This window comes from Ptychodera flava, chromosome 5 (assembly GCF_041260155.1).
Source record: "Ptychodera flava strain L36383 chromosome 5, AS_Pfla_20210202, whole genome shotgun sequence".
Classification (NCBI taxonomy): Eukaryota; Metazoa; Hemichordata; class Enteropneusta; family Ptychoderidae; genus Ptychodera; species Ptychodera flava.
This window is the reverse complement of record NC_091932.1, coordinates 1,937,325-1,994,646: the sequence shown is the minus strand read 5'-3', so window position 1 is coordinate 1,994,646 and position 57,322 is coordinate 1,937,325. Positions and strand designations below refer to the sequence as shown.

The following is a 57,322-nucleotide window of genomic DNA, read 5'->3' as shown; positions in this document are numbered from 1 at the left end:
TTTGCAAGTTAAGGTTGCTGATGCTCGCAGTTTTAATTTGTCGCTGTGGCAGTAAATAAATTGTAAGAGGAGGAATTGAGTCTCCCCTCGGAACCGTCTCTATAGTAACGTGAATTTTCATCACTGGCTTGATTTGCCGAATTTTTGCCGCCTTACAGCGCTACAATTTTACTCATTAAAAGCTCGGCGCAGAGTAATTATACATTAAACTGTTCTATTGGCTACAATAGGGCAGTTCACAGTTTACGTCACTGTTCTCTCATTAATATGCAAAAATAAATATTTGTCCGCATTTTTAGATTACGCTTTTGAAAATTACGCATGCAAGAACGACGAAAATACATCGCAGTGGGCGACTGCTAGTGTAACAGTGAATACTAAAAAACATATTCACGACTCAGAGTACAAGCTGCAAAAACAGCCACGCATGCAACATTGATAAAATTTGTCCGCATTTCAAGCTGCGTGTCCGATGTCGCGCGCGTACAGCTATATTTAGTAACAAACCTGTAACCGTGAACAGCGCTATTCATTAATTTTGACTGCAGTGTCGATCCTTCCAGCTGGTGCTTGGAAAACTACACTGGTAGTGGTGTGCCTAAACAATAATAATATGTATGAACATATATTACTGTAAATTCAGTAAATGAAATGCTATTTTTCAAGATGATCATTAAATCGCGTCCTGACACAATGAAAATATGAATATCCGTTATAGGCACATTTATCCCTCGGAACGTGTCGTCATCGGGTCAATACAATATTCTAATGAGGATTAACATTCTGTTCACAGCTGTTACTTCGGCCATGGATTCGTTGAGCATTTACGGGAAGAGAATAATACTTGTTACGCAATTGCAGCAATCTTGTGAATTGGTTAATGCCATTGATGTTGATGCATCCTTGCATAGTAATAACCATCAGTGCAATAACAGAGTCTGTTGACTAATTAGCGAGGCATATTGTTTTATCGAGACTGAAGTTGTCATCCAATACTGGATGCTTCATACACAAACTGCAGCTGAACGTACTAACTATACCGATATACATGTACTCTTGTATAAGGAGACGTCCTACGTAAGTATATCTACAATCTTTTAGATCTCATTAAGGAATAGTGTTTGTCCCGCTGTCACATGCAACCTACACTACACTTCTACAAAAGGTAGTCCATATTTGCTTAAGTTGTTCCCTGGCATATATACCTACTTATCTGATTACAAACGCATAATAGAAAAAAACAAACAAACTGCGATGATTCAGTAATTTTTTGAATACTGCAGTCAGGTATAATTTAAAATTTTTTCATAGAAACTAAGGTCCGCGCACATGACCATTCGTACATCTTTTTAACATGCAGAAATGTACATACAGTTTATACATGCTTTATGTCTACTGTCTTTCTTTCTGTCTGTATTTTTGTGCTATGTTTCTATGTGGTTTTCATTTGTGGCGACTTGCTTCTGTTTTATTAATGTGGCGAGCAATCCAATTTCCCAACGAGGATTAATAAAGATAATAATAATATTGTGTAATCACGGTCCCTATACAGAGGGACAGAGGTGTAATTTTATCTTGGTGCAGGTCATTTTGGATAATTACAGTAAAAATCTTCAGACAGTTTCCGTTTTACGTTTGATTTGTGTGTATCACAGTTCTTCCAATGATAGGTTAATAAATCATAAAAGAGGACACATTTATTATTTCGATAATGTACACAACTGACGTACACAGCGATCAGGGCGAACGTTTGGACGGTGTTTATGTGTAATTTGCCCCTAGTTATATATTTTAACTCGATAGGTGTTTATATGTAATTTACCCCTAGTTATATATTTTAACTCGATAAGTCTGTACACTTTCTCAAAGGAATGCCCCGTTGCATCAATTTGTACTTGTTAGGTAGAGGACGGTTTTGGCCATGAAGTGTGTCAGCCACTGTGTTGTTTTCATTCAATGCCATTCATAATGGTAAACTACTAAAGCTGCTGTGAATGGCCATGGCAGTATCCATTAACGTATTCTTTTCAATGCCATTCAGGGTGGCGCATTACTGAAGCCACTGTGAATGGCCGTAGACGTATCCATGGCATGGTAGAGTGTTACAATTGAGTTTCGACGCCTGCTATTCAGGACGCTTTTCGACTTCAAAATTGAACATTGTTTCCCATGTAATTGAAGCAAAGACGTATTAACCCTGGAATAATACAAAGGTACACGTAACTAATATAATTAAATGGATTCAAGTCTCTTAAAATGAAAATTACCGTATTTTTTTGTTTCGTATTGGTTTTGAATCAAATATGATTTAAAGCAAAAATAGCTGTGATTACATTCCTAAAATTGATACAGAAAATAGACGTTCCCCTATCTTAATATAGCACTCCAGGCATGATGTAGTAGCACTAGCAAATCTGTTCAACGAATTTGTTAACGAAGATTGATGCCTGACTCTTTTCGAAAGCCATCGTAAAACACTCATAAACTGTTATAAACAGCTGCAGCAACCCAAGGACGAGAGCAATTGGCATAGAAAGTAAAATGGTATTATCTGTCATTCTTACCAAATTTTATGGAGCCTAATATCCAGTGACATTTTAAATGATGAGAGGTATAAATGCTCCCTGAAGGATGTAAGTTTTAAAGCAGCGTCTTTTGAAAGGGTCGACATTGGGAGACGTTTTATGTCCACGGTTGCCACACCTCGTCAGTATTGTAGCCATTGTCAGTCATTCTAAATGGTAATGTCACCAAAAGCAAAGATACTATTACTCTTGACTGTTTATATGCAAAACAATGTCTTCAGTCTAAGTTGCAGAATTTGTAATTTGTTTTCATGGAGTTCCCCTGCTTACGCGTCCGAGTATGAAAGTGCATCGTCGGTGACGTAATTTTGACTCATTGCTGCGCAACTCGTCAAAATACGGACACCTCACTCGAATACGACGCGATTTCGACCAAACTCCGAGCAGTAATAGCGAATTATCCAAATTTAGGACATACATATATAGCGGATCATGCAGTTCATATGTGAACGGACAACGGGAGTATACAAATTCTTCTGGGTCGTAGCAAATATGGTGTCGCATATCACGGTGAATTAGAACTTACTTTACCGCCTTTTTTCTGTCGTAACAACATCAGCAGGAATATGTTGACAATTTGAAGTTCTTTTCTTTCACGACAGCTTTGTTTTTGAGCCCCCTTTACACAGCTACATTGAAATCACTGATACCATGTCCATTCAAATGTCATTGATGGGTTTGTTGTTTGTAGTTTCGTATGTCTAATTTATGCAGAGCAGTTGGCATATTTTGCAAATCATAGCATGGATGATATTTGCCGAGTAAAATTAATTATTCTTTGTTATTTAAAAGCTTTCTGATTGGTCAGGATAGGCAAAAGTAATTATATTCTTATTTTGCGTCCACGCTGGCGTAGAATTTCCGAGTAGATGTCGTCGTGAAAAAATATGTTCTTGAACGGGCTTTTATGCTTATCTTCTCTGCCTACATATCTTTGTTACACTTTACAAATTTTGTAAAATGTACTTAAAGGCAGAGATCTTGCGACCAGGTAACAAGTTGAAGTTGATCGTTTGTGTAACTTCAATCGTTGTTGTCCGTTTAAAGTTGTATTTAGCTAATCAGTTTGTTCAGAGATAAAACTGACCAAAAATCTCTGCCTTTAATACATGGATGCTTGCAGAATGTTAAATTGTTGAGGTGAAAAAGTATATTCTGTCTTGGATTCTTGAAATTTTCAGTGTATTTTTGAACCACATACCAGCTGTTTTATTTGTGTCGCCAGAAGGGTTCTTGACCACCAGATCGTTAGGAATGATAATTTGCTTACGACCTTTGATGTCACACTGAACCTGGGCTGATTGTTTCTTCTGGTTGGTAGCTTTTGATATTGGTAAATATGCTGCTTGACATGTTGCTCTACAATGTAACAAAAACTGAGGCTGAGGAAGTGGCATCTTTCGAAATCATGCCGTCAGCTTTATCAGATACTAAGGTGGAATGAAACTGTAAAGCAACAAACTACAGAATTTGAAGAGAGAATTATGGCGAAACAGGTGTAAAAAGGAAAATCGAAAGAACTGGGAAGTGTGTAAAAAAGAACGGAGGTGTCGCATTGCAAATGTAAATGAAAAATAGATGTAAACGCAGGTAGAACTATGTAGCTGATGTGATTAAAAAACCCGTACTCCTGGTTGAGTTCTCTGTTTTTAATTGAGTTCTGTAGAGTGATATAATGATCGATACAATGATCAATAAAAATATTATAAAATTATTATAATTATAAAATTATATGTAGCCAATAAACTTAGAATTATGTTGAAAAGGGTATGTAATTTGGCATGTATCATGAATGCAGGAGGTTTCAAACAAATTCATCTTCAAAACTTTATTACCTTTTCAGCAGCACATCATTGACAGAGAGGTCTACGATATAAGGATAAGGATATTTTAGATAGATCGAACGGTCTACTGAGTCTATAGTAAATCTTCCATCTCAAGTATTTTAAAGAAACTATTTGTAGCAACAAAGGCCACGGACATGTAAAGTAAGCGGCCATAAAACCGAATATTTTCATCAAAAATACTGTTATTTGTGAAAAAAACGTCACATTATGTCACTGTTCTTTATTCGCTAATGTCTAGGTTTGAAGATCTTGACTCTAGGATTTAAGATTAAGACAACGTCAAGCAATATGGATTCGAATATTGTCAAAACTCCATCTGAGGAATTCAGCTCACACATAGGCACAAGCCGAGGAAATCTGACTCTTGAAGACGAGTGTGAGGCTGCTCTGATAGAAAGGGAGACGATAAGAAAGGCTACAGAGCATGGAGATTCTGACACCGAAGACGAAGCTGAAGCGGGGAAGGAAGGCATTGATGAAAACAATGAATCGCAAGGGGAAGTAGCATATGAAGCGATAGAAGGAGTTAAGGCCGCAGATTTTACAGTGTTAAATCGATCTAAGGATACTTCTCAGACTTGTAAGTTACAAGCCATACCAATTCTTGTGTGAATGTGACAAGCCGATCTATTTTGAATAAAATAAAACACCACAAATTATTGCTCCAAATGTACGGACAAAAGGTGGTAGCAGTAAAAAGCGCAATAGCGTTTGATAATATTTACATTACGTTTGTTGTAAAGAGTACATTTTCTTTCTCTTCTCCATGGTTCTTGAAAGACAAATGTATTACCCATGATGCCTTGTGTACAATTGTCGACAAATGAGTTCTGTTTCCAGCAATCACATCGAACAATACTCACATACATACGAGCTGTGTTGACGAATTTAATGTTGAACATCTCGGCATGATTGGCGCTCGTAAATAGTAATTTTCATACAAAACAAAATAATAGCAAATTCATCAAAAAGTTACAGCCAATGAACATTTAAAGGGATATAGTCGTCGGAACTGCGCTGAAAGGTCGTATGGGACCCATACGACCCATGGCAACAGTGTATCCAAGGCACAATGGTGACTGATGACAGTTAAAACATGTCTGTCATAATCTATCATCGTATAATTTAAATGTTGCAGCTATGATGATGAGGTGCATCTTGATATCATGCACGAAATACATTGTTTGTAAACAAGCTTCGCACAGGCGCAGTTCCGACGACTATATCTCTTTAATTGAAATACACGCATTTTAACCAATTTTACCTTTCCAGATATGTTCATTTCTGGGTTGAGAATTATTTTACCTCATCAAATGATTTACACTTTTATTTAATCTCCCTATGTAGATATGGAGTTACCGTACGATTTGAAAGAGGTGTTGCATAAATCTATATTATTCTACGAAGCACAACGTTCAGGTCCGTTACCTAGCAACAATAGAATCAGCTGGCGAGGTGATTCCTGTCTGACAGACCAGGGTGAAAATGGCGAAGATCTCACAGGAGGGTGGTTTGATGGTTTGTACATATTTAACTGTCATTTTCAAATTTCAAATAAACATTGTCACAATGCTAGCCAAAGCTGTCATCCTTATCTATAAGGAAGGCACGGGCGATTAAGATTTCATCTAAAAAATTTGCATGAGGTCCAAAAATTATGTTTCAGCGCGTATTCAACAGAACGTGATGAAAGTTCTACAATGAACTTGATTTTACGGTAGAGGCCTCTAAATATTTTACTAAATTTTGAAACATATTTGGCTGCAAACAGAGAAGAGATTACGCACAGTTGACCAGTATTTCAGCATTTTTCAAATAATTAAATACATAAACAACTTTTCATCTCAAATAACTGAAACTTCATGAAAAAAGCTCAAAAAGAGCAACTTTTGTTCCCTTAAGTCTTGAGTCTATAATATCGTAGAAATGACTTACTGAGAATTAAACAGAACTACTTAAGCGTTGGATTCATACTTCAACATAGATGGCCCTACATTTATCTACTCTTTGACTTACATGTAAATTGTCCACCTAGCTCCAGAGGAACATGGATTGGTGTTTCTGGATAAGTCGCTGGTTTGCCCCCGTTCACTGTTTGCTGTGTTATACAATCCAAATGTAATCTCTATGAAACTTGACACGATAATGTTGTGTAATTTGCAGCTGGTGATTACATTAAGTTTGGTTTGCCGATGGCATGGAGCACAACTGTATTGGCATGGGGATTAATTGAATATCGGGACGTCTATGAACTTACTGGCGAGCTGCAAAATATGTTAGGATGCATTAAATGGACAGCGGATTATTTCATCAAATGTCATACAAATCCAAACGAATTTTATTATCAGGTAAAACATAACACGATTGGAACTATTTTGGATAATTGGATCTTCATAGTTTTCAAATTTCTGAAAAGTGTTAAGTGCCATATAGCTGAATGTTGCAATATTACAAATTACTCATAAAAACAAGTATGTAACTTAAAAAGAAAAGCAGATGAGCTTACATTTGCAGATAAAATCAACATTACTTTACCATCCAATTATCCCAAATTAGTTCCAATCGTGTTAAATAACAATAGTGGTATGGTTTGGAAAAGACAAAGCCGTTTAAATAATATCAATATCAGATAAGAATATCAGAACCGTGTCATTTCTGGTAATTCCATGCATTTTCTATTGCTGCTCTTCGTGTGTTAAAACCTAGACAGGTTTTTATATGTTCTAGTAAGCATATTTATTTATATTATCATTGCTTAAGTATTCTACTCAATTACACTATCAATTTAGATGGGCGTTACGTCAACTGATATAGATAAAAAGAAGTAAATTTTTCTTTCCCAAGGTAGGAGATCCAAAATTAGACCATAAACGTTGGGGGCGCGCTGAAGATATGGATCTACCAAGACCGTCATTTAAAATTGACGAAGAAACTCCGGGATCTGATGTTGCCGGTGAAACCGCAGCAGCTTTGGCAGCTTGTGCCATTGCGTTCAATGATACAGGTACAATTTACGCCATTTGTTGATGATCGACTAGATAAGACACAAGTTGGCGTTTCCTTTACAGTATTATATCGTTGGTTGACATCTATCTCTTGACAAAACTACTTGACACACAAAGTGACATGTACACCCTTTCGTCTAGAACTTAGAATATCAAGGTAACGATTATTTTGATTTCCATCGACAACGGAGACAGCCCAACCCAACCATGTTTATTACAGAGGATATGTTGTATTGAATTTTTTAATGGAAAGTTATAATCGTCCTATGTTAAACATAAGATTCTCTCGCCATAATTCTGCCATAATTGGCAACGCTTCGGGTTTCACGCTTTGCACGGTTTACTGTATCGGTACAGTGAGGTAAAGAAGAAAAAAATGAAGCATGACAGAACCCTTAACAAGACTGTAACAGTCTTATCATGACAGTAAAATCCATTTAACCAGACATGAAATAGATAGCAGGTTAATTGACAGAACCTGGGGACCGATATTGCAAAATGTTAAGGCATTCAATTACCCTTGGAATTCAATAAGGCTTTATGATTAAAGTTAAGGTGTAACATTTAATTTATAGGACCCTTCAGTAAAGAAATAAGATAAATATAAAATTTTATTATTGAATCATTCTGAATGGCTGATTACATGGAAGTGTAATTGGCGGAGTGAGTGGCAATGGCCATTATTTAAATAATGTTAATAACCAATTATAACTTTATTTTCAGAAATATTACCGAATCTTTCTTTTCAGACAAAGACTATGCTTTGCTGTTGTTGGAACATGCAATACAATTATATAAATTTGCCAGTACGCACCGTGGTAAATATCCTAGCCATGAATACTATAGGCAAGTTCAGACGTTTTATCCATTCAATCATTATGATGTCAACATATAGGATATTTTGTGACACATTTTGTGTCACGAAACACTTCTATCTTTGTGTCAATCTCAGTCCCTCTATCCAGATAGAGGGATTGTGAGTCAATATGCTGTAAACTACTTCTCGACAACACTTCAATATAAAATAAAACGAAACAGGCTGCTGAATCTGTAATAAGTGAATCTACTTAAAATTATATCTACGTGGACGTTGGACAGCTATTATTGAAAAAGGCAAAAAAACTTAAGATGTAGAGTTTGAAAATCGTGTAAGGATCGGTTCTAGGTTAGCATGAATAATATTCCTCTGTTCCGCAATGATTTGTCATGATTTACTATTCGACAGATTAGAGTTAGCAAACTTTGTAATTGAGTCCTTTAAACTTCAGACCTAAACGTCCTTATGAAAACAAGCTAACCTGGGCGGCTGTATGGCTTTATTACGCAACGAGTTCTCCCAAATATCTAAATGACGCCATTCGGCTGTATTCAGATCATAAGATGTCCAGTCGTGCTTATTCGTTTGGATATGGGGATTCGTGTCCAGGTGTCCAGGTATGTACGGTTATAAGATATTAATCACGCAACATTATCGATAGAGTAATGTTGAATTTAAAGACGTCTTTCTTTTAAACGTCTTGAAGATGCCCGGCCCGTTACAAATAATATTGATATTCAAGAAAGAAAATCAGTCGACGATTAAAATTTTGTCTAATGATATTTATCACATGCACAAGCCAAGTTTGTCGTCTCCGAACAAGAAATACGGGATTTATTCTCTGGTCGTTCTACGTCACGACAACCCGCGTCTATGTCATCAATTTTGGTGCGTCGGACCTTTTTTTTTGTCGATCTTCGGTGTGCTCGTTAATATGTAAACAAACAACATGGCGGCCGATGTTTCTCCCACGATCAAAAGTCAGGCTGCCTAAAAGTCATGTAATGAAATCGATATTTCACAGACTACGACATTACTAATCCGAACAATGTAAACACAAGAGTGTACCGCCTGTATATTCCGAAGGAATTACGTGAATAATTTGCGGAAACAACGAACTCGAAGCTGGTCGCGTATACCGTTGGTTCCGTACGCATTGCAAACAGGGTCAGGCGCGACGTTTACAGTGTTCGCGCCGTCGAGATTCAGTCGATATTTGTTCCCGAAAAATAGCGTATCTTCGTCTGTGATAAATTTCTAGGACTATGCTATCTTTGAAATAGAGTATAACTTTGCGGAAGGTAGCCTACGTGTAGACCGAGAGCTGTCATTTGCTCCACACACGAACGAACGTGAGCGCTAACGCACACGACGGACGACTGGAAATGATTGACAACTTGTGCACGGCGTACTGATATTTATTCTTAAAGTAGTTCAAAAGTTTAAACGCGGAATCGTCATGTAAAACTTATTTTATTTTGCAAAAAATAACGAATTCTTGGCTTGTGCATGTGATAAGTATATTATTCCCTAATATTTTTCTTCGTTCAGCAAAGGAAAATACGAGTGACGTAATGACCGTGTCACCACTCGTCTCTGACTCGTGGTGACACGGTCATTACGTCACTCGTATTTTCCTTCGCTGAACGAAGAAAAATATTAGGGATATCTAATTATTCTGCAAGTTCGCTACCCAGTATTTGTTGTGTTTTTTTACTTTATTTATTTATTTATTTATTTATTTATTTATTTATTTATTTATTTATTTATTTATTTATTTATTTATTTATTCTCATCTTTTCACCATGACATTTTAAACAGCTTTTGCTGTTTCTTTTCACCGGAGATGAGAAGTATGCAATGAATTTCAAGAAATATATGGACGAGTGGATGCCTGGCGGCAAGATACCATACACACCCAAAGGTTTAGTTCATCGAAATGCTTGGGGTGCTCTACGTTATGCAGGTAGAACTGTTTATTTCTTTCATTTAGATAAATGACATTATGACAATAAGGGAGACCAACAGCAGTAAATCAAACTCATTTTCTTGAAAATAGGAAATAATAAGAAAATGTCAAATAAATCAATGTTGAGGAAGTTATTGCAGGTCTGTCTAACTGAACCTGCTATACAAAATTCGATGCTTGAAGTGGCGGAGACATAGGCAGAAAAACTCGAAAAAGAACCTAAAGATGATGGCTTCTGCAAAACTCTTCTGACTGGCTATTTTTAATCCCAGACGGAGACAGGAAATTTCTGTCTCGTTAAGACCTAATATTCTGTATTATTTAAAGCAATTTTCTAATTGGAACATCACTGATGCAAACGGATGCTATCTCACTGTGACAACGTAGAGTCATTTCATAAATCACTAACATTGTGTGCGTGCAGTTGCGTAATTGGCATGAAAAATGTTGACATAGTAAACCAATATCGTCCAAATAAATTACAAAAGAGCGGGGAACCCACATATGGACCGAGGGGATCACCAGAGATCACTTGGCTCCACGATGACGATTATCCATACACAAGAACCCGTTTAATTTATCGACAAACAGAACTGTTATACCCCTTTTTACACCATTTCCTGACGGTTTAATCGCGATAATTCTACATTGTTGTAATATCTAGAAAAGTCGGCTGTCTATAACAGTCCACCACAGTCAAATAGACTAGGCATCAGACTGAAGTCAGTACATCAAAGTCTCAGAGGATCTACATCTCTGTGTCTAAGCGAAGAAGTGCGAGTGCGAAGCGTAATTTAAACAAGAACGGAGTGTTGAAAAGTGAACAACTAAAATCGTTTCTAAATCTGAATATTGTCATGACTTTAGTATGCATCTGTAATTAACTTAAGTTGAGTCGGCGAAAGATAAACAATAATTAATCTGATTAAAAGTGTGACATTAATATCGTATTATCGCAATCTGTAAACCATAGGTGTACGGTTTACTTTATTGACACTTTTGCTGATATCGTGACTTTGTGTATGAATTTATAATTAACTTAAGATGAGTTGGCAAACGACAAGTAGTACTTAATATGATTAAAAGTGTGACCTTAATATCGCAATTTGTAAATCATTGGTGTACATGCACATGTACGGCTTACTTTACCAACGCTTTTGTTGATGTCAGCATAATTTGCACCAACCCAGCGACTTCATTACCGCTATTAAAATAGATAATTAGGTTGTACAGTGTCCATCTTGAGTCATGAAACCAAACTGGAAGGAAATCAGATCTCGTTTAACTTAGTATATGATAAATTATCGTTTAAAACACTCGTTTGCTCAGTGAAGGAGGAAAACAGCTGTGTAATTTTCAATCTTTGACTTTGCACCGGATTTATGAACTTGACGCTGACGGTGACGACCCTGAATCAACTCCTGATACAACCACTTAATCCTTCCTTGAATGATATTGGCTTCCGATTTCAATGAGATATGACTTTTCCTTCGGAGAGAGAACGACTAAAATGGTCGACAAAGAAATGGAGGCCTTAAAACTCTTAAGTGATAAAATTAGATACATAAAAATGATTTGAAAAATGTGCATTTGAATTGATTCATGATGATACCAGACAAGGGCACCATAAAAATAAACTTCGCACATACAGAGAGTTGTTAGAAAGACATGTACATAGTCATTTTTACAATTTTCTTTCATTGCACAATTTACTGTCAGATAAACAATCCGGTTTTCGTACGTTCCACTCTTGTCAAATAGCTTTGACTAACATTACCAACTCATGGTACCAGGCAATCGATAGTGGAAATCTAATAGGTGTTTTACTCGTTGATTTTAGAAAAGCCTTTGACCTAGTTCATCATGGTACTTTACTTAAGAAACTCAGACTTTATGGTTGTTCAGAGCAGACAATGGGCTTTACCTCGCAAACAGAACTCAGTTGGTGTCCTTTAATGGAACCCTGAGTGATTCTCTTCCTGTCAGTACAGGTGTACCGCAGGGATCTATTTTAGGGCCCCTGTTGTTCCTACTTTTTATAAATGACCTCCCTCTGGCTTCTGAAAATTCTGATATGTATATGTATGCTGATGACACAGCAGCTCAGGTGATCAGTCCCAAAATTAACGAAATTGAACCAACCAAGCTGAGCAGAGATATGAATCTGATCACACGCTGGTGCGATCAAAATAGCATGTGTGTTAATTCACAGAAAACTAAGGTTATTGTCATTGGTACAACGCAGAAAAAAGCCAGAACGAAAAATCACATCAATGTTATGTGTGGCAATGATCAGCTCGATTGTGTAACCCACGAAAAATTGTTGGGTGTAACCATTGACGACACCCTAAATTGGGAAAAGCAAGTAAATTCAGTTTGTAGTAAGGTAGCCTTTAAATTGCTGCATCTAAAACGTATTCGTCCCTTTTTAACTCAGAGAGCTAAGATGATATTTTACAATTGTTTTATTTTACCCCATTTTGACTATTGTTCTAACATATGGGGTCATTGTTCCAACAAACTTTTACTTCGTGTTGAAAGACTACAGAAAGCTGTAGCCAGAGTACTTTTAGACTCAGATTTTAGCACTCCTAGTCGTAATTTATTCGACGTTTTAAAGTGGTTACCATTTAGAGAAAGGATTGTTTTTAATGAATCAGTCTTGATGTACAAAGTCTAAAATAATTTGGCTCCTAATTATTTGAATGTTTTTAGAAGTGTCCAGAACGTCCACAGTCGTAGTACAAGATCTGTAGACAGAAATGAATTATATATTCCAAGACACAGAACTCAAATTTTTAAGAGGAGTTTTACGTATAGCGGTGTCAAAATATGGAATAGTTTACCAGCAGATGTCAAATTTTGCTCTACTCTTCACTCTTTTAAAACGAAATGTAAGTCTCATCTTTTGGGCAAAATGTAATTTTTGAGCCATTTTTGGCGCTTTTTTATATTTTGTCGTCTGTTTCTTGCTGTCTTAATGTTTTGTTTTTCTCTGTTCTGATTTTTTTATATTTTTTTTAATGTACATATTGTATATTTCTTGCATCTCGACACTGTGTGAGAAGAGCCTTCGGCTCAACAGTCTATCGAGTTTAAATAAAGTCTAATAATAATAATAATAATAATAATAATAGTTGAAAAAAGATTTCTCTCTCGAAAGCTACCTTCATGTTATAAAAAACCCAGATCACAGATCAGCCCTGTGCAAGTTACGCATTAGTGCACACATACTACACATAGAAACAGGTAGATATAGAAACCTCGATGTCATAGACAGAGCATGCCCAATTTGCCAAAACAAACAAGTAGAAGATGAGATACATTTTCTTTTTCATTGCAAAGGATACACAGACATTAGACATGATTTTTTCAGTAAACTAAACATTTGTGAAAATGCATTCAGAGGCACACAAGACCTTGTAAGCATCTTTTCAAGGACAGATAAAGCATCACTATGTGAATTGGGAAAATACATACATACATGTTTTAAACTCAGACAAGACAAAATGAAAAAGACAAAGTAAACTATTTATGAACCTTTCATACGTTGACCTCATGTATAGATATTTATATTTATATATATATTATATATACTCTTTCATTGTTGTTTTTGCAAAACCTTTATTGTACTTTATGATCAAGATCCCAACTGGGATACGATTTCAATAAAGGCTTACTTACTTACTTACTTACTTACATATTCTTGCTCAATAGCTTTTGACATGTCAGTCTGAAGAAACGATTTCATAATTCTTTACGTGCTACAGTTATGAAGATAGCCAATTAGTTATGACATCACGGCATCAGAATCGGTACGGGCTTAGGCTCAGTCTGTCCCACTCAATCTCCGTCAATATAGCTATCAAAGGTTTAATACTCCGTCAATATAGCTATCAGTGGTTTAATACTCCGTCAATATAGCTATCAGTGGTTTAATACTCCGTCAATATAGCTACCAGTGGTTTAATACTCCGTCCATATAGCCATCAGTGGTTTAATACTCCGTCAATATAGCTATCAGTGGTTTAATACTCCGTCAATATAGCTATCAGTGGTTTAATACTCCGTCAATATAGCTATCAGTGGTTTAATACTCCGTCAATATAGCTATCAGTGGTTTAATACTCCGTCAATATAGCTATCAGTGGTTTAATACTCCGTCAATATAGCTATCAGTGGTTTAATACTCCGACAATATAGCTATCAGTGGTTTAATACTCCGTCAATATAGCTATCAGTGGTTTAATACTCCGTCAATATAGCTATCAGTGGTTTAATACTCCGTCCATATAGCCATCAGTGGTTTAATACTCCGTCAATATAGCTATCAGTGGTTTAATACTCCGTCAATATAGCTATCAGTGGTTTAATACTCCGTCAATATAGCTATCAGTGGTTTAATACTCCGTCAATATAGCTATCAGTGGTTTAATACTCCGTCAATATAGCTATCAGTGGTTTAATATTCAGTCAATATAGCTATCAGTGGTTTAATACTCCGTCAATATAGCTATCAGTGGTTTAATACATATGTATGTATGTAGTATGTATGTATGTATGTATGTATGTATGTATGTATGTATGTATGTATGTATGTATGTCCTTGTTGTGCATGTCATTTGTTTTAACTTGCTTTCTTGTCCTGTAACATCATGTTATTTGTATTTTTTACTAAAATCCTCCTGTAAGTGCGGATGTATATGGTTTTTAACTGTATCATATCTGTGTTGGAGTTCGAAATAAATAAATAAATAAATAAATAATACTCCGTCAATATAGCTATCAGTGGTTTAATACTCCGTCAATATAGCTATCAGTGGTTTAATACTCCGTCAACATAGCTATCAATGGTTTAATACTCCGTCAATATAGCTATCAATGGTTTAATACTCCGTTAATATAGCTATCAATGGTTTGATACTCCGTCAATATAGCTATCAGTGGTTTAATACTCGTTTCTAAATCTGTATATTGTCATGACTTCAGTATGCATCTATAAATAACTGAAGTTGAGTCGGCGAAAGATAAACAGTCATTAATCTGATTGAAAGTGTGACATTAATATCGTAATATCGCAATCTGTAAACCATAGGTGTACGGTTTACTTTATTGACACTTTTGCTGATATCGTGACTTTGTGTATGAATTTATAATTAACTTAAGATGAGTTGGCAAACGACAAGTAGTACTTAATATGATTAAAAGTGTGACCTTAATATCGCAATTTGTAAATCATTGGTGTACATGCACATGTACGGCTTACTTTACCAACGCTTTTGTTGATGTCAGCATAATTTGCACCAACCCAGCGACTTCATTACCGCTATTAAAATAGATAATTAGGTTGTACAGTGTCCATCTTGAGTCATGAAACTAAACTGGAAGGAAATCAGATCTCGTTTAACTTGGTATATGATAAATTATCGTTTAAAACACTCGTTTGCTCAGTGAAGGAGGAAAACAGCTGTGTAATTTTCAATCTTTGACTTTGCACCGGATTTATGAACTTGACGCTGACGGTGACGACCCTGAATCAACTCCTGATACAACCACTTAATCCTTCCTTGAATGATATTGGCTTCCGATTTCAATGAGATATGACTTTTCCTTCGGAGAGAGAACGACTAAAATGGTCGACAAAGAAATGGAGGCCTTAAAACTCTTAAGTGATAAAATTAGATACATATTCTTGCTCAATAGCTTTTGACATGTCAGTCTGAAAAAACGATTTCATAATTCTTTACGTGCTACAGTTATGAAGATAGCCAATTAGTTATGACATCGCGGCATCAGAATCGGTACGGGCTTAGGCTCAGTCTGTCCCACTCAATCTCCGTCAATATAGCTATCAATGGTTTAATACTCCGTCAATATAGCTATCAGTGGTTTAATACTCCGTCAATATAGCTATCAGTGGTTTAATACTCCGTCAATATAGCTATCAGTGGTTTAATACTCCGTCAATATAGCTATCAGTGGTTTAATTCTCCGTCAATATAGCTATCAGTGGTTTAATACTCCGTCAATATAGCTATCAGTGGTTTAATACTCCGTCAATATAGCTATCAGTGGTTTAATACTCCGTCAATATAGCTATCAGTGGTTAATACTCCGTCAATATAGCTATCAGTGGTTTAATACTCCGTCAATATAGCTATCAGTGGTTTAATACTCCGTCAATATAGCTATCAGTGGTTTAATACTCCGTCAATATAGCTATCAGTGGTTTAATACTCCGTCAATATAGCTATCAGTGGTTTAATACTCCGTCAATATAGCTATCAGTGGTTTAATACTCCGTCAATATAGCTATCAGTGGTTTAATACTCAGTCAATATAGCTATCAGTGGTTTAATACTCCGTCAATATAGCTATCAGTGGTTTAATACTCCGTCAATATAGCTATCAGTTGTTTAATACTCCGTCAATATAGCTATCAGTGGTTTAATACTCCGTCAATATAGCTATCAGTGGTTTAATACTCCGTCAATATAGCTATCAGTGGTTTAATACTCCGTCAATATAGCTATCAGTGGTTTAATACTCCGTCAATATAGCTATCAGCGGTTTAATACTCCGTCAATATAGCCATTAGTGGTTTAATACTTCGTCAGTAGCTATCAGTGGTTTAATACTCCGTCAATATAGCTATCAGTGGTTTAATACTCCGTCAATATAGCTATCAGTGGTTTAATACTACGATGTTTTACAATTCAAGAGAGCAAGCATGAAGGCAAACGCAGAAAATGAAATCGATATCACATCTCTGGAGACTCTTGCGTTAATTTTTTTATGATACTTCATTGCACCAAACATGCTGGATATCAGGGTTTACTTTGTTCGCAAAGTAAGATTGTACATCTAGCGATGTCGATTTTTCTTCCCAAACATCCAATAAGTGAGTGTCTGAGAAAAACCACAAAGAGATTGAGAAGGGCTAATAAAGCAGAACACAATATTATAAACGTTGACAACGTTCAAACGTATTCAGTAACTTAAGGCAAACATTCAAGGCAGGGTCATTCAAGGGTGTAAGAGAGGCTTGCGTTCAGTGTTGTATGAGTCTAATGAATCATTAACTTCTTCTTCAGTGTCTTCATCTCTTTTTATCTTGCATCTGTCGTCCCTCTAAACCCAAACGTCGACGCTTCCATGGCAACAGCTACCAACGCATTCTTAGCCACACTAGCAGCTGACTATGGACTCAAACCAGATATGTACAGGAAATTTGCCACTACACAAATTGGTTACATTCTCGGAGACACAGGGAGGAGTTTTGTTTGCGGATTCGGGGTCAACCCTCCCGTGAGACCGCATCACAGAGGAAGGTCAGATTATTTTGCTCCTGATGCATTCAGGAGCAATTAATTTGAATCGGTTACAGTTATTATTCAGTTAATGAACACCTGTCGCAGTTTATGTACAGGTGTTAGCAGTGACAGGTACCTCCGTATCTGGCAACAGATACTCACATGTAGTATTTTTCACAGTCAAAACTTTTTGTTTTATAAAGTGCAAAACTACGCATGTAAGTATTCTATGGTTTACTTAATTCTGGTAGTGAAAGAACAAATACAAATACATGCTACCTGGCCAGTGACACAACAAATACAACTTATGCCAGCCGTCTATGATTGATCAAGTAGCAGCCTTTTTGACGCTGATTTGCTCTTGTTGCGCTACATGGATTAATTGAACACAAGTACACTTTAAGACAAATGTTTAGGAATAACACTGCACTTGGAAACAGATCTTTTATTTCAATTATTAATGTTTACGCTCGTCATTTGATTTCTCTTGACAGTTCATGCCCTGCCCCTCCAGCCGTGATATCATGGAAAGACTTGAGAAGAGATGAAGCAAATCCAAACATTCTGTACGGTGCACTGGTTGGCGGACCTGACATATCCGATAACTACACAGATGACCGTCGCAATTACGTCGCAAACGAAGTAGCAACAGATTATAACGCTGGATTTCAGTCAGCTGTTGCCGGTATGATGAAGGCTGGATTTTCAAAGTTTTTTAATTTTTTTTTTAATAAAAAGAACAGTTTGTCCTCTCAGAATGAGCTACAGAATTTGTATTTTTGTAAACAATTAATTGACAAAAGATTATGAAAAATGGTAATGTTCGTGTTCTCGTATTCTGAATGTTTCTAATATGTATTGTCGTTCTGTTTCAGGCCTCAAGCATTACCAGATTAGTCATATGAAAAAGCCTTCAAAGTTCCACTGTATTGTCTTGTAACAGTATCGTACGAGTATCGAACTGAGAGACGATACAGCAAAAGCTGAAGTTTTAACCCACTCCAGCCAGAGTTCCGTTTCGTGAACAAAGTCACCAGCCTTGATTCTACTGGAGCGTGTTTCTTCAATTACACTAGTATTACAGTCATGTGGTACCTCCAATGCCTGTTGCGAACCAAACTATGTAGGACTCTTTTCGCAACAAAGAGTTTTCCAGTTTTACATTGGATACATTTGAGACGATTGATTGATTGATTGATTGATTGATTGATTGATTGACAGACAGACAGACAGACAGATAGATAGATAGATAGATAGATAGATAGATAGATAGATAGATAGATAGATAGATAGATAGATAGATAGATAGATAGATAGATAGATAGATAGATAGATAGATAGATAGATAGATAGATTGATTGATTGACTGATTGACGTTCGAAGTAATAGGTTGCATAAAACTTGAAACCGACCTGTGTTTTGTTTGAATGGCGTTAATTTTATATTTTAGTAGCTAGATGTTATGGACCAGCAACAAAGCCATCAGCGATGGCATTACAAATATCTGTACGATACCCATAATTCCCGCGTAATGGATAAAAAATGACCATTCACACCACATTTCTGTGTACAAAGAAATTTTAATGAGTAAGTTGCTTGAATTTAAATGCTTTTACATGAAAACACATTAAGTATGAACATATTGAAACACACAATTAATGGTTCATAAAGGTATCAGTCGCTTTCCTATGGCCCCTTAAACATCTTTTTATCATCAGTTTTGATCATCTTTAACATCATATCATGATTTGGTTTAATACCCTAATTTGTTGTGTTACAGTCAGTAGCATAAGTAAAATCACAATGACTTGTCGTATTGTATATTATATTAGTGCAACTGTGTCACGAGATTTTGACCAGTTCACGACATATCTGTACGAGCGATATAGCGAGTGCATATATGAAGTGAACTGGTCAAAACCGAGTGGTATACCGTCGCTGGGTGTGATTTATTGCATTATATCATAACAGTACATTGAAATTTAGGCATGGAAAATCAAAAAAGGATATGCCTTTTGCCCAAGTCGAGAGCTTGCGCGTGTGCCAGCCATGGTATATCGCGAATATTCTACGGTTCTTTTCTCGTCTCGATCAATCAGATCGTTGCACTGGCGCCATTAATATACTCAGTCTGGTATAAAGTATTGTTATCATAGGCACCAGAAAATGAATATACAAGTTTAATGCGAAAACAAATAAAGGTGGGGGCATGATTTAGATAGCAGGGAAATATTGGGATAAGATATAATAAATATATAGCAATATGTTCACATTTACTTCAGTTTTGTGCTAATTAAATAATTTTGCACAACCTAAAAATGGTGTTCTATTGTTTTTACTCCACTTTGCTGTCTTCTTCAATATAACATGACCCGGCCCAGTGTGCTGCACAAGAGTTAACGGAGCAGGATTTCAATCAAGAAACTGGGGAATTCATCCAGCCAAGGCCACAAACACGATTTTGAAACATTATGGAAGATGACATCGACAGTATTGACTTACTGAGGCGTTTTTCTTTTTCGAGGGACGAAGCAAGACTCAAAAATGGTACTAAAAGTCCAGCCTGACGGGAATCCGTGAGTGAGACTAAAACAAAGGGCAGTGAAGGACTACGAAGGACGGCATTTCTGAATACATAAAGCAAAAGAACAGTGTTCAAGTCCAGAATTGAGTGAGGGACAGCGCAACTTCTCAAAAGTACGATGATGGACTGTGTTATTCGTGCAAAATGGGTTGCAGTCCAGCATTCAAGTTCACCGCGTAATAGAGTGAAGGTCATATTTTCACAGCAAAATAGGGCGAAGGACAATGTTATTTGTACATAATATGCCGGGCTGTCACTAAGTCACGCGCAGGTAGCAAGCAAATCGAAAGACCTTTGCTCAAACTTCTCACAAGGAAACTTTAACTCATTCCCTTTCCAAACAAGAATAAAAATCAAGCGTCAGCGCACAAAATTTGGTACTTACAGAATTTTTACCCGATATTTACCGAGCCCTAAAATTCATAATGGCAGCCATCCCCGTGAGGGAAAATTAAATATTCGATTTTCACAAAAATAAACGGGTGAAAACTTTGGTTACTCCATGAGCATCAAAATGAGACCCAGCAAGTGGTAGACCAACATATTACAGGACTGAGAGTCCGAATATCTGTGCCCGACAGGCATTCTATTTTTAAAGTAAATTTGGTTAATTTATTTCCTTTTCGTTTCGAAGTTATTCATTCACAGGATCCTACTTAACAAAGATAACGAAAAGATGGTCATACAACAACGATTTATTCTATTCATGTGTAATTGGTAAGCGTACAGAAAATGTACAGCTGTGAACTCAACTATCTCATGATAACATCAATTGTTATTCAGAAATTTACACATTATTATGACCACATTGGTGCATTTGGGTTACTCTTCAAAGTTAATTGGCTACATTATGCAAATTTCATAACTTTGTGTTTGGAGTTAAGTTATTTCAGCAGTAGTACACTGAGTATCAAATCACTGGATAATGAAAGGTGGATGCATGATGACAATTGAAGTGTAAAACATAGACATTTCCATGATGGCTTAAAATGTCTTGTTAGGGTTGAGTGATGACACAATGATTTTAAGACCGGCGAAAAAATGTCAAAATGGAATTTAAGGTTTGTTCACACCGATGTATAAGATCAAATATGTGACGTTAAACACTCTTGTTAGGCACAGTTAATTATAAAATTTCATACTGTGACAAAGAAAGATGCCATAAAGATAGTTAAGACATTCCTATATAATCTACATCGTAAAGAAAAACTTTTCTTGTCATTGTGTGAGATATGATTTACATGTTCTCCTTTATTTAATACTATCATTTTACGCCATGCCTGCACAAACTTTATTTCTGAAAACATCTTTACGTCTAATTACTACTTAGAAAATTGTTATTTTTAAGCTGAACTAGCTGACATATGGTTACTTGTTGGCAGTATTGTACACACGTCTAACGAATTACATTCAATAGTTCTATGGACCATGCTTGGTTACCGATAATTAGGCGCTTTAAATAAAATTATTTTGTTTGCCGTCCGCGCGCTGCTAGGTTTTCAGAGAAAATTAAGAAAACAAACACAATGTTAATACTATTACAAGTAAAAATATTATTTTCCCAAAAGGAACCAAATACAATTGAGCTTATGTTAATACATTTGTGGTTTTTTTCTGTGTTTGTTTTTTTTCCTGGCTGGCTCGTAGGTTTTCAAAAATCCAAGGACGGCAAACAAAGCATTTTTCTTTGAATCGCCTTTAGTGCAACTTGTCTTAATTCAATATTTAAGCGAAATACGAAATAAGGAAAAATATCTACTGGCACTCCTCTTATTTCAGCTGACAAGAAATTCATCTCATATTATGGGATAGCTTGGTGCACGACTCACAGGTTCACTTAGACCTGTGGCTGTACTAGGTGATTGTATGCTAGATAATGTAAATCTGGATCCTCTATCTTGAATTTGTTCCTCTTCTCCCTCGTCAATAAACTGTAGCGATGCATATCTGTCAAGTGGCTCAGATTGCACCGCATCTTGCAGCAAATGAAACATTTCACTGCCTGGTCCACCGCGACTTTCAACTACATCACGATCTTCAACTTTTGCTTGTACATGGTTTATCTTATTATCCATCTCTCCAAGGGCTTCAAACATGTCGTACTTGAAACCAGAGATGTCTTGTTTCAATTGAAGCAACCATGGGTCAGCCTCCTCTTCCTCGTCTCGTTGTTTCTCAAAGTGATATCGTTTAACAGCGTCTTGCACCACCTCCTATAACAATATGAGTAAGGGCACTGCGTAAGTGTAATAAATTACATTATCTTTCAGTTGTGTATCGTTGATTTCGCTGATGTTTTAGTATTTGGGGAAACGCCGTGGTACTAACTCGACAAAATTTCTGAAATCTTTGTAAATTATGTTCTTTCGTGATATCGATTGATGAATGAAATAAAAAGGCTATACACCTGAATGTTCAGATGTAACAGTAACATCACGAAATGCTCAAAATATATTTGCTTTACTGGCTATCATAGGAATTTGACCAGTTGGAATATTTAATTGGAAAAATTATGAGTTAGATTATGATATGGAAGCGTTGTAGAAATGTGCCATATCTGCAATTTTACAACGTAAGAATGTTTTATAAACGTTGAAGTATATTTTAAAAAATTATTATAGTGAATCATACCTCATATTCCTTTAATTTCACCTCAATGACGGACTGTCTTTGCTGTAAAAAGTCAAAGAAAAATGTTTGAAAACGGCCGGCCATGAAAGACATGCATTGGTTCGTTAACAGGTACGAATATACTCGCAAAGATCAGGAGGATATTGTAGATCAGTATAATCGGTGTTAATCAGACATATTTATACTGGGTCGTTCCATACGAGTAAAGCCATAAAGATCAAGGTCATATCAAAACCCATGTCTTACGACTTAGCTAATTTTCTGCGTCAAATGTTGGATATTTAATCATTGTCAATATTGTTTTCGAATTGACCGACGTCGTGTTGTGCAGGCAGCCACTGAAACAGATTAATTGGATGTAATCAAGTAGTTGTTCACTGCCAAGTGGAAAAGGATCATTTTACAGTTAAACCCGTGTATACTCTTTACTCAGAAATGGAGAATCTTCACTCCATGAGCTCTTAATAAACTCTGATCCCCATATACTCAGATATTTACTCGCTACAAGTCAGAGGAAGAGTTTGTTCCCATGTCCACACATTGTCAATCCAACTTGAATGGTCAGTGAATGTTATGTACCTTCGTCCATGTCCAACTTATCCAGGTTTTTCTTGATGTTCTTAATATTAGAGCAGTGATTTTGATAGGAACTTTTGTAAATTCTCCGTGACCTTTCTAATACTACAACCGTTCTTTTGGAGACTGAATCTTCACAAAGTGTTTACAAAATCGTCAATGTAACTTTAGGATAAGCAAAGAGTCGTATCATTATCATGATCATGATTAAGTGACAACTTACTGACGTCATTTGATCTGGGACCTTGCATAAGCCTTGCCTCAGACGATTAAAACAGTTTTGCAGGGATAGTCGACTCGGTATTAGATTGAACGGAGGAGGTAGAGCAGCACTCTCACCAAAGTAGCTCATCCATAATTCTGAGCGGGAATACTTCCACTGGATATCAGCATCTTCCTACACAAGTGCACGTCGGAAACAGAATATAACAAGTTTAAGAAAGTATCATGTATACAATGAACTAATAACTGATATTCCAAATCTTAAATCAAGAATAAACCAAATTATCTACCAGAAAGTGATGACGCAATAGAGTTTGTAGTCATTTTGCAAATGAGTTGAGGGAATATTTGGTTCAGCCAGTTTCCCGTCCACTATCTGGCAAATAGTTTTTGTGCTTCCATATTCCTTGCCTCATCAGTAAATTTTGTATTTGCTTTATATCCTGTTCTACTCGTTCCAGTTCCCTGTATTCTCTCTTCACTGAACAATAGCATGTTTAAGGAAATGTCCCCGAATACTAAGTAAGATTTTGCAATTTATTGATATTTTACATAATCGTCTATATATCACAAAATGTTTACTATTCCACCATGTTCGTGTTTATTCTACAGATTGAATTCCTTGCAAATAAAACATTACTTTCCTACTGATACGTCTTCGTGTTAGTTTTTGTATTCCAACAAATTTAGTGATGAATTACAGTTAACACATTGACATCAGTAGTAGTAGTAGTAGTAGTAGTAGTAGTAGTAGTAGTAGTAGTAGTAGTAGTAGAGTAGTCGGGTGTTGTTAATTTGCATGTGATACCTACCTCTATTTTGGTGTATGTCTTTGTCATCATGGCAATTAGAATGTTCAAAAGTACTATAATACCGATGACATGATATGCTCCGTACAATGTTTGACCCACACCCTCAACAAACCATCGATCACGACCTTCCACATTTAGGCTCTCCAGTTTTGTTACTCCAAATATCGCCCAAAATAATGTATTCATGGTTTCGCCCATCCTGTAATAGATCAGTTTTATGGTTTACTTGTGTCACTTTCAAAAAACAGTCATAAATATCTCACGTGGCTTTCAAAAAACAAGTGTACATTTCTCATAGTTTGTTTGAGAGAATCATCGTATTGGCAAAAACATTTTGCAAGTGATTCAATTAATAGCGCAACAAGTCAATATCCTTATATCGAAATTGCAACTCTTTCCCGAGAAATTTTGTTTTCGAATAAATGTGATCTTAAGTTTTTAATTAAGAGAGGTGAGCTGAGGTGTTTCATTATCTCTCTTAAATCATAGAAATGCGAAATATCTTACGTAGCAAACGGCTGTAAACAACTTGTATCGTCACCGATTTCTCTGGTTCTGTTACATCGAATTTCAGCGTTGAGGGCGTGGTACCAGTAGAGCTGATTCAAGCCTACAGAAAAAGCCACCCATACCAGACAGAATATCATCATGAACTTAAATATATCCTCAAACATACGTCCCAGTGATATCTGTAGGGGTCCTAGTTGAAGGCTTAGCACGGTGATTCGAATCAGGCGAAGAAAACTGAAAACCTTGGCGACAGCGAAGAATGCTCTGGACACGATATCTGCATACGAAATTGCCATTTCTTCATCACTTGGCTGGCCTTCTTGCTGCATTGCCTTAAAGTCAAATTAAAAGACCGACATTTTATAACATAGTTTTTATTCTTTTCGCTTGTATAAAGTATTATGTTGACATTTGCGATATTCAAGTATCTTCAACCTCCTGACACAAATGCTAACATGTGACACAAATGCTATCATGGGACACACATGCAAACACGGGACACACATGCTAACACGTGACACAAATGCTAACACGGGACACAAATGCTAACATGGGACACACATGCTAACACGTGACACAAATGCTAACACAGGACACAAATGCTAACACGTGACACAAATGCTAACACGTGACACAAATGCACGCGTGACACAATTGCTAAAATTAGAAAATGCGACAAAGTTCACAGACGTAATCTCCAGCTCTGATTTTTCATGAATGCTTCAGTATTATGGTAATGTTGTTTATTTTATTGTGATATACTAAAGCAATAATATAATCTTGTGTCTTACCTCAAAATTTAAGACCACTCGCAGAGAAATCCAAGCCCAGAAAAGCAACAATGTAGAATAATCAAGCATCTTCATCTGTAAATTTTCTGTTATACCACGTGATCCATTTTTTAAAATAGACGACACTTCCTCCCACGTCATTCCTAGACACAAACACGTTAACATACATTTATAGTGATAATTTTTGTCTTTAGATTTATATTAGATTTACTTCATCATGTAAGCTTATGTAATTAATAATTTGAGACCAACATTGGAAAAAATGATGTAGATTCGTTAATTATAAGTTATTTACGTTTCCGAGGAAACGCTGCGTCAACAAATTTGTCTGATGAAATTTGAACATGGAAAAATCATTACTTTTCCTGAAAAGATATAATATGCCCGAAAGCTATTATGAACTTACCTATAACCCAAAACACGATAAGCCATTCCTGGATATTAAAAGAAGCATTCTTGCTATCTTCTATTATTCGGTCAAGAAGTTTTCGGTTGGCACTGTCTTCACCGGATACGCCACTTTTAAAATTAATTGTCTGCATTCCCAATATAAGCAGAAACGTTAAAGCAGACGCGGTGTTACACAGGAATTTTACGAAGGGGATCTTCAGTAAACGTGAGAAACTGTGGTTTGGAAGGATGATGTACGCTAGCGAAAATACGGGAAAACTGATGCCCAAGATAAATGTCAAGAAAAACGCCCTCAACATATTTTGCTGCCTCCAGTCAGGTAAACCATGGTACCATTTCTCGATCAGTAATTGTTGACAATTTGGATGTGTCACAAACTGAAACAAAAACAGACATTGTTGGTCGATATTTGAATACTACAGGAATTTTCGACTTAATATGGATAATAAATGCATTGATCAATCATTACTATCGTAAACTTTAATAGAAATGGAAACGCCCCTGGATCCTTTTTATTTTGAGCAGAAAAGGGAAAGCATAAAGGTGGCCAGTTTTGTAATTTTTAGTGATAATTATGGATTTATCCACATTCGAAAAAAAACATTTGTCTTCGACTTTACTACCCGGAGACAGCCATCTTTCTAGCGTAAGACCGTGACTGTATTTACGTGCTGCACTGAGCCCTCGGCCAACAGTTTTACTCTAGAAAAAATGGTGGTCTTCAGGTCGTCATGTCGGGTACAGCTAGAAAAAGGTGATATTTTGGTGAAATTTTGGTGAAATTTGAGCGGAATACTGGTCGTGGTGAGTCCCTAATAACCAAGCTGTCGAAGAGTGTTGGCATTTGTAATTTGGATGGAAACTTCTCGAAATATCGTCGAACAGACTTGCGCACAGGGTGCTTGCTGGCGGATTTGGACGTTTGTCTATGGAAATACCCATAGCTGTGGTGGAGGCGTAAAATTCGTAAAAGTCAAAATCAGCAGGAATCCCGTCTGAAGACACCAAAGCTATGGACCTGTGGCTATTCAATGGCCCTACAGTGTCGACTGGCAAGGCATTTCAATGTGCCTGCTTGTCCACACTGAATAGAACCAGTTCGATATTATTTCGTAAACAGTCTGTCCTCTTAAATTGGCATGTAAGCCATTGGCCATTAAAATGAAAAGATAAACTAATCACCAGTTTCTGGCCATATCGTATTGCACTCTTCACTTTGTAGGGCATTTCTTCATCCACAGTGTCCACTGCCATGATTTCGGCTGGATCTGTACACAACACCGTATTCTGTTCTCGTGAATCTCGGACAAACTGGATGATATTTGCACCAAAGACCTCACACTGATGAGCCAAGTCAGCATATTGGAATCGGAATTCATAGTCCCGTTCACTTAACTCCCGGAGTTTGCAGCTGAGTTCAAACGCAGTGTTGACTGGGTCTTTACTGGTCAATGATATGTAGGCTTCACTTGCTAGGGCTTTATAGATGTTGACAGTTCCAAGAGAGTGTTCTAATGTGTATTCCTCTGACTGGAATTCGTAGGTTTCTGGATCCTTAATTTCAGCACCACATTCGAGAAGAATTTTAATGATTTCATAATTATTATGATGAGCCGCTAGAATTATTGGCGTAACATCTGGATGAAAATCTTCATTCATCGATCGACAGTTCAATGCGTCCTAAGTTATAGACAAAATCACCAAAATATAGTTTAAATTTGACGAAAGTTTGGTTAAAAGATATAACTGATGCAGTAGCACATTGTTCGTTTTAAGTTTAGTACTAAATCGACAATCTTGACAAGAAAGAAAATAAAACCTTACCGGTTTCCTCTCGAAAGAGTGTGTGAGTTACAAGGTGCAATACAATAAAAACATGTGAGTGACAATCGTTGACAAATATGTTCGTGCCGGCTCAGATCTTTGTTCTGCATCGTAAAAACAGACCATGAGCTGGTATACTTGAAACATTCCAGAATTTATAATAAGACCTATGGTGTATCAAGGCAAAGTGCAAATTAGTTTCTCAATAGAGTTAAAATTATTGACTTCTAAGGCAAATAACAAGAATGCAAAACGTTTATAAGACATATCTATGTACAAAAGAGATAAATTTGTCTCGTAAAACATCATTCGTATGAAGTTAAAAATGACAACTATGCAGACTACCATCACTACTATCAGTGTGATACACAAACTATCTAGAGTTTATTTTTGAAATTTGGTCGAATTTCAGTCAAATGTTGGCCCACTAGCCAAGATGGAATTTGGGCATAATTAATTGATTAGGTCCGAGATGTTTTGGAACCGAGATGATCTCAGCTTCAGTTTATTTATTTATTTGTTTGTTTGGAGCGAGCTTGTCTATGTCAGGTAGATTATGGGTTGAGTTGACTGTTTCTTTGCAAATTTCAAAATATTGGCAACCTACCAAACGGAGTCACAATACTTCGGTTCTAATCCGACTCGGTCTACACCAACTCGCCTTAAACCGACTTGAGTTGTTCTCAGTCAGAGCCAGGTCTGGGGCGAGGTAGGTTTGGCCAAGTTAGTTTTACTCTGAACTCTTAGCTACCGCAAGTTTTTTCCTATACAAACACTAATATATATTTGTACTGCAGCACACATGTTACTTGTACTGCAATACACATGTTGTTACATGCCTCATATATGGAACGTCGCCCAATATATAAGATTCAATGGCAACTTGTTTATAGTTTGTGGCATAGCGGGCCGCATAGTCATCGGCCGACTGAAAGTGAACCGGAACTATATTAGCACAGACGACAAGCCAGGGATTAAAATGATCAAAGTACACAATTTTTCTTGAAAGATTAAATCAATTCTTTGATAAATACGCAAGTTTCAAATATTTACCCACCGCATAATACTGAAAAAATGAAATAAACGGTGAAACTGCGAATAATACTCAACTTTCATATGCACGTACTCGTAGCTGGAACTGCAGGAACCAGGCTAAAGCGAGCGCATAGAAACGAGAACAACTTTCATGTCCGTATAGCTCAGATACGTTGAACAATTCAATCGGTGAATCGAAGTTAACAAGAGAAAACTAGACAACTCTAAATGTCAACAGTGAAGTTAAAAATTGTCCTGTATGTTGATTTCATTGTTCTCATCGCTGGAATCTGATTCGATGACACGAATTCAACGACGTTTAGCCTTGCAGTCGCACACTGCCTGTGTTGAAGTGATATTATTGAAGATGCAGCTTGGTGACCGTTACCGCGCCTGCAAACAGTTGTTGAAATTTGTCCGTACTTCCAGAAACAGACGGAACGACCGAAAGCGAATCACTTGTAGTGCACGTGATATTCGTATTTTCTAAGCTGGTTTCACTGAGTATATATGACAGTCGTCTGTGCTTACTCAGTTCAAGAAAGTCGTGAGACTCGTAATGTTGCAGGCCGCCCGCGTTCTTAGGGAGCATTCGTTTTTTACAGGGGGCGGGTCAGTGGAAATCAGGGGGGGTTTGACTTTGACAAAACCATTTTTAGGGGGGGGTCAAATTTTACTATCAATGATTGGAAGGGGGGTAAAATTTTATAAAGGTTTGTGTTGAGTTATGGAAAAAAAAATTGACTTTGGAATTTCACCGAAATGTTGTCTTGTCTATGAAGGAACTATAAATATTTACACAACGCATAATACTGAAAAAATGAAATATAAATATAAATATAAATATAAATATAAACATATGAAGGAACAACAAATATTTTTTTTTCCAATACAAACCTCGGTAAATCTGTGTATTATGTACTCTTGAATGTTGATATTAGTGTACCTGATTAGACTAGGGCGATTACAAGTTCACGCTCGTGAAAAACTCTGATTTTGGAATTTCACCAAAAATGTTGATTCTCTATACGTTGTTGTATGTGAGGAAAATTTAAATATTTTTTTACAATACAAAACTAGCTATTAAAATCTGTGCTTTAAAAAGTTTGACAATTGATGTAAATGTACGTGAAGAGAATATCTGAAAAACCAATATGATATTGGAATTTCACCCAGTGATTATTTGTAAAGTTCAAAAAGGATTCTTTGAAAGTTCAAAAATCACATGGAAAATTATAAGTCAATTATGATATTATTGATACGGACTGTGATATCTGGGGGAGGGTCGCTGTTTTCTGTGCATGAAAATTGGGGTGGGTAACTCTTTTTCTTGCAAACTTTTGAAGGGCCTAATTTTCAGCTCAAGGCCATAAGGTGCGAAGGGTAAATGAGTCAAATCTGATGAAATTTTTTGGGAGGTCACATTTTACAATTGATGGATTGGAGTCGAAGTTTAGAAATTTGATTTGGAGGGGGTCGCTTTTTACATTTCATTTGTCGCTAAATTTCCATCGACCCCCTCCCCCCAGTAAAAAACGAATGCTCCCTTACGGCCGGTTATTTTGATGATTTTACGGACTGAAGACAGTCGCCGAACACGTTTTCCGTAAAGAATGGTTGGTAATCTTACTCTGGATATAAGCTTTCAAGGCTGCTCTTTTTATGAGTATGGACCCACAGCTAGGTCATACGCTGATCGCGGACGATGTTTTATATAGTCGCGATACAAATCAAGCAGAAGATCAGCAACAGTGGCATACATTCTCGGTGAGAATGCTCAGGTGTCAAGTCCGGTACCATCACGAGTCTTAGTCTGCCGCGCCGTTCGAACTCCGGATACCCGAGCCCGTCGGTGTCTCTGCCGGTCACAATCTCGCCAAATTTTCAATTGTCGATGTTTATCCCGTCCGCGAAGACCGAAATGTTCACCGAACAGGTAAAACATCGGAAATTCGCCGACTCGGCATCAAAAATGCCAAGAATACGCTCTTTCCACATCTTCTCTTCTTCACCAGTAACAGCAATAGCTGAGGAAACGTATCTGTTGGTGGGGTAGCATGCGTCGCTATGCGCGCAACCCCGCCACGGGTTGACCTTTGATGACCCCGCATAGCGACGCACGCTACCTTGCCAACAGATAGCTTCGTTTCCACAGCTACAACTGCATCAGATTAAACGAACCTGTTATTGGGGCAACCTGTTGGTTCGAGATTAAATAAAAAAATTAAATTGAATTAAAATAAAAATAAAGATTTATTTTCTTTGCGTCCCTTTCCCTGTCTCTTCAGATCGACTATCTTCGCACGTAGTGTTGCTCGAGACTACACTTGATATTCGTAAGATTGAGTGGCTCATACTCTTCGCCGTCGAGTTTTCGAACATCGATGAAAAATTTGCTGAGAAGAATACTCAGTTCGGCTGGCGGTATAACTTCGATCGGTCGAACTTCGCCGGTGTTCGTCGCTAACCACTCGTACATTTTCGTACGTCGCGCGATGTTGTTTTCACAGTACTTTCTTAGCTTTGTATGAAGTCAACTACTTCACCTTGATAATTTTCTTCTTGCGGTGCACCAAGTAAATGGTCGATCTCTTCCTCCTTTGATGTCGACAGCCATTACGTAATGTCATCCACCATGATTGACAAGGGAATTCCGTATTTATAAAATAATACAAGAAAAATCATTGTCGTCTTTTCAACGAACGTTAAGGTTTCGTGGAAATTAATATCACCAACATTGGACTGTATGCCCTCGAGGCAGGAGACCATTTGCCCTCCTGACGTCGGCAAATGGTCACCCACACTCGGGCACATAGTCACATGTTTGGGCTATAATATATATCATTTGTACTGCCGTACACATGTTCATTACTGCAGTAAACATGTTATTTGTTTTGCTGTACACATGTTCATTATACTGCAGTACACATGTTCATTCTCTTTGAGACATCAGATATGCGCTTACCTTTCTCTTTTTCTTTTTAATGTATTCACAAATTAGGTCCACCATTTGCTTAATTTGCATATCAACAGCTCTTAGGAGTGCGTCCCCCAAGTCGACATGGAAGGCCAATAGAAGCTTTATAATATCTGTCCAATGAAAGTTTGAATTTATATGTTAAAATAATAATGATCCCATAATATCGGTTGCATAGATACATTGATTTCATCACCGATCTGTCATTTACAACGTGAACATTTCAATGGCAATAATCAACAACTTCTTCACGCTCCCCCTTTTACGGCAACTATATAATCATCTGTAGAGACTGACACTCTGATATTCTTGTTGGCGTTGCCCTTATCGTTTTTCTACTGTTTTTCTACAGTTGCAGTAATTCATCTTCATTTCAACTCGATAACAGGCTTACAAACCTCTATTCATAGGGGATACATAAAAATTACATGAAAATTAAATAACAGACAAGAAGAGACAAATTCAAGACGGAAAAGTGATTAGAATTTAGAACGTCTTTACAGTATCTTTTAAAACATCTTACGACTCAGAGTCTGTGACTTCGATTATTTTATGCAGAGTCTTGTACTCATCCACATGTGCGACACATCAAATATTTTGGGAGTGTTTTAATAATGCAATGGTTAAAAATACGGTAACACCACAGGAATGTGATGTTTAACTGTATGCGATAACGCCATTATCATAAATACTTATTTGTGTATTATTATTATTATTATTATTATTATTATTATTATTATTATTGTTATTATTATTATTATTATTATTATTATTGTTGTTGTTGTTGTTGTTATTATTATAATAATAATAATAATTATTATTATTATTATTATTATTACAAGTTTAGGGGCTATAAGTATTATATAGAAATCTAATAACAGTTCATTGAAGCTGTGGGAATTCTGAAAAAGAGGTGTTGTTTATTTTAATTTTGTCAATAGGGGTGACTTCTAATTGTCGTACGTGCAGCGCAGAATTATGCATCATATTGTACGGAGAGAGGGGTATATCATTAAGCCAAGGAGTAAATGCTTGTCGGAAAAGTGACACTAAACAGTTTAAGCGATACTAGCAGGCCTAGACTTTTAACTTTTGTGCGAACTTTATGGATACACATTCAATCCGTTCAATTTGTTTTTAGTTTTCTTCCATCAAAACTCACGACTATGAAAAAGATTTCCAAGATAAATTAACACACACGCTCTCTCTCTCTCTCTCTCTCTCTCTCTCTCTCTCTCTCTCTCTCTCTCTCTCTCTCTCTCTCCAGTGAAATTTCTTTTCTGCGACCACCGAAACTCGTAAGCGTCATATTGGCATTGCAGAATAAACATTTTTCTGCATTTTGCATGTTTCGCCCTGCCAGTGTAGTCTGGCAGAGACCCTGCGATTCTCGTTCTTCCCTGTTGGAACATAAGCGCACGCCCTTCAGAGAGCATGCGCAATTTAGTCTACGTACGAGTGACAGTAGAACTTCGTCTCCGATCTCGTGCTATCGTGTCCTTGAGCTTTAAAATGATGTGCATGTTGACAGAAACTGGAATTACTGCAGAGGATACTTTTCAAGACATCACATCTGAGTCTCTAAGGTAACAAGTAGGACGTTTAGGAAATCCTTCAGACAGTTCACGCCGCCTGTGGCCATTTTGTGGAGTATAAGCTTTTACATACCTGAAGCGTATGCAGTATTTCTACTGTACATATTGCTGAATAATATGCGACGGAATTTAGCGTTTCACGTCGTTCAATCATTCAGATGGAAACGCCAGCCTTCTCCAAACTTTGAAAAAAATAGGGTGACAGACTTTGGAATGCTAACTCTTGTATAACAATGGCGTAATTTAATGAGAAGACATTTGTATTCGAGCACGGCTACAGTTTTTGATTCGAAACTCTCATCATGGCGGATTCACTGAAACAGTGAGTTGTATTCAACAATCGAGAGGGTGAGTCGAACTTTTTCCTCTGTCCATGTACCACTTGTGCAAAAATAAGCGAATTCAACAGGCCTTTGGCGAATCAATAAATGCGTTTTTCACCAAGCTTAAAGGTGGAAATATTAATCATTGTTTTCGCATGTGAATAGTTTGATATGACTATCGCCTTTTACAATAATACTGCTATGGCTATCCCATTGTGTTATAGGTCAAAATCTTATTCTCCAGGTTGATACACATGTGTAGAGATTTTTATAGAAACTATTCCATAGCTATTTATATTTCTTTATCACTTTTTGCGGTTCCTGTTTTTTGTTAGCCGATTAGCCGGCACACGCCAAAACGATTAGTCTATTGGGCTTGTATTTGTGGACATGTTTAGTCTCACTATTTACCTCCGGTTGGTTAGCAACCGCAGTTTAATTGACAGCCGATTCTTTATATTTAGGGTAAATTGTTGCAATAAGTGTTTCCTACGACGTTTGCACAAGGGCCTTCTCCGACGTCCGATATACAAATTAATCATTACAGTTTTTGATCCAGCCCTTACCTACAAAAGGCAGTATTTTTAACCCTTTCAACTCCATAGTTTGACCCAAATCCATTGTTTTCTATGGCGTCCTCTAGCTCTCCATACCAAGGTAAAATCGCAAGACTTGTGTAAATATCGTGTTTGACAGAAAACATAAAAAAGACACTATTTATTCCCGAGGTCAATATACACATATAACATGTGTAAATGGTGTGTTTAATAAAACAAACAAACAAGCAACCGATGAGAAATAGGGGAAAATTCATTGCGAGTTGGTGGTTAGTTTAATTTTATTTAGAGCCCTATACTATGTCAAGTAGGGCAGTATTAAACATGAAACATTTAACTTGTAATATTTCCCCCTTGCTTGGCCTGCTTGGTTTAAAATAAATGTTTAAAGGTACTACATGCACCATGTTCAAATTTAGCCATTGTTACCATGGAAAGGGGAGATCTAGCTAATCATAGAGTTTATGGAGTCACGCCAGGTCACACAAAAAATAATGCACCACTACATGGTCATAATTTTACTTTAGTTAAACAATCAGAAATAATTTGTCTTCATTATTCTTCCTGGAATGAAGCAAAGAAATCAAAATAAATTATTATAAAATGAATATAAATACGTCGTTAATTATAAATCCATAAAATACATAAGTACCAGTGAATAATGTGCGCTAATGTTACTGCTTGTGATAAATAATGGTAAATTAGGTGCTAAGGGGACTTGGGTTCATAAAATTAATTTGAGATACTAGTAGAAATAATTTTATCACATAAACTTAATTTGAAGGCATAAACTTAATTCGATGAATGCATAATGAGTTAGTACTATACTATATAACACTCATTTGGGATGACTACATGAAACAAAATTAAAAATGCTTGAAAAATTATTTCTGGCCCATATAAAATTAATTCTAACACATTAAATTAATGGAAAACAATTTTGACCAGAATGGCCCCAATATACATTATCTTTATTATTCTTCCTAGAATGAAGGCAAAGAAATTATAATTATTATTATAGAACAAATGTTAAGAGCTGTTACTTAGAAATCAATAAAATAAATAAAAAACAGTGAATTATGTTTTTAGTAAAAACTGCGGTTGCCAACATGGTTACCATGGCAACATAAACAAAAATGAACATGGAGTTCATGCTGTGACAAATTCACTTAGGAGAGCATTTGCATAGTAACTGGGATTACTTTAAGAGGAATTTGGAAAAAAATGCAATTTTAAAACGCAAATAGGTTGCTATGGAAACACACGGCAGTAAAAATGCATATCATATTTTGTCTTTCTAACCCAAAATACGCCTTTGGTGTAATATTTCTGTTGATTACTGGATGTTTATATTGGATATTTGGTCATTCTAACCCAAAATATACTTTTGATACAACATTCTGATTACTGCATTTTAGGTGGAATCTTTGAAAAACTGGTGGTTTTTACTCCTGAATGGTTGCCATGGAAAAATCTCACATTAAAATGTGTGTGATTTGTTTTGGTGTGCTAACCAGAAAAACCATTATGATCAATTGTTACATCAATCAATAGTTCATTAATAGGAATTAGAGAAAAAGTAACATTTTCAATCCCAAAATAGTTATTATGGCAACTTGAAACATTAAAATAAGTCTGATTTTTGTGTTCTCTGACCCGAACTCCCCCACTAGATAATTTTCATAACAATCAAAGTAACTTTTCTTGGGATATTAGAAACACTAAAATTTTCAATCCCTAAAATGGTTACCATGGAAACATGGGGCAGTGAAATCGATATCATACTTGGTTTTTTTCGACCCAAAATACTCCTATGGTGAAACTTTCACGGAAATTTAAGCATTATTATTCGCGTTATCATTTCTAAATAAATCTTATATTAATTATTATGTTTTATTTAAACTTGATAGACTGTTGAGCCAAAGGCTTTTTCACGCAGTGTCGAGATGCAAGAAAAATTTTAAAAATCGGTGTAATCTGTGTACCAAATATTTTTATCGGAATGCTGCCGCCATCAACGGCGAAATTGTAACCGACTGTCTTGCTTCTGAGATTTGGAATTAACTTGTCACCTAAAGGGCTAGTTTCAGGGCAGATAAAGTACAAACGTTGACGTCATTTTTATGAGTGCTCCATAGTTGAAATGTTTTGGTCAATTTCGTGGAGAATGCAATCAAAACATTCTAGAATATTATATTATATATATATATATATATATATATATATATATATATATATATATATATATATATATATATATATATATATATATATATATATATATAATTTATTCGATTTATTTCTGTACGGTTTGCCTCATTGTTTAACGAATTTATTGTTACAGGTTTGGAAATTAATGCCATTTTGTTGGAAAGTCAACTGATTTCCAAAGAATTGTCAGGAATAGTAATATTAGGGAACCTTCACTAATTAAAGGGGGTGGGCCGGTTGAATTCGGTGCATACCTGTACTGTAAATTGTGACCCTCCCCCTATTCTCGTGTCTAAGGTGCGACCCTTCCCCTTGTCCGACATTCTAAAACTTGACCCTCCCCTTAATCACTGCAGTATCCCCAGTTTCTGAAACAGTATCAGCTAAGTAATTACTTAACAATTGGTTTAATTGTTATGTAAGTTAGGGATAAATATTATAGGGTCGAAGGCTGGCGTTTTGGGAGGGAGGGTCGCAAATTATTACGCAAGCATTTTCTTTGAAGGGAATAAAATTTCATGCATTTGCGGGAGGGTCACCATATTTCGTGCAACTACAGGTATGAGAAGGCAAAATGTGGCTGATATAGTGCTTCACCCAAAATATCAAATCATAATATATGAGGGTTTACAGGGCAAACTATTGACAATTTTCCCCCACAAACACAAGAACATAAAAAGTGCACGTGTGTACAAGAAATTCGCTTTTTGGATTTCATCGAAAATGTTGATTCACTGTACATGGCAGTCTACGAGAGAAACATGAACAATTCTTATCCAATGTAAAATTTACAATATCTGCGCATTTATAGACATTTTTATAATTAGTTTTAGTGTACTTGATTATATAGGGTGGGTACAAGTCCATGTGTGTGCAAGAAATTTTATTTTGGAATTTCACCGAAATGTTTATTCACTATACATTGTACTCTATGAGAGAAACATGAACAATTGTTTTCCACTATAAAATTAACAATATCTGTGCATTTATAGACGTTTGATAATAAAATTACATACCTTGCCACCTGTCCCGTATGTTTAGTTATTTATTTATTTATTCGTCACATTTCTTGTAAAGTTCCATTGTCTTAACTACATAATTGTTGATGTAATTTTTCTCTTATGAAACAAAAATACAATTCTTGATTTACAACAACAAAAAGGTATGAATCGTAACCATGTTTTACATGCTCGTAGAGCAGAGATGTGACGGGGAGCTAGAAATAGCTTATGTGAAGGTAATATAATATTTGATGTCAAATTTCGTCGCAGTCGCCAGGAGTCATCCCATTGTTATTTTGAACTGCTTGGTCTACATCGTCAGGACATCCCGGTCTGTTACAGCCCAAACTTTAGTAAAGAATATCTGACATACCGTTACTGTGAGGAAGTGTCAATTTATTTGTTTATGAACGAATACTATCTTCATTTTAAAGAGCGGTAGGATATATCGCGTCTCGACTCCCGCAATATCAAGCAAAGTGCACGGTGCGCTGTCGCCCTAATATTTGTGTGCATCACACCCAAAATGTACTGCTTCAGAGATGTCTTTCATCATCGATCCCAACTTATTTACACCAAGAGGTGAGGTACAGACCCACACTTTATCTGTGTATCAAAATTCGGTCTTCGGTCTTTGAAAACAAAGTGGACTGTTTCTGTTTTTCTCGAGGGTCTATGGTTTATATAGGTACGTTCAAATGCACCGACCGGGCAATTTTCGAAAGTGCTGGTTTAGGGGCCCGTTTTACCACCGCTATCAGTGCTAAAAAAGTATTTTAGCATCGGTGGAATGAGCTCTCGTCCAATCAGAATGGCGCATGGTAGCATGATATGATATAATACATATTAATATATACAGGCTTTGTCGACAAACCGAATATTGTGAGTTTGAGCATGCTGTAGGGAGACAGCAAGAAACTGTAGTTGATATATTACATAGAAATATTGCAAAAATCATCAACATTTGCAGCTTCTGCCCTGTTATTTATGGGCTTGTTTGGTTTTTTACAACAAATCACACATGTTTAGATTTTTTCGAGATAAAAGTCATGAAAGGTAACAAAATAGTTTCTAAATTTTGTTAAACTTTTACAAACATTACAACAATTGGATGACATAAAAAATGGTATTCATTATTCATTGAATTACCTACAAAAATTTGAATTGGAAAATGTAAAACATAAAAAGGAACCAAAACATTTCAAGTCCCCCCTTACAGGTAGAGCAAAATTTTCAAGTCCTCCCCTCTACTACCCCCAAAATTTTCAAATCCCCCCTGAATTCCTCCAGCCACCCCCCCCCCCAAACCGTTTTTTGTGAACGCAACCTAAGCTTAAAGGCACATGAGCTGCAACTTTTGACATTATTTTCATGATTTTATTTTTGGATTAAAATTAGTTCATAGAAATGTTCTTACTCAGAGACGTTTACTCAAGTATAATTACCCACTGAGTGGGACTGCATGGAGAGGTTTCAAGAAGATAAATAATAAACGGGTGCCCCACCCAAATATGGTCACCTCCATACAACTACATGATAAACAGCGTAAATGGTGCATGTACACATTTGAATCTTTACAAATACAACATGGTGCAACCCACAGAAAGGACGGGGAAGGGATTCACTCCACTTTGACAGACAATTCCCTGTTTTTCACGTAACATGGCAATATTTTGAAAATGGCGGGAAATATAAAATGAACAAAAATGTGTTAAATTTCTTGCCTATTCTGCTACAAGCAAACGTTGTTGAGGCACGGTTGATGACTATATCGTTCAATTTGCAGATTGCAATGAATATCTGAGGAAATTGGAGGTTGGACAAATTTCGCAGAGTTGCAGCTCATGGGCCTTTAAGTGCGTACCTGTTCAGTATAAATTACAATAAATTGACATCACGCTTTTGACATACACCTCGATTTCAGCCTTGATCTCTGTTGGTCATCTAATAGTACGGATGTTGCTTTGTGCGTTCTAGATTTCTGCAGGTAAATAAATGACGTCATTATGTATGTCACTCCGCGACATGAAGCGGCCATCGTATTTATGAAAAAATGACATAATGGCGATGAATATTCGATATCGCATGCATTTTTATCTCCTAAACAATGTTAGATATTATGTAAACTACATATTTATCATTCCATAAGGTATATGATAAAACCTTTACGGCCCTGATACGGCTATTAGAGAGGTTAAGATTTCATACGGGAACGGAACGGAACCGGATACGTCATCACTTTCTGCGCGCTCTCGTCATGTTCTGATGATGTCACACGTTCTCTTGTCGTTTGGAAGTCGTTTTCTACGTGAAACTGCCACTTTTCTCGTACACCTTTTCCGAGAACGATTTTGACGCTCGCTTCGCCATAGACTTGATATTCAAAACTCACATTCCTTTCGTTTTGTTCTTGTTGCTCTTGGTTTTATCGATCGCCGTCTGATTTTGAGGTATTTTAGGTAACAAAAATTGAAAAAGCACCTCCTGCAGTGCAATCGCAGACGACGACACACGCGCGGCAGACGTCGTTACACTGCACTGCCGATAACATTCAGTCTGGACTGAAATTAACATTGTCATTTGTTTTACTTCCGTGGCTTTACACGATTTTTCTAACACAAAGTAAAATTTCAGTATTTTCAAGTTTTTATCTCCGTGTTCTATCAACCTGATATCAGAGCAAAATCCTTTAGACAATGCGACTGTATGAGTCGGATGTGTGAGTCTCTGGGCATATAAAATCAGCGCGAATTGAATGTATAAACTTCAGTAAACTGTCGCATTAGTGATAGGCTGTTACGTAGATCGTTAGGTTACCATGGACATGTGAACCTTGCTCGGCTACCCAGTTAGCCTACTGCTGCCGTGGAAAGCAAAGCGATGGGGCCGGTCAAGTCTTAATCCGAATCTGTGCAGAACGTTACCAGGGCCGTAAAGAATATTATTATACACCTACGTCTGTAACCTATGGAGTTTTGTCGTACAGTAAGTTTCATTATTATACACCTACGTCTGTAACCTATGGAGTTTCGTCGTACAGTAAGTTTCGGTATCAGAGGACGTGGAGTCCAATAACTTTGACGCGGAGTACAATTGAACTTTAGGTGTTATTGGACGCTATTTGACCTTTGACCTCAAAACACCTTTACGTCAACGCGAGGAAAAAGAAGAGAATATTTTACATTTTTACAACAATTAATACTTCTTAACATTCAGTACTTCACAAAGCAAATCATGGTCAGTCCAAAACCGGTGAATTTGAGTGAAATTATGCTGCTGACGTAAAATTTCTACCACGCGCACTGCGCAGCGCGGGTTCCGACTCTGTGCGCTTAGCGGACGCGCTGAACGCGTTCCCAGTCTGCTCGCGATCGCTCAGTGCAGTGCACGAGAAGCATCCAAAAAAGTCTAAATTAAATTTTTTCAGGTAAAGTTGGACTAAAACGGTGTATAATAATAAGGTTATTTACAAAATACCGGGATTTATGTCCGAGTACATCGTGCAGCGGATATATTGTCCGAGACGCGTAGTGTCGAGGACAATACCTCCGCTGCACGATGTACTCGGACATAAATCCCGGTATTTTGTGAATAACCTTATATTATTTGGTTGTTTCGTCGCTGTTTGTACAAACTCTTGTGAGTTCATTAAGCTGCACCAGACTGAATTTAACAATCAAAACCTCAACTCGATTACCTGTCCGACATTATGGCGCGTTGAGCTCTCAAGCTTGAGTTCGAAATATGCGCGAGCTTGCAAATGTCTGAAATGTCACACGCGTGCTGCGCAGGTCTTCCTGTAGAATATCAATCTGAGTACAATCAGATTAGATTACGGCAACGTCTACTTACGCGTACGCGGTATTCTCTTGCTGTTTTCTGATAGGCGACAGCAAGAGAATACCACGTCGCCGTACTCTACATTTGATTTTAATCAGATTAGGGACGGACCATTAGATCTTGGGAGGGGGGTGGTCAAAAACAGAAAAAAAAAATTCAGAGCAGAAAGTTAGGAAAAAAAAAATCTTCAAACTAGTTTGCAAAATAAAAAAAAAATAAATAAGAAGACAAAGGCGTAAAAAAAAAATTCTGCAAAAGTCTTTAAAATTTTGAATTTTTTTTAGATTTTACCGACAGAAAGCAACTTTCTGTATTTTTTAGTACTTCCTTCAGGCACATTTTTAATTTTAATTTATACATTTAGAGTGACTGTATCCCTTATACTGGAAGTTGTGATTATCTTATCTTTTCAGGACTTTTGTATTCTGATCACTTGAAAATTATGAAATTATAGAGCCTGTTTTCTACTTGTTTCCTGCGTACAAACCAAGCAGGTACACTAGGTAAAACATTGAAACTATGGTATGGTTGTCAAGACAGAAAGTTGTATTTGCCTTTTAAGATCAAGGTTAACAGATGCAGGCCACATCAGTTTCATTTTTTTCACAGCATTTTATTGCAATGATGAATGCAAGAATGGGTGAACAAGTAGAAACACGTCAATAATGATAAAACAACATATCAAGTCATTATGTATTATTTTGCTTTCAAAAAGGCATTTTCAATTCTTTTTTCTCAAAAAACAGCCTCAAAAAACAACAGCAACACATGTTTTAACATTCAACAATATACTACGTAGAATGCCATCTATCCAACAAATCCCAACACAAAAACACACAAAAGGGTTGAACTTTGAAAGTTTCTCGATAGCAAATACTGAATAAATCTGCATGAATAATCATTTTTGTGTAGCAAATTTCAAAGAAATTGGACAAGCCCTTTCAGAGAATACAGATTTTTTGACCATGAATGGCATAAATTGCCCTAAAAAGACAAATATTGAAATTTCAACACATCTATACACATCCTATCAATTTGGACATGCTAAAGTAATACAGAGAAATAGATGTTTTGATCAAAAAAGGGCAACAATTGCTCTAAAAACACAAATATGCAAATTTAACTATATTATTTAGCTTATTTTAGCTTCTCAGCTTGTCAAAATCAATTGTAAATCATGAGATATGCATGATGTTTGGTGGGGTGAATGTAGGCATTTCACCACGCAGTAGAAAGGGAAGCCAGGAAACCAAAATAGTCAATTTTCAAAACTATAGGAAGCTACTGAGGAGCAAGAAGACCATGTTTCAGAGGAAGATGTGTAATCCGAAAAAAATGCTCCCAAAGTGCCACCAAAGAACACCATTTTTATCTCTATTTTTCAAAAGCTCCAACAGCAGGAGGGGGACACCCCCTCCTGACCTCCCCCCGCAAAAATACTCCCCAAGTGCCACCAAATAACACCATTTTAATCTCTATTTTTCAAAAGCTCCAACAGCAGCAGGGGGACACCCCTCTCCTGACCTCCCCCCCCCCTGACCGCTTGCGTGGCCGCTTGTGGTGCTTGGCACCACATCTTTGCCCTCTTTATCTTCAGACAGCGACGAACTAAAAAAAAATTATAAATCTGAAAATTTACTCTGAAAAAAAAATTTGCACAGCTACTCTCAATTGGAAAAAAAATTCAGAAATTTACAATAGTAAAAAAAAAATTTTCACAATTTCATTGTGACCACCCCCCACCCAAGGTCTAATGGTCCATCCCTTAGTCGAATATAAACGTTAACATAGGCTCAAGCCAATCAGATGGCAAGATTCCACCGAAGAATATTATAATTATGGTTCTTTCGACGTCTCTGTATTTTCATCATGCAAATTTTACATTAATATGTTCGACATATAGTCTGTCATTTGAGGATGTTTAAAAAGATTGGTTTATCGGAATATAATAGCTCATTATCATTTATATGAGGATATTTTGAGCTTTGTCTCCATGACAATGCGTTTTGTTTCATACGTCGATAAGTTCAATGATCTGACTGAGGAGAGCTGTCATCATCATCGACAGTTCTCGTGTCACGCGATGATGCGGTATCATTTGTGCCTTTATTTGATATTTTGTCAATATGTTGCCACGCATGAAATGCGCATGCTCAATGTTTCCTAAGTTTACAACTGCTGCCAACTTTGCCTAGCGACAATGAATGTGTGTCTTTCGAGAATGCCTAGTCAAAAGTAATGCCCACACAAGGAGGAAGATCTTAACTGTACCTTGTAGCATACAAGATAATGTTTCTTTCCATGAATACTCCCACAAACCTGTGCAATGGGTAGTGTCTGGTATAAAATCAAGTCTATGGTCACGGTTATCATTCTTATTCTCCAGCCTTTCTCAGACAAGGGCCTGTTTCCTTTCTTCGTTTCCCAGCGAATCATGATAATCAATATAGTTGTGTTTGCTTGATACAATGACACAAAGTCAAATAGATCTCATTATGGCAGAATGGAAATCTGTACTGTATTCGCCAAATCAATCCTCCGTAACAGGACGACAACCTAATAGAAATTGACAAAGATAACACAGTGGCAAAAAGATGGAGAACAACCCACTGTGACCATGCTGAACACTCTGACCATGCTGAACACTGTGACCATGGTGAACACTGTGACCATGGTGAACACTGCATGGTGAACACTGTGACCATGGTGAACACTGTGACCATGCTGAAGGGCGCTAAAACACAGCAATATGTTAGCTACAAGAAATTCTCACGGCAACTTGTGGTGTAGGAATTCTACAAATGCGATAGAATGCCAAAAGTACAAAAGAACACAGCAGTTTTCATCAAATGAACAGTGATATGCCACTGCCACATACATCATTCTTATTCGGTGGGTGAATGAAGTAGACGGGAGTTCCGAGTGGGTGAATGTTTGTAGAGGGGAGTTCTGAATGGGTGGATGAATGTAAGTAGAGGGGAGTTCTGAATGGGTGAATGTACGTAGAGAAGAGTTCTGAATGGGTGGGTTAGGGACCGTTCAGTTTTTACGGCCGGGGGGCCGGCAAAATCCAAGGGGGGGGGGTCATCATAATTTTGGAATCCGCGAAGGGGGGGGGTCATCACTTTTTCACTGGTAGGAAAGGGGGGGGTCACCACATTTTCAAAAACATAATACCTACAATAAAGTTCACTTTATGCCATGGCCATGATCGACCCTCTTTACCGGCGGGCCGCCTTCGGCGGCCCACTACAATAAATATACATTATGTATTACCCATGACCCTCTTAACGGGCAGACACCTTTGGCGGCCCACTCAAATTAGGTTTACTTCATGCAATGGCCATGATCGACCCTCTTTACCTCTCAATGGATGTGGCTGAGAAGTTTGTGCACTGGCATCTCTGCTACACGAATAAAGTGCGCCGCGTACCGGAGTTCAAATCCAAACCATGCGGGTAAATTTGACATATGGGTTTTGGTTATATTTCAGGGGGGGGGGGTCATCAATTTTTTTCGTCTGACAAAGGGGGGGCTCATCTTTTTTCACCAAAAACGCAGGGGGGTCTTTTTTTTTTTTTGAACACCGGCAACAAGATTTTGCCGCCCCCCCCCAGGCCGTAAAAACTGAACGGTCCCTTAATGTTTGTAGGGGAGATTTCAGATTGGGGTGAATGAACGTAGAGGGGAGTTGTGAGTGGGTGGGTGAATGTAAGTAGAGGAGAGTTGTGAGTGGGTGAATGTAAGTAGCGGGGAGGTTTGAGTGGGTGAATGTAAGTAGCAGGGAGTTCTGAATGGGTGAATGTAAGTAGCGGGGAGTTCTGAATGGGTGAATATAAGGAGCGGGGAGTTCTGAATGGGTGAATGTAAGTAGCGGGGAGTTCTGAATGGGTGAATGTAAGTAGCGGGGAGTTCTGAATGGGTGAATGTAAGTAGCGTGGAGTTCTGAATGGGTGAATGTAAGTATCGGGGAGTTCTGAATGGGTGAATGTAAGTATCGGGAAGTTCTGAGTGGGTGATGAAAGTGAATGTAAGTAGCGGGGAGTTTTGAGTGGGTGAATGTAAGTAGCGGGGAGGTTTGAGTATTCTCCTTTGAAATGTGTGGTCATAGCCTAATAATAACAATGGAATGTAAATTTTTGTATTTGCCTCGTATTGATTTGCAGGAAGTCGTTGGAAAGTTGATTAATTGCTTAAGTAGGATGTGAATCATAATTACAGGAAGCTTTCACTCACGCAGAGTTTTAAAGAGTCGCATAATTAGAGTTGATTATGGCATGGAATAGATGCGGAAATAGGATTTAACTGTGTGAATACATCTTCGATTCAGTTTAACATAGTCATAATTGTATGTGTGCCAAACATCAATTACAGTCTGCCATTAAATATTATATCAATCGTTTGTAGATTTACATGAAAAAAAGTTTGTTTCACAGGCTAGCTACCTTTCATGACTTGTTGTAGGGACCGTTCAATTTGTAACGGCTTGGGGACAGAAAATTGTTCTGGTGCCCCTGTCAACAATGTATTGTACCGTACTCACAATCTCATTTTCGTTTTGAATTATTTAAGATTGCCTATCTAATAATATTTTCTATTCATCACATATAAAAAATAGCGTGAAGCATCTGAATGATTATTTGATTATATCAAACAATCTAATTAGTTTCAAGAAATGCCAAAATGTATACAGTTAATGTGACTAATGTCTTCAGAGTACAACGAATGTAGTCCTTTTGGATTACAAGTTGTAATAAGTCATTCTCTTAGAAAGAATAACAAATATGCAAATGTCCTTTTGTTCTGACAAAAACAGATGCAACTAATCTCCCGACTTTCGTTCATGTACTTTTTATGGATGAGCTCAAGATTGTTGGAAAATCTTTTTACAAAAACTACTATTTCCTTGTTTGGATGTTGACAATATATATATATATATATATATATATATATATATATATATATATATATATATATATATATATATATATATATATATATATATATATATATAATTTAGTTTAGATTGTGCCATATAGACCTGACTCTAAGATGAGTGTAATATTTTGCTAGCCTGCGGCTTGTGTGAACATCTGGCCTTTGTGAACCTGAATTCCGTGTGAACTTGAAGCCTGTGTGAACTTGAAGCCTGTGAAGCGTGTGAAGTTGCGGTTTCTTACTTTCGTAAGAATTGAAAATTCACTTTTCCTCGTCGAATGACGGCCGTGTGATCTTGAAGTCTGTGTGAACTTGAAGCCTGTGGAGCGGGTGAAGTTGCGCTTTAGATATCGACAATATGTTATTTGTTTCTTTAATACCGACTTTTATACGCTGACCCCTGACTTAAGGGGACAGTTTGAGCTAAAGTTCAAAGTTCAGTTTTGAGGCGCATACTGCTTTGCTATAAAAGAGAGTTACGATACAAAAAATATACACTTTGTATATCTCTTACTCATCGTGTCTCAGTATTGATAATTGACGATGGAAAACAAACTGAAATTAGATATAAACAGCACAGCCACCCAACTGCGCAAAGTAAACTTCTAAACAAAGACCAGAACTTCTTTTAATATATAACGTGCACCTGTGGCTAGCCTTTCCACAGCTAGAGTGACATGGAACCTGTCATTTACTCTGTGCTGGCATAATTATGGCAAGACAAGTCTTTATAAACTTGCCAAAGAATGTTGTTAATAAGATATATAAATTGTATTTACACCATAGATAATGACTTCAGTGTATGAAAAAGGGTCACCTTATGTGCAACAATAATTTTGAGCACTGAAATAAGGCTACATTTTACCAGGTTGACATGTTTTTGAAAACCAAGTGACCAACCCTCTTTCTGTGCTGTGTGAAGAAAACATGACATTCCACAATTGCAGTTTTTAAAATTTCAAGTGACCCCCTTGGATTTCGCTCCCGCCTCGACCGTAAAAATTAAATGGTAGTTAAAGTGATTTATGTATATGTAATGTGTCCGTTGTAACACAATTTGACGACAGGATAAAAGCGTTGCCACTATCCCAAAGGAAACGTACAGTGTAAGTTAAAATAGAAGTGTTACATCGCGGAGAGAGGTAAGTCTTGTCGGATAATAGTTGTTGAACACAGACTGACGGATAATAGTTGTTGAACACAGACTGACGGATAATAGTTGTTGAACACAGACTGGCTGATAATATTTGTTGAACACAGACTGATAAGGACTTTGGAGGAGATGAAAAGGCAAATATTTGTAAATTACAAATACATATCACAGGTGAATCGATATAATTCGGAGCCATTTTTAGGTTTTATATTGAAGCATTAAATGTTTGACACGTCTCAAAAAAACAATGACTCGAATGTAAAAAAAAGTTGCAGACAAACTTTTCCAAGTGCAGCTCATGAACATTGAAAGGCATTTGTCATTTTAAAAGAACTTCAAGTGGAATAGAGTCAGCGTCATTGAAATAATTTAACTTAAGAGATAACTTAATGTTTGGTTATATTATTTATGCACACTCTATCTTGTTTCTTGTATTCACAACACTCTTTTCATACTTTAATGTGCATATCTACTTCATACAGAAAAAACATCCTTTGGTTACATTTGTCATTCACTTTGAAACAAACACTCAATCAGCCTCCACCATTTCATCGTTTTGCATTCTTTTCTTCGTGCCATTAGAGCACTTTTTTCAATCAGTGATTGTTTTAATCTCATTATACCCCAACTGTCTTCATTTTCGAGATTAAGAGGATTACAAATCTCCCATATTATTATTATTATTTATGTCCATGCACACTTTTATTGAAGACAAAGCGTAGTCACATAAAACCGTTATAGTTAGGGATAGATACAGCAATAGGACTGAACGAGAATTGATTTACTTTTTGTACTGCTTTTTGTCATGTTTCCTGTGAATTTTCACATCGATGCATAAATAAATATCATAAATATAATAAATTTTAATAACCTTTACCCTGACTTTTGGTATGAGTAATCCTTATTCAAAATATGGACCCACTCCGTATAATTTATGTTCAATTCCTACTCCATTAGTTTTATGCATGCGATCGGCGGACATCCCTTCGATTTATTTCAATATATAATAAAACTGAAATCACAATAACAAAGGTCACATGAGCTATTAAGCACGATCCATTGACCATGGATTCAGTAATCAATATGTCATGTCGTTGTCACAGTCGTTAAGAAAGTTGGTCATATTTCCGACCGGACGACAGTAGCACGAATTAGACCTGCAATGGGGACATGTGTTTCCGCCATAGAATGCCGCTTAATTAATTCGACAAATAGAACACAATAGTTCTCAACAAGCCGTTTCAATTGAGTGAAAGCAGCTGTCCCATTTCCAGCTTTCATCCCTCATAAAATTTCCTTTCGCATTCCAGACTTTGATTCTAAATTCGCTATCGAAACGGATATTGATGTGAAATTGAGGATATGCCGTTGATGAATAGCTGACAGTTGAAAGTTGAAAATACATCGACTAAATGTGAATACAGCTTAGTTTAAGTCATTTCCCTGAGGCAATTTACCCTCACCAAACGTTTGACAATACGCAAACCTTCTTGCGTCAAATATTCGTTTTAATAAATGAAATTTAATCATGAACGTTGAAAGGATCCATATTTACTTGTTATAGATCAGACATTGTGTTTATGACTTGCCTTAAGCTCGTATGCACCTCGAAAGTAAAAGATTTAAACTTTTGCTAAAAAGTCCCTTAAGGAATCTTTCAGCCGTTCTCTTTCAAAATAAAAAAATTAGGGGTCACGGTGCAAATTTGGGTTCAAAAGAAACAAATAACCCAAGATTTACCGATATTTGAAATTCAAAATGGCCGCCATCCCTGTGCTACCTCTATGGAGGAAAATAAAATTTTGAGTTTTCGAAAAAAACTATGACGGTCAAAAGTTTTCTTACACCAAGAGCTTTATAATGAACCCTCATAAGTAGTAGATCAGAAAAGAATTGTAAAAGTTTGAGAGCAAAAGTATCTGTGCATGACGAACAATACTGACAACGTTGCTCTAACCAACGTATATGCTATATGCGTTCAACTGAAATTAATTTGACCTTGTTGGCTGCAGTTAACCGTCAAGGATTGCTCTCTTCACTGACCTCTAGTGCTCCCTTAAAAAAACCAAGATAATTAGCTAGATGTCATGAATAATTACAATTGTATTTAACTATATTTAAATATGATTGATAAAATTGTGAGGGACTGTTCAGACTATATGCGATTAAATGTTTTGTCAATAATGCACACTATTTAATCCTGCATACTGGCGTAAGTAAATTCATTAGGTGTAACGAATCAATATAATGTTGGTCCATTGGTTTCGCGGTCAAATATTGGTTTGCTGGATTTGAATTTGAAAAAAAAATCCTTTGAATTATTTCCAAAACCTGTCTTCACGAAGACTGGGTTTTATACTGGATCCTTATTTTGAATAAATTTCCAAAATCCGTCTTCATGGAGGCTTACACTTTGTATTGAGTGAGAGAAATGATATTTTCATTACCCTACATGACACTCATATTATCTACAGAAAGGTTAAAACAAAGCGTTGTCATGGTAAACATTACTATATGATCAACTACGTAACAGGCATATTGTATCAGCAGAGAGTATGTTGTACAGAAGTATACTAAATGCCGTCTACTTTGTGAGTTTACTTTGCAAAACCCAATGGGATCCATTTCATGTGTGGGATTTACAGTCAAATGGGTTCCATTTCATGTGTGGGACTCACAGTCAAATGGGTTCCATTTCATGTTTGGGACTCACAGTCAAATGGGTTCCATTTTATGTTTGGGACTTACAGTCAAATGGGTTCCATTCTATGTTTGGGACTCACAGTCAAATGGGTTCCATTTCATGTTTGGGACTCACAGTCAAATGGGTTCCATTTTATGTTTGGGATTTACAGTCAAATGCCACGATGGCAGTGTATTATGTAATCTAAACATTTTTAAAATGGAATGATCTCTACATGACTGAAGTAATAGTGACATTGCCCTGAGTAACTTAAACTTTTGATTTTTTGCAATAAAAATGGAAATGTGTATTAACTTACAAGAGATAACTGTTCAAGCGACTCGCAATTCATTTGATACTATTTATACAAAAAAACTCAATGATATACATTCCCAAAGTAAATCAAGGCTAATTGCACACATGTAAATTTTGGTGTAATGCAGTATGTCCCCTAGATATATTATTATTTCACTCTAGCATATCGGTAACAAATTTGTTCAAAGTCGGCACAAATATCCCATATGGCTAATAGGCATGCCGTTTTCTTTTGCCTTTTTATTCGCGACTTTTACTCAGACATGCTTGAAACTTCAATCTATTTGAATAACAATAGCTGTCGTCATAGAAACACTATTAAAATATTTCTTTCTCCTAAAAGAATCAAGATAATTTACTTTTAGTAACGGTAACCAAATCTCACTACAAGGGAACATGTTGACAAGTCTACTGGTCTAGAGGAATTAGAAGCTTTGTATAAATTCAAACCAATGACAGTGATAAACATTTATATGTTGGCAATCTTATGATCAACTACAGTGGAATTTAGGAATTCAAACGAGGATTGGTAGACAACGAAAGAAATATGGGGACAGCAGTTTTATTCATATACAGGCACTCTTTTGTGGAAAGACAAATGTTGGACTTTGACAGATATTTATTTATTGGTACAAATCATTCACTCTGAAGGAGAATTTTCAAGGGATATTGCTGGGATCGCTGTAAACACATTACAAAATCAGCGTTTGTTGAGTTATGAGTAAGCTTACATCCTGGATATTTTTACACATCAAGCTAGTACAGTGAAAAAATGTATGCCCAATGATGTCTTTTGGAATACTATTTAGTTCCATAGAACTAACTCTTTGTGATCCTATCTATTATTTTGTTGAGCAACTTTCGACACGAATCGGCACTTAGCTGATGCTAGTGGAAATGAAACGTGCATGCGCACTGGATGTTTTGACTTGTTAGAGCTGGACTTGAGCCATTCATTGAACATCGATTAACATGATAATACCAAAGTAGTACACGCTAAATAACTTTTGAGAAATGAAGAAAACTTTCGGCACTTCACGTCTGTAAAAAGTAGCTTTGTGTAGTAGAAGACAAACTTTGAATATTGTGTAATGACCTAGTAAATGATTTTGATGACCACTGACTGTGTTATACGATATTCTAATGCACATAATCGTAGTGGTCTCTGCTCTCACTTACGCAGGAGGAACTTTGAAAGTCATTCTTCTATGACATTCTTCAATGAACAATATTAATTCTTCTGTCAATGCGGAGAAATTATCGCCAATTAATACTCTAGGTAAGTCACAGAATTGCATTAGATCTATTCAAAACCATTAATCTAAGTAAGACCTATACTAAATAAATAATGCCATCGGATATTGGCCATTACGAGGAAACTTCCGAAAATTCAGCATGAGCTATTAGAAAGGTACTATGAAGAGATGGTAATTAATTACCTTTCTTTGTGCATGGAATGTAATAGTATCAATTTGGATGTATGGTTTGAGTTGGTAAGCAATTTTAAATAATAAGAACTGCCCATACTCATAGATTTGCCCTTTCTCATTTCACTGGTATGTGTGCGCTATCATAGTGAGAACACCAGTGTGGGATCGATTTGTTCTCACGCTCTGTATTATTGACCAAGTGAAATGTATTTTCGTTTGACGAACAAATTTATTATTCTTTTCCCGGGCCCACTCCAGGGCATGCGAATTATCTGACGAATGAGGGGTTGCCTACTGCAAAACCTAGAATTATTACGCGGGAAGATGACATACCTCAAAGTGAACGAGTTTTGTATACTCCCCCGACGGTGACAAACATGTGAAATTTTCCAGAGCACGATGCGGTATGTTTATCTTTGACTGGTGCATCGTAAAACAATTATGTAGTAGTGCTGTTAGAGGTAGAAAAGTGACAACATTTGATCTGGGTAATGGTTGACTATATTTTTCGAAGGGGATATATTATCAAAGAAACTCATTGATGGCAATTGCGTTTTCCTCGATAAAATACGCTAACTACATTTTTGCAAGTATTGAAGGGAAGTGGGGAAGATGACTCAATGCGCCTACCGGCTGGGATAGAATGCCTCACACTCGTACCGGCTGGGATAGAATGCCTCACACTCGCTACGTAATTTCTGTCACACACAGGCCGGAGACACAAATTCCCAAACTCCTGTTAGTTGTCATTTGAGTGTGAGATTCTGTTAATCTGGCCACAGAGTCGATTTTCAAAACTCTCCATACATTTCAAATTAATTCACATCGTTCATTTTCATTGAACGCTGTTCTCTAACCGAGTAACCTCATTCAACGGTCTGACCTTGACACATCTCTTAAAGATAATGGCGGATCCCACTACGCCGATATTCTGAGAGAAAATGAGGTCATCTATAATCGCCATTGCGAGTTTCATGAACTCGGTCAGCAAGTGAGACAACGTTTATTTGAGACTTTACAGACATGTCTCAGCTGAAATCTATGAATAAGACCAAGAACATGTTTGGTATGCATCAGTCAATTTGCGAACAACTGTAACAACAAATGACAGTTAATGGACAAAGAGGAGCATGATACTGGATCTTTATGAAACAGTTGCCTCTTATATTACAGGCCATTTAAGTGTAATTTAGTAGGGTACTTTGCATAATACTACAGAAGCTGCAGTTTTACGTTTAAAATAATTTTAAAGCTTCATCAGCTGTGCTGTCAATGTATTTTTAATCATCTGTTTTTTTTTCTGTCTGCTACAGTCTCCAGTCTTACGTTAAAATATGTCGAAATGCGTTTAATATCATGTCTGATATTCTGCTCTTCTCCAGCACGTTCTCTCCATTTCCATTATTCCTGTCATTTTTCAGTATTTCTAAGTTGGAAAAGTAACGCAACACTGTCTACAATTATCTAAGCGCTCATGTTACTTAGAGGACATTTTATATGAAGTGGTTCGTTTACTTAAACCTGCAGTATTACACAAGTTCCCCATATCAAAATTGTTCTGTAAGGGACCGTTCAGTTTTTACGGCCGGGGGGGCAGGCAAAATTCAGGGGTGGGGTCATAATTTTGGAATCCGCGAAGGGGAGGTCATCACTTTTTCACTGGTAGGAAAGGGGGGGTCACCACATTTTCAAAAACATAATACCTACAATAAAGTTCACTTTATGCCATGGCCATGATCGACCCTCTTTACCGGCGGGCCGCCTTCGGCGGCCCACTACAATAAATATACTTTATGTATTACCCATGACCCTCTCAACGGGCAGACGCCTTTGGCGGCCAACGCCAATTAGATTTACTTCATGCAATGGCCATGATCGACCCTCTTTACCGGCGGGCCGCCTCCGGCGGCCCACTACAATAAATTGACTTTATTGTAATACCCCATGACCATCTTAACGGCCGGACACCTTCAGCGGCCCTGTTCAGTAAAGTTTACTTCATGCAATGGCCATGATCGACCCTCTTTTTACCAGCGGGCCACCTTTGGTTGCCCACTAGAATGAAGTTTACTTTACGTAATGGCCCATGACCCTCTTAACCGGAGGGCTGCCTTTGGCGAACCACTCTAATAAAGGTTACTTTACACAATGGACATAAGTTGTCTATGGAAATGAAGTTAAAATTGCCTTACAGTCGTCCTAAGTAACCGACGTTTGCACGGATGTGGCTGAGAAGTTTGTGCACTGGCATCTCTGCTATATGAATAAAGTGCGCCGCGTACCGGAGTTCAAATTCAAACCGTGCGGGTAAATTTGACATATAGGTTTTGGTTATTTTTCAGCAGGGGGGTCTCATCAATTTGTTTCGTCTGACAAAGGTGGGGGGGTCATCATTTTTCGCGAAAAATGCAGGGGGGTCTATATTTTTTTGAACACCGGTGACAAGATTTTGCCGCCCCCGCCCCAGGCCGTAAAAACTGAACGGTCCCTAAATATAGCTAATATCTTGACAATCTACTCATATTGACAAATAATGCGCTGATCGGGTATGTTTTGTCCATTGACGCTGGAACGTTGGCTCAGTTACCCGGACATGCACAAGCTTTGAATGTATTATAAGCAGATGTTTGACGGACGCTTTTGTAGCAAATTCACTTCAAGTCTTCATGACATGGCTTTGCTGGCATGATATTATATGTGAATGTTTTAAAATGTTATTTTGGCAAGATCAAAGCAGGACCACACACACCAGGTCACACACACTATGACTGGCCTGGTTTCCTTGTAAATTTCAATGGATGATATTTCATGGAGAACGGTACAAGCTCTGCAAATAGTCTACTCTATTGCATTCAGCCGTCGATGCCATTCTACACCTCGTTTTACAACCAGATTACTTGAGCTTTGATACTGGTTTTAGTTTGTATAAGTGTATTTTGGCGTTTTTCATTAAACTAGAAGTACTATTTACATACAATTCATATTCGAAAATATGCACACAATGTAAAATGGCACCAGACGTGAAATGTTGTAAATCAATATAAACCACAGGATATTTAACATTATTCGATCTTTAACTTTCCATTTAAATTTACCTCCGGATTTTAGCTTTCTGGTAGTCATTTTACATAACAAATCATTTCACTGCGTAATACAGTGAATATACCACACAGCAGAAAAGTTTCGTTTTCAATGAATTGAAGCCATGGTAAGCTTATGTGTCGATATCAAAATGACGGAGGAGTGAGAACCATCGAGCCAGTGGGTTTGAATTTAATATTGTTTGAAATGTCATGCAAAAGGAGAACCCTCCCGGAATTTATAATTCCAGATGACAAATGGAAAACTGCATATTTTCATGAGACGTGGTGTTGGTATAGCTCTACACGCATCGATGGCACATATCTGTTAATCAGTCTGATATGCGAGCCTAACCTTTAGGATATTTTTGCTCAAAGAAAATAGAAACACGTGAGATTTTCCTTCTTGGCGACGGTACCGTAGGGAAGGTATGCTGAAATGGAAGACAAACATCCGAAACTATTTAAACATGACTGGAGACACACTGACCGAGAAACGATAACAAGGGAGCAATCTATCAGTCACAATCTATAGCATTTAGAGTGACTAATGCATGTACCAAGTCAAGTCCAAAGCCAAGACACAGATGGTGTGCGAGATACTTGTCTTGCGATAAAACTAATTAACCGTTATTTATTCACAAAATGTCAAGTAAAATGTCAAGTAAGATGTGAAAGAGGAGAAAGAATATTCACAAAAGGAAGTATACTTTCATAATGATTGCAACTAAAATTGTCCTTTCAAATGTTAATTTTCATAATTCTTCAAGCAAAAATCCAAATTATCACGTGACTCTATAGAATACATTCATGTTTATTATAAACTTTTCCCATCTATTTCCATCGTCTGTTTGGTAAATACTTCCGGTTCCACCTCCCTTCCATTCAGTAAATCTTCTCCAGTACAGTGTGTTGCATAGCGCCCACGTCTTCCTGAATGAGCAAGTTTTCTTGTTTGCTAAATGGTATATGCAGTGAAAATTATACCAAACCAACTAACTTGACCTAAAACAGGTATCACTTTTGATCGATTTACTGATAGTTCCAGATCGAGGGTCTGGAAAAGTGATCAATCAATACGTAGATATTTCAGAGAGGTACGTTTACGTTATTCTTGTCGATTATTATGATTATGCCGATAAATTGAAAACGGTTGCGTGGTCACAAATTATACAATTACGTATGTATTGTACAGCCATCATTTTTCTAATTTGAAAAACAGAAAGCTTTGGAAAGATGTGTTGGATGAAAGATACTCTCTGCTTACTATACTATTTACGATAAGATCTGTCAACAAATGCATATCTAGGCAGCCCGACCCTCGAAGTAAATATTTTCATAATTGCAAAGAAGACATAAGAATTAACTTTGCAAAAACTTTAAACCTTGTGAAAGGAAAAGTGCTTGAAGTTTTTATTTGATTTTGCAGAAGTGGTCGTTTCATAATGTCCATTCCTCATTTTAGTATATTTACTTGATTAAGATGAAAGTGGGCAGTTCCACAAAACAGCTTCAAACTTGTTTTGTCAAGGACAGCTATGGAACTCGATCTTGTGTGAATTAACATTACGAGAATTCAAATATAGATTCGAGCTCGATTGACATACATAGATATTATTTGCAAATTTCTGTAATGAGCCACAACCCAGTAATATTCAAATGCTGCGTGATTTCATGGAATTAGCAACTATCACATCGACACGTACCTGTATTTCCATTCTGTATAGCTATCACCAATGCAGTCCTTCCATTTGCGTCGGTACAGTTCACATTCAGTCCTTTGCAGTACTCAAGAGCGTATTTCATCGCTTTCTTATCACCCTTTTCAGCAGCTACCAGGTAAAGCTTCTCTACGGCGCTGGACACCATTTTCTACACACGTGTCAATCGTTTTCTGGGAAACAATCACGACCTAAACATGTACAGCAGTTTTATTCGTAAGATGTGGCTGACACTGTGTGTTCCGCAACAAACAAACTTCGTGAATATAGCTAGGCATGACGATGAGTTGCTCATTTTCGTACTGACCTAGGGAGTCATTTATATCGTCTGCTGAATATTAATGTCATTAAAATTTGAATAAACTCTGCAAACTGTCATGTCGTTACGAACTGCGTCAACCACGTTTTGAATTGCCAAGTCGACAAAACGTGTTTTAGAAGACTTACAATATCTCTTGACGCCACAATCAGTTGTGCAAATATACATGTTGAAATCGTTATGAAAACACTTACTAGTATTTTTAATCTCATGCACTATATAGTAAGGATAATTTTGGCGGCAACGT

At 36.9% G+C, this 57,322-nt stretch overlaps 2 protein-coding genes across 2 annotated transcripts; one reads left to right on the top strand and one right to left on the bottom strand.

Annotated features, from left to right (window-relative positions):
* The first annotated feature begins 777 nt into the window (after positions 1 to 777).
* Positions 778 to 19,855, top strand: LOC139132761 (endoglucanase F-like). Its single transcript, XM_070699024.1, has 11 exons — positions 778 to 1,077; positions 4,671 to 5,012; positions 5,780 to 5,950; positions 6,596 to 6,780; positions 7,277 to 7,436; positions 8,187 to 8,283; positions 8,706 to 8,871; positions 10,076 to 10,220; positions 17,389 to 17,554; positions 18,031 to 18,221; positions 18,412 to 19,855. Exons 2-11 carry the CDS (start codon positions 4,721 to 4,723, stop codon positions 18,474 to 18,476), a joined length of 1,638 nt encoding a protein of 545 aa, XP_070555125.1. The 5' UTR covers positions 778 to 1,077; positions 4,671 to 4,720; the 3' UTR covers positions 18,477 to 19,855.
* On the bottom strand, positions 19,097 to 57,053 carry LOC139132760 (short transient receptor potential channel 4-like). The gene is made up of 10 exons (XM_070699023.1): positions 56,742 to 57,053; positions 31,898 to 32,022; positions 27,256 to 27,753; positions 26,069 to 26,450; positions 25,663 to 25,805; positions 24,869 to 25,203; positions 24,362 to 24,560; positions 23,551 to 23,724; positions 22,752 to 22,793; positions 19,097 to 22,333 (listed from the first exon to the last, which is right to left on the bottom strand). The coding sequence occupies exons 1-10, from the start codon at positions 56,902 to 56,904 to the stop codon at positions 21,917 to 21,919; spliced, it is 2,478 nt and encodes an 825-aa protein (XP_070555124.1). The 5' UTR covers positions 56,905 to 57,053; the 3' UTR covers positions 19,097 to 21,916.
* Positions 57,054 to 57,322: the final 269 nt, after the last annotated feature.

Coding starts and splice junctions, on each gene's coding strand:
- LOC139132761 (XM_070699024.1), top strand. CDS start 4,721: ATGGATTCGAATATTGTCAAAACTCCATCTGAGGAATTCAGCTCACAC. Junction 8,284..8,705: donor CCTAGCCATGAATACTATAG/GCAAGTTCAGAC, acceptor TTTAAACTTCAG/ACCTAAACGTCCTTATGAAA. Junction 10,221..17,388: donor GGGTGCTCTACGTTATGCAG/GTAGAACTGTTT, acceptor CCATGGCAACAG/CTACCAACGCATTCTTAGCC.
- LOC139132760 (XM_070699023.1), bottom strand. CDS start 56,904: ATGGTGTCCAGCGCCGTAGAGAAGCTTTACCTGGTAGCTGCTGAAAAG. Junction 32,023..56,741: donor TATACAGAATGGAAATACAG/GTACGTGTCGAT, acceptor TTCATTGGACAG/ATATTATAAAGCTTCTATTG. Junction 22,334..22,751: donor TGAAATTAAAGGAATATGAG/GTATGATTCACT, acceptor ATATTGTTATAG/GAGGTGGTGCAAGACGCTGT.